The 71,248-nt window shown below is 52.3% G+C and overlaps 1 long non-coding RNA gene and 2 other non-coding genes across 3 annotated transcripts; all 3 read right to left on the bottom strand.

Moving 5' to 3' along the window:
* Positions 1-30,917: 30,917 nt before the first annotated feature.
* LOC148217313 (small nucleolar RNA SNORD45) lies at positions 30,918-31,001 on the bottom strand. The gene has a single exon (XR_015801120.1). It is a non-coding gene; the product is annotated as a small nucleolar RNA SNORD45 (small nucleolar RNA).
* A 25,785-nt stretch (positions 31,002-56,786) lies between these two features.
* Positions 56,787-64,524, bottom strand: LOC148217311 (uncharacterized). Its single transcript, XR_015801103.1, has 2 exons — positions 64,166-64,524; positions 56,787-57,037 (listed from the first exon to the last, which is right to left on the bottom strand). It is a non-coding gene; the product is annotated as an uncharacterized LOC148217311 (long non-coding RNA).
* On the bottom strand, positions 64,389-64,472 carry LOC148217312 (small nucleolar RNA SNORD45). The gene has a single exon (XR_015801118.1). It is a non-coding gene; the product is annotated as a small nucleolar RNA SNORD45 (small nucleolar RNA).
* Positions 64,525-71,248: the final 6,724 nt, after the last annotated feature.

Here is a 71,248-nt window from a genome sequence, read left to right as displayed (position 1 = left end):
ACCTCCTGAGGAGAGACCCTGCATCAACATCAATCACAGAATGCTGCAATCACCTCTGCTCTAAAGAGAACAGTAATAAAATACACCCTTGAAAATAGGAATGTGTGTTTCTAAGAAGCTCTTTGAAATATTTCTCCATATCTGGAGTTGGAAACCTTCCTAATGAACTGCACCAGAGCAGAGGGAAATCAAGGCAGAGCCATGGTTTGTCAGGACTTGCTTGATCCCAATAAGCCCCTGTGTGCATTTGGTGCTGCCAAGGAGCTCCAAATAATATTTTCGAAATATTGGCTCTCTCTCTGCAGTGCTGCCTTTGCCAGCAGCCCAGCCCAGCTCAGCAGCACAGACACAGCACAGGGACTTTAATGACCCTCTCAGGGTTGGGGCTGAGTCCCTGAACATCAGTCCCTGAAAGGGAGTTGAAGAAACCTCTCAAGAATTCCAAGTCAGATTCAAACTCCAAAGTTTCTCTTATTTTAATGAGTCCTATTAATAAATGTGAAGGAGGTTTCCCATGGATTGAATTAGAACAGGAAAAGAAACCTCTCAAGAACTCAGTCATATTCAAAGTCCAAAGTTTCCTGAAGTTCTAATGGGTCCCACTGAGGGACATGACAAAGAAAGTGTCTCCAGGTGCTGGTTTGTTGTTTTTACGTTATATTTCCAGAATGTGTGTTCATTGTATTTATTGTATATTTTTAAAGTGTGGCCGTATTTTTTTATGTTGTAATTTTGGTGGGGTTTTTTGCTTTTCCAAATGAAGAGAGAGAAGGGACGGTTCCTTTAGAAAGTGTGATTTATTTTTTTTTTTAATTTTCTATCCAGGCAGAAATGGTAAGTTTTTCTTACAAATGGTCACAGCATGGCTTAGAAGTCACAAGATTTATGGTTACAAGGCCTTTTAAGGATTTATTAACCAATAAAGCACTGTCAACAGAGATATTTAGGTTTCTAATTCAATACTAAGATATTTCATCTTACTGACTCATACCACAGAGTGAACTTTCTTAGCCAATTATATCCCAACACACAAACTTACATGGCTGCACTCTGAAACTTCTTCTTCCCTTTGTAAGTACCTTTATTTCTTCTAGATCTTAAATTCTAAAGCTAAACTTTTGTTTAGTTCTAAGCTTTGGCTTACAGACCCTTGCATTTTGAATTCCAACACAGCAATGAATTGACTTTGCTCTGGATGTTGCTTGCAGCCTCCATCAGCTCCAGCTGAGCTTTGCCTTTCCTAAACACATGAACACACGCTCAGGGCAGATTTCTGAATTCCTCCTCTGGACTTTGTCCTCACTTCCACCTCCTGGTCGTTGTGCTGTGGCTCATGCCTGTCATTTGTCCCTGGGGCAGCACAGCCCCCCTGGCCAGCACAGGCCCCACATCCCCTCATCAGACACGGCACAGCACAGGGAGTGTTTTGGGTGGGCAAATGTTCCCCACCAGAGTGTCCACTCCACACCTCAGTGTCCAGTCCCAGCACCCACATCCCGTGCCAGGGTTCACAGAGAGCCCTGCTCTGGGCTCTGCCAAGGGCTGGGTGAGGAGGGAGCCCGGGCAGGGCTGATGCTGCCCCTAGAGCAGTGCTGAAATGGGCAGGAGGAAGGAGATAAGCACAGAACAAATAGACCAAGAAAGTGGGGAGAGTGCCCAGGTCTGGAAGTGGCTGATGGAAGAGGCTGGAGGGATGCTCAAAGCCCTGGGGCACCTTCTCACACTGGCCATGTCACCAAGGCCACAGACCAAGCTCCTCAGTGCTGCACCTGCCTGTGTGAGATCCCTGCCAGGGGACTGGCACAGCAGCACACACCTGCTGGAACGTGTCCTGGCCCTGCAGAGTCACACAGCTCAGCTGACACGAGTGGGTTTTATCTCCTGGGCACTTCTCAGTCTAGCCCAGCTTCTGCCCAGCTCTGCCCACCTCCCCTGCCCTCACCCAGCCCAGCCCATTCTGGCTGAGCCCCATGGCAGTGCCTGCTCTGGGGTGCTCCAGCTCTGGGGCACTCACCCCACAGCCCTGGCCCCTTGAAGGGCTCAGCAGCTGCTGAGGGGCAGAGAGGGAGCTCAGCCTCCACATCAGCCCCAGGACTGGAGCTCCCCATGGCAGGGGAAATGGAGCTCAGGGACAGTGCAGAACTGCTGGTCCTGGCTCCAGGAGATGCCCAGCACAGGCTGCCTCTGCCTGCTCAGTGCCAGCCCCTGTCTCTCCCCAGGCCAGCAGAGCAGCCCTTGGCAGGGGACAGAGGGGCCTGGCCAGAGCTGGTGCCTGCAGCAGCAGCAGCTTCCTCTGCATTCCTCCCTGCAGGCACAGAAACGCTCCCTTGCTCCTCTCCCTGCACATCCCTTTCCCCAGCTGAGCGTGTCCTGCCTGGCCGGGCTGGCTTGTCCTGCTGGCCCAGCCCCTGCTCCCCACAGGGCCCTGAGCTGGCCCTGCTGCTCGGGACACACCAGGTTCTGCTGCTGTCCATGGCCGGGGCTGCAGGGAAGCAGCAGCTCCAGGGGGAAGGTTGCAGAAAGGCTCTGGGCAGGGAGGCTGAAAGGGGCACCCCAGGGTCTGCAAGGTCTCTGTGTGGGAGCTGAGCTTGTGACCCCTTGAGCCCTGCCAAGTGCTGGGGATGCACCTGCAGCTCCAGAGGAGATGTGACAGCTGGGAGCAGAGACAAATAATTCCTGCTGGATTCTTTAGTGTGTTTGCTTCTACAGGTGACCTGCATCCATATGTAGAGGAGGTGTTTTATGTCAGATAACACAGGATAGTGATATGAATAATATTTTTTTATTTTTATGAAATATTAAAAATTAAAATATATTCAATATATTTTAATATAAAAATAATATAAAAATTATACATAATAATAATAAAAAAATAATATTTTGTGCATAATCCACAATGAGAAAAAAATATATATATGATCTGAAGAGCATCTGAGCTTTTCAGTGGATGAGAGAATCATTGATATTCCAGTAGTCAAACCTGTTCAAATACTTTCCTTAGACCTTCCTTGAGATGAGAGGTGACCACCAGTGGGAAAGGCCATCCAGAGCTCTCCATCCTGTCCTGGCAACTTTTGTCTGGGAGAACCCTTGCATAAAGGGAATTTTTTAGAGAGAGTACCAATTTCAGCCTTGGGCACCTGGGAAGACCCAGTGCTCCAGGGTCTGATGAAAGGCAACCCTCAACATTCCAAGATCAGCCAGACCTGTCAGGTGGCCCCCAGGAAGGGAAACCATGCAGATCTGTTCCATCTCCCCTTGCTTCCATGAGGCCCTGCAGGGTCACAATGGCCCTTTGGTTCCATGGGGTCCCACAGTGTCACAGTGGCCCCTTCATTTCAGAAGGCCTCCAAGTGTCCCCATGGTCTCCACAGGAAGGGAACCACAGAGCTCCAGTGTTTCAGGGGCTGATGAGCTGCAGTCACGAGAGGCCAAAGTCAGCCAGACCTGTCTGCAATGGCAGCTTTTGTGTAGGAGCAATCTTGGGATCCAGGACTTTTGGAGCTGGAATCACAATTTCAGCCATGAGTGCCAGGAGAAGGATTTTGGTTTTTTCCATAGGATGGAAAGCACAGAGCCCCAGTGTTTCAGGGTAGAATAGAGATGGCCAGCAGAGGCTAAGGCCAACCAGACCTCAGTGTCCTGGCAGCTTTTATTCCTTGCAGATAGGAATTTTGGAGGAAAAGTTCCAAATATGACCATCAGTGCCTGTGCAGGAAGAAACGTTCTTTTCCATAGGAAGGAATACAGCCAGTCCCAGTGTTTGAAGGCAGGGTGAGAGCTGGCCCTCAGGAAGACAAGGGCAGCAAGACTTGTTGGAAATCGCAGCTTTTGTCTGGGAGCAATCCCTGGATATTGGGAATTTTGGAGGGGAAATCCCATTTTGGCTAGGGATGATTGAATGAGAAGGACAATTATTTTCCATTCGAAGGAAAGCCCAGAGCCCCAGTGTTTCAGGGGCATATCAGAAGAGAACCTCAACATGCCAAGGTCAGTTGGACCAGTCAGGCCAAACCACTAGACCTGTTACCTGTTCCCTTGTTTCCATGGGGCCCTGCAGTGTCACACTGGTTCCATCAGGCCCAGATGTGTCACACTGGACTCTTGTTTCCTTGGGACTCCACAGTGTCACAATGGTCCCTTGTTTCCATGAGCCCTTGCAGTGTCACAGGGGTCTCCTTTGTGCCACAGTATCCCAATGGACCCTTGGTTCCCTGGGGACTCACAATGGCAAAAGAGTTCATTGGTTCCATGAGTCCCTGCAGAGCCCCTTGATTCAACAAGGCCTCAAAGTGTCATCATGGCCTCCAGGATTCCATGAGGCCCCGCAGTGTCACAAAGGATTCCTTTATTTCCATGGGATGCTGCACTGTTCCATGAATCCTCAGTTCCATGGGGCCCTGTAGTGTCACAATGGACTCCTTGGTTCAATGGTGCCACACAGTGACACAATCACCCCTTGGCCCCACAAGACCCCATAGTGTCACAATGGTTCCTTGCTTCCATGAGCCCTTGCAGTGTCACAATGGACTCCTTGGTTCCATGGGGCCACAAAGTGTCACAGTGGCCCCTTGGATCAGTGAGGCCTGTGATGCCTTAAGATTTTAGCCTCTATATTTTTGAAATCCTGTACTTCATTTTGGCATAACTCTAAACTCCATATAATGTGTTAGTTAACTTTCTTTACATTTAGGTCAGACAAAACAATTCCTCTAGGCCTGAAACTCAAGGACATTTTAAAGCCTCAGGCTCTAAAAAGTATAAACAGAAGTGAATTGGTGAGAGGGAGCAAACTGGGGGAATATGACTTCAATACCTGAAGCTGTAATTGGAGGATTAACCCCTGATATGCAAACAGACCAAACTTAAATCTGTCTGAAAAACTTGTGTCCTAGGGTGATGTTATGGTGTTTGTATCTCCAATCGTGTGTCCTGATTATGTTTGGTATTATGTCCTGTGCTTCCAGGACTGAGTCTGAGAGTGAAGCTTTGTTTTGTCTTGTTATCAGCCGGCTCACCTCCCCCATGGTCTATGTTTAGGAGAGGTTTTAGCTCGGCTTGCTTGCTTGCTTGCCTGCTTGCTTGCCTGCTTGCTTGCCTGCTTGCTCGCTTCTGCCTCTTTTTCTTTCCTTCGCTTTGCCCTTGCTTTTTCCTTATTAGTTAGTTCAGCTAGGCAGTCCAAGTTTTTCCCTGGACTGTTTTCTCTTCCACCCCGTCCCCTCCCTCTCCTGGATACCATCTGAACCTGTTCTGGACGGGGACCTGGGAAACCCCAAGAAACACCGGGAGGCTACACTCTGTCACCTGCAGCAGTCATCCCCAGCGCCAGAGACTGATAACTGAGCGACCACTCGCCAGAGAGACTGAACTTGTCATCCCTTCAGAACGGTGAAAGAGTTTTTTTTGTCAGCTGGTGTTGTCTTTTTTCCCTGTGCTGGGGAGTGTCTTGCTTGTTAAATAAACAGGTTTTTTCTCCCACTCTTCTCCGAGGAAATTCTTCCCGAACCCGGTGGGGGGGGGGGGGGGGAGGAGTCGTGGGGTTTGCTGTCTGGGGGCTCCTTCTGGAGGTTTTCCCCCAAATTTGCCCAAAACCAGGACAGACATCCACCATCCGGAAGAGATTTCTGTACAAAATCAGTTTTAGGCAAAGATGAGGCTATGATAGATATAAACACAATCAAGGTGTTGTACCAGTCTGCTCTGCCTGGAGTGCGGTTAAAACAGCTTGAAGAATGTTCTATTTATAAAGCTTTCAGTGATGGATGGGGAAAGGGAAGTCAAGTTGCTTTTGGTGTTGATGAAATGCTGAAACCAGCCTGAGTCATTTAAACTCCTCCTGTCCTTGCTGGCATGAGGAGCCCCTCAGCCTTCCCTGCTCCAGGCTGGACAAGCCCAGCTCCCTCAGCCTCTCCTCACAGCCAAAGGGCTCCAGCCCCACCTTGGAGGCCCTTCCCTCACCCTGCTCCAGCTGCCAGACATCTTTCCTGCCCTGGGCAACCCAAACCAGGCCCCAGTGACCTGGATAATCCACGGCCTTGATGTCCTGGTCACACAGCCCTGGCCCCTTGTCCCCGTGTCAGGCTCTGGGGTTGATTTGTGGAACATCCTTGGGGGAGGCTGTGGCTCCAGGTGGAGCAGGGGGATCCCGGGGGACAGGGGACCCTGCTGGGCATGAACAGCATTGGACTTGTCTGGGGAAACTGTGAGGGGGTGCTGGGGCAGAGTGACCAACCCAGTGACCTCACACAGCCCTGCTGTGATGTCACACAGCCCCTGCTGTGATGTCACAGCCTGCCCTGTGATGTCACAGTCAGCTCTGTGATGTCACACAGCCAGCCTATGATGTCATAGCTGTTCAATGACCTCTCATAACCCAGTCTATGATGCCATAAGCCACTCTGTGACCTCATGTTCCCAGATGATAAATTGCCCACACAACTGAACTAACACAATGCTTGTTCTCCAAAACCACTGGCCTCTGGAACCTGCACAATACCCGTTGTGTGAGGAGGGGAACTGGAAGTTCCCCAGCCTCAGTGTCCTGCCAGCTCAGCCAGGCCAACTGGAACATTGGGGTCCACGACCACCAGGGACCACCAGAGAGACCCCCAGGACAGAAGAACCCATGGGTAAAGGGGAGGGGAAATATGTTAATGATTGTGGGCAAATGATTATCATTTGTGTGTTTAGTCCAGGACAGTCAATGAATAAGTTTGCAAAATACAGAATATAAACAGAAACTTTCCTGTACTCAGCATGCACGGCTTTGGGAGGAGCTGTCCCCCTGTGTATCCAGCCAAATAAAGAATGCTGCTTTTTAATGCTACATTGGTGTTAAGGAGTTGTTTATTTTGCTGAATTTTTGGTAACACTCCCAAGGGAAGCTCTGTCTCCTGCTGTTCACAAACAGAGAAGGGCTGGCGGGAGAAGTGGTGGTCAGAAGCTGCCTGGGGTAGAGTGACCATGAAATAATCGAGTTTTCAATATTCTGTGAGAGAAAGAGGGGCATCAACAAAACTTCTACACTGGAATTATGGATAGTAGACTGGCCTTTTCAGGATGAAGATTTGGGGATAACTGAATCAGGTACTGATTTTTTTAGGGGAAGCTGCCCTTAAAAACAAAGGAATGGACAGGATCCAAGGGATCCAAGGATGGACACACTTCGAGAAATAAATCTTGAAGGAGCAGGAGCAGCCTGTACCTCTGTGCCAAAAGTGAGCTAGCGAGGAAAAAATGACTGGCCTGGCTGGGCATGGAGCTTTTTCCAGAAACTCAAGGAAAAAAGAAGGTGCATCACCTTTTGACCAAGGGGCAGGTAACTCAGGAAATATTAATGGATATTGTTACAGCATGCAAAAAAAAAGTTGGGAGGTGAAACTTCAATTAGGACTTAAACTGACCAGTTCTGTGAAGGATAACAAAAATTATTTTCTCAATACATTAATGGCCAAAGTAGGAGTAAGGAGAACCATTATTCCATCTTAGGGTGGATATGGGTAACAAAGACTAGAAAAAGGCAAGGTACTCAACCCATACTTTGCCTCAGTTTTCAACCATAAGACAAGTTGTCCCCAGGACAAGTGTTCTCCTGAGCTGGTAGATGGGGACAGGGAGCAGAACAGACCCCCTGAAATCCAGGAGGAAGCAGCTGGGGACCTGCTGAGCCACTCAGATGCTCACTGGTGTCTCTGGGAACAGATGGGATCCATCCTAGGAGGATGAGGGAGCTGCTGGATGAGCTCCCCAAGCTGCTCTCCATCATTTCTCATCAGTGCTGGCTCAGCAGGGAGGTGCCAGAGGACTGGAGGTGCCAATGTGAGCCCATGCCCAAGAAGGGCTGGAAGGAGGATGTGGGGAACTGCAGGCCTGTCAGCCTGACCTGGGTGCCTGGTGAGGTGATGGAACAGATCACCTTGAGTGCCATCACAGGGCACCTCCAGGATGGCTGACGGATCAGAGGCAGCCAGCGTGGATTTCAATATCTGCATTGATGATCTGGATGAGGGCATTGAGTGCAGCATCAGCAAATGTGCAGATGGCACCAAGCTGGGTGTGAGTGTGGATGTGCTGGAGGGTAGGAGGGCTCTGCAGAGGGACCTGGACAAGCTAGATCCAGGGCCCAAATCCAATAAGGTTGAGTATAACCAGTCCAAGTGCTGGGCCCTGAACTTTACCAACAACCATCCCTGCAGCGCTACAGGCTGGGGACAGAACGGCTGGACAGTGGCCAAGAGAAAAGGGACCTGGGGGCACAGATGGACAGCAGGCTGGCCATGAGCCAGCAGTGTGCCCAGGTGGCCAAGAAGGCCAATGGCTCCTGGCTTGGATCAGGAAAGGTGTGGCCAGCAGGAGCAGGGCAGTGATTCTTCCCCTGTGCTCAGCACTGGTTGGGCAGCACCTCGAGTGCTGTGTCCAGTTCTGGGCCCCCAATTTAGGAAGGACATGGAGGGTCTGGAGTGTGTGCAGAGAAGGGCACCAAGGCTGGTGAGGGGTCTGGAACACAAGTAATGTGAGGAGTTATTGAGGGAGCTGGGGATGTTTACCCTGGAGAAGAGGAGGTTCAGGGGGAACAAGGTGGTGTCAGAGCACAGGTTGGACTCGACGATTTACAAACTCTTTTCCAGCCTGGCTGATTCTGTGATTCTCTGAAACCACCCCTGGAGCAGTTGCAGGATGAGCCCTGGGCCTCCTCTTCACAAGGTCCAGCAGCCCAGGTCCCTCAGCTTCTCCACACAGCCCCAAAGCCCATCCTGTCAGTCCTGCAGAGCCTCTCCAGCCCCTCCTCATTGCCCACAACAGGGAGCCCCACACCCAGACACAGCAGCCCAGATGTGCCCCCCGGCCTGTGGTGCCTCTGGCAAGGGAGCAGCACGAGGGACTGCAGGACACTGCAGACAATTCCTGAAGCACTTGGAGGATGATCCTGCTCCCTAAGGGATCTTCCCATGGTGGCAATATGGGACCAGAAATAGGGAGTGAGGCCAGAGAGGAAAGGGCAAACAGGGATGGGCTGTTTGTAGGGGATGCGATCAGAAAGGGCAAGGGGAAGAAAGCTGGATCAGGAAGGAGAAAAGAAAGCAAAGGTGAAGCCAAGGAAATGCTCAGGGCAGTTTGGGGGTGGCTGCCAGGCAGCCTGGGCAACATTTGCAGTGGGACAGGAAACTCACAGCTGATGGGAACAAACTTTCTGGCTGACTTCAGAGGCCACAACAAACCCAAGTGGTTTCCCTGCCGTCTCCCAGCCCTTGCTGGCCCCAGGGGCTGATGGCATTTGTGCTCACTCAGCTCCATGTCCCCACAGCAGCACCATGGGGGTGCTGAGCCTGCTGTGTGCAATGCAAACAGGGGCTCCTGAGCCAGTGCTGCCGTGTGTGTGCCTGCAAGGATGCGGCTCCTGTGTGAGCTGGGGGAGAGGCCAGGGCTGCAGAGGGGGGATGTTGTTGGCAGGTGCATGAGGACGCTCTGGGACGCTGCCCTGGGGTGTCCAGCACAGTGGGGATGGATCAGCCCCTGCTCTGCTGCTCCTTGCCAGGGTGTCCCCCTTGCAGGGAGCTTGCAGAGCACCAGCCATGCTGTTTGCCCCCAGCCTGCCCACGGCCAGCCTGGGGCTGCTGCCAGGGCTTTTCTGTGCTCAGCATTGGGCTGGCCAACGGTTGTGGAGAGAGCCTGGCCAAGGAGCCTGGAGCCCCCAGGCCCTGGCCTGAGGCGTCAGCGCTGCCCCAGCAGTGCCCATGGCCTGTCCCTGCTGCAGCCCCGGCACTGCCACCCCCAGGGCTGTGCCCGGCCCCGAGAGCACTCAGGCCCTGCAGCAACACGAGGGCCAGGAGGGCAGCGGGGCAGTGGCACGGGAGCAGCACTGGCAACACCAAGTGCTGCTGCTGCTGCTGGGCACAGCTGCTGTGCCAGCACTGATCTGCCCCAGCTCTGCACACAGACATTGCTGCTGCAGCTCCAGAGAAGGGAACAAAAGGGGCATCTCTGGAGAAAACTTTACTGGGAGAGAGATCCTTGAATTAATTTAAAGTCACTGAGATGGCAGCCCCTTAGTGACACTATGTGGGTCTGCAAAAACATGGGAAGAAACAAAATGGAATAATGCACAAAAAATGACATTTCTTTGTGGAATATAATAAAATACTAAGGCAAGTGACAGAAACGAAAAATTCACCCACCAAACCAAACAAGTTCTGTCGAAGATGACTTTATTGCAAGTGATTTGTAGAAATTGGCAAGGAGTTTACTCTTTGTTAAACCATCCAGTCATCATTCTCCACACTGCAGCCTTGAGCTCCTGGTTCCTCAGGCTGTAGATGAGGGGATTCAGAGCGGGAGTCACCACAGAGTGCAGAACTGACACTGCCAGATCCAGGGATGGGGAGGAGATGGAGGGGGGCTTCAGGTAGGCAAACACTGCAGTGCTGAGAAACAGGGAGACCACAGCCAGGTGAGGGAGGCAGGTGGCAAAGGCTTTGTGCCGTCCCTGCTCAGAGGGGATCCTCAGCACAGCCCTGAAGATCTGCACATAGGAAAAAACCATGAACACAAAACAGATGACTGCTAAGGAGCTAGTGAATGCAGAAACTGCAAATTTCCTGAGGTATGAGTGTGAACAGGAGAGCTTGAGGATGTGTGGGATTTCACAGAAGAACTGGCCAAGGGCATTGCCATGGCACAGGGGCAGGGAAAATGTATTGGCTGTGTGCAGCAGAGCATTGAGAAAGCCACTGGCCCAGGCAGCTGCTGCCATGTGGGCACAAGCTCTGCTGCCCAGGAGGGTCCCGTAGTGCAGGGGTTTGCAGATGGACACGTAGCGGTCGTAGCACATGATGGTCAGGAGATAATACTCTGCTGACATGAAGAACAGAAAGAAAAACACCTGTGCAGCACATCCAGAGTAGGAGATGTGTCTGGTGTCCCAGAGGGAATTGTGCATGGCTTTGGGGACAGTGGTGCAGATGGAGCCCAGGTCAGAGAGGGCCAGGTTGAGCAGGAAGAAGAACATGGGGGTGTGCAGGTGGTGGCCGCAGGCTACGGCGCTGATGATGAGGCCGTTGGCCAGGAGGGCAGCCAGGGAGATGGCCAGGAAGAGGCAGAAGTGCAGGAGCTGCAGCTGCCGCGTGTCTGCCAATGGCAGCAGGAGGAAGTGGCTGATGGAGCTGCTGTTGGACATTTCCTCACTCTGGGCATTGTGGGCTGTTAAAAGAACACATTGATATGCTGAGAGACATTTCCTTGAGACAATCCTGTACAATTCAGATAGGAATCCTCTCAAAACTGCTTCTCTTCCTGTGGGGGAACTTCACTAAAAACTTTTATTTTTGAATTTGAGTTTCTGCTGCTGAGTTACTGCCTCATCATCAGCATTTTTCTCAGTATGAATGCTGAGGAGTCCAGAGGGAAAACAAGGCTACATTTGACACAGTGCAGTCTGACCTGATCCCATACAGCTGCCCTTTGCTTATAATACCTCCCTTTAATTCAAGGTGATCGCACTTCAAATGTGCTGGAAAATTAAAATAGCCTTTTTGAAGGCTCAAATTTCAAAACACTTTTCCCTAAACTCTTTTTTGCCCTATTCTGATCAAGAGAGAGAGGCATACCAAATGTTGGTCTGGCTCTCTGCTGCCTGCAGTTCTGCCTACTGGGAGCTGTTTCTCTCTATCCAAACCTTGTCCCCTTCCAGCGCTGCCAGAGCCCAGCCCAGCCCTGTGGGCTCAGCTCTGCCCTGCACACCCCTCCCAGCACAGGGCACTGCCCAGGGCCATCTCCCTGCCAGCAGGGCCTTAAGGGCAGCTCACACAAACTGAGATGCTGCAAGCCAAGGGGCTGCTGCTGCTGTCTGTAGGCACAGGAGGGTGAGGAGGCACTTTGTGAGGGAGATGGGAGGCAGATGTGCTGATGCCCAGTGGGACAGTGCAGGAGTGTCAGTGACACAGACACACCTGACAGCCCCTTTGCCTTGCCTTGAGGAGAAAGCTGAGAGCAGCCCTGGCCATGCAGCACCATCTCCACAGCAGGAGGAATCTGCCCTGATGGGGGTGGCTCCTTGCACCTCCAACTTCTCCCCACAGCCCATGGGGAGCTGCCAGGCAGGCTGAGAGCTGTCCCTGGCAGGTGGCACATGGCCTGGGCTGGCCAAGAGCCCTGAAGGCCGCAGGAGCTGCTCTGCAGGACAGCCCTGGGCAGCCCTGGCTGCAGCCCCAGCTTCAGCCCCTGCAGCCGTCCCTGGCAGCAGGAGTCGTCCTGCCCTGTCCCTCTGACGGTGCCCAGGGCAGCCCCGCTCTGCAGCACATCCTCCTCCTCCTCCTCCTCCTCCTCCTCCTCCTCCTCCCCCTCCTCCTCCTCCTCCTCCTCCTCCTCCTCCTCCTCCTGCTGTGCCTCAGAGAAACTGGGGGAGTCCTCCTGACACATCCCCAGGCTGTGGGCTGTGCTGGCTCCAGGAGATGCCTCCAGGAGCACAGGGGACATTGTCCTGCACCCACACACTCACCATGTCCAGGGCTGTGAAGATGTTTCCCCAAGTGCAGTCTCAGCTCAATGTCTTCCCAGTCCTGATTGCCTTGAGCCTGTCTGTGCCTGGCTCCTGTGCCCTCAGTGCCTGCAGGCAGTGCCCTCAGCCCTGCTGGGCTGGCAGAGGAGCTGCTCCTCAGCAGAAATGTCTTTTTGTAGCTTCTCTTGGTTTACCTTGGGAGCTGCCTCTGTGCCAGGAGCCCGGCCCAGCTCAGCAGCACAGACACAGCACAAGGACTTTAATCAATCTCTGGAGGCTTTAGTTTGCTTTACATTATAATCATTCCCTGAGAGAGTGTTCAAAAAACTTTTCAAGAACTAAAATTTAAATTAAAATACTGAAGTTTCTTGAAGTTTTAATGGGTCCCACTGTGAGACATGACTGAGAAAGTGTTCCCTATTTCCAGTTAGAGCAGGAAATTGGAGGCAGAGATGACAGGTGGGGACAAAGAGAAGCCAAGTCTTGGTGCCCTGGGGCACAGCAGGGTCTGTGCCACCAAGGGCTGTGAGGAGACACCTTGTCCTGAGCCACTGGGGCCTCCTGGCACAGCCCCAGCAAGGCTGGCCACTGGCACCCCTTGTCCTGCTCTCAGCATCCCCCCACATCCCAGTGGCCTCAGGGATCTGCTGGGACGAGTCCCTGGGGAGCCTTGGTCAGGAATGGCCCTGGGGGCTCCTTCATGCTCCCAGAAACTGCAGGTTTTTCAGAGCACTTTGGGTTTTGCTTTTGCCTTGGAGTATCTGAGATATTTGTGCAATCCTGGCCTCCAATTATCTGCTTTAATTAGTCCCTTGAGAGGCTTTGTCAGTAATGATACTCAGTGGAGCTCATTAATGCTTCAAGGTACTCAGTTTTTTAAGGTACTTGGAGTTTCCCTTTTTACACCAATTCTTTTAGTAGTTTATGCAGTGATGCCCTCAATTATCTGCTTTAATTAGTCCCTTGAGAGCTTTGTATTGACACTCAGTGGGGCTCATTAATACTTTGAGATACTCAAGGTTTTAAAGGTACTTTGGATTTTCCTTTCCTCTCTGAGTCTCTGAGAGGTCTCTGAGTTCTCTCCTCCAAGGAGTCCATGAGGAGCCTGTGTTGGGGATGGACCTCAGTGGGACCCATTGATGCTTTGAGAGACTTTTGGGTTTTCTTTTGACTTTGACTCCTGGAAAGGTTTGTGCAATCTCCTCTCAGGCCCTGAGGTTCAAGGCTCAGCACCAAATGCACCCCGGGGCTGATTGGGATCAAGCAAGTCCTGACAAACCATGGCTCTGCTTTGATTTCCCTCGGGTCTGGTGCCGTTCATTAGGAAGATTTTCAAATCCAGTTATGGAGAAATATTTCCAAGAGATTCTAAGAAATATCCATTCCTATTTTGAAGAGTGTATTTTATTACTGTTCTCTTTAGAGCAGAGGTGATTGCAGCATTCTGTGATTGATGTTGATGCAGGGTCTCTCCTCAGGAGGTCTGGCCTGCTCACAGAAGCTGTGTCTTGAGCCAGTGTGCACAACCTTGCTCCACATTGCCCAACCCCAGCCTGTCTGTCCTCACTCACCTGGGACCTGCTTTGCTTGGAGAACTGCCTGCACTCAGGAAAAGAGATGGTTTTCTTCCTTTTCTTTTTCTGAAGGAATCTAAAACTCCTGAGTTTCCCCATTACAAAAACCGCCCTTCTTAATTGTGTGCCAAGCCCAAGCTGCCCCCAGGGAGGTTTCTCTTCTCAAGGCTGAGCCACGCATGAACTGCTTTAGACCTTTGGACACCCTTGGCTCCCTGAGGCCTTGCAGTGTCACCATGCACTCTTGGATCTCTGAGGTTCTGTAGTGTCACAATGGACTCTTGGTTCCATGTGCCCCACAGTGTCACAGGGGTCTCCTTTTCCCTGTGGCACCCAGCAGCAAACCCCACTGGCAGGCCCAAATGCCTGGGAAGAAGGAGAAGGGGACATTTGGAGTGATGGTTTTTGTCTCCCCAGGGCACAGTGACGTGGGCTGGGGCCCTGCTGTCCTGGAGATGGCTGAACACCGGCCTGCCCATGGAAGGGCTGAGAGACAACAACCTCTGTGCATGGAACTGCAACAGCAGAGAGCTCAGGCTGAAGGCTGGGTTTAACAGACTGTCACCAGCACAGGAACCATCAATGTGAGAGGAAAGATGTGTGCTCATGTCTTTCCAAATCATTTGGTGGGTGCAGGGATGGGTGTTAAGGGGTTTGAAATGGGTTGTAACATTTCTACTGACTTTGGGCAGCAGGTTTGTTACCGGGCCCAGCCAGCTTGGCTCCTGACACAGACAAGGCTCTGCACAAGGCTGAACTCCTGAACTTTGGGGGGAAATGCCAGGTTCAAGGGGGGATATGGGGCAGGATGTTCAGGAAGGCTTTACCTTCCTAGTGCCTCGGCCAATGGGGAAAGGAAGAGGGCAACGTGCAGCCGGGAGTTCAGGATAAAAGGAGGCTGCGCCCTCTGAAACCTGGAGAGACAAAACCCCAGGGGATCGTGCCCTGGTGAACTCTCTCCCTTTATTCAAATAAAGTTGAAGGACTGCTCTGTCTCCTTTTTGGACATAAACCTCTGGTGTTTGTGGATTCTCCTGGCAGTGGCAACAGGGAATCTCATGGAACCAAGTGTCCACAGTTTCAGGGCTCAGCCTCACAGAGCGCTGGAGACCATTGTGTCACAATGGGAACACACGGAACAAAGGCTCCCCAGTGACACTGCAGGGCCTCATGGAATGCAGGAGATCATCCTGATGGAATGGAAACTCATGGAACCAGCCCTGCACCGGCAGCGGGAGGAGAAACTGAGGCAGTACTGGGAGGCCACGGACGCCTTACTGGGGGTACTGGTTTGTACTGGAAGGGGACTGGGGGGGATTGGGAGGAACTGGGATGGGATTCAAGGGTTAAGAAGAGGGAGAACTCTGGGTTGAAGGGTGATTTTTGTAGTGGCTTATACTGGTTTGTACTGGTTTATACTGGTTTTTAGCTGTTTTGGGACTAGTGTGTACTGGGAGGGATTGAGATGAACTGGGACAAACTGGGAGGGGATTGGGGGGACTGGGAGGTCACTGATTTATACAGGTTTATACTGGGAGGTCACTGGGAGGTCACTGGGCTTTACTGGTTGATACTGGAGAGTCACTGGTTTGAACTGGGGGGTTAATGGGAGGGAACTGGTTTGAACTGGGAGTTACTGGTTTGAACTGGGAGGGTGACTGGGCCATACTGGGAGGTCAGTGGGAGTTACTGGGATGAACTGAGAAGTCCATGGGAGGGTTATTGGGATATACTGGGATGGATTGGGAAGGGGTTGGGAGGGCACTGGGATTTACTGGGGCTATACTGGTTCATGTTGGTTTATAATGGTTTGAATTGGGAGTTACCTGACCAGCAGGGGGCACCTCATGCCCAGGTGTTATCTCTTATTGGAACTGGAAGTTACTGGGAAGAAACTGGGATTTACTGATTTATACTGGTTCATACTGGTCTATACTGGTTCATACTGGTTTATACTGGGATTCACTTGGCTAGCAGGGGGCGCTGCCCACCCAGGTGCTGTCCCTCACAGGGTCAGTCCTGGCGGCCAATCCCGACGTGGGCACCTGCTTGAGCCTGCAGAGACGAGCACTGGGAGCACTGGGAGGGGACTGGTGTGTACTGCTTTATACTGGTTTGTACTGGTTTATACTGGTTTTGACTGGGATAGGCCGGAAGGGCACTGGTTGGGACTGGAGGGCACTGGGAGGGGTCTAGAGGGGGTAAAAAAGGGTTAAAAGGGAGTCTGTGGTTACTGGTTTATACTGGTTTATAACTGTTTATCCTGGTTTATACTGGGAGGGCACTGGGAAGGGTTAAAGAGGGACTGGGAGGGAGTGGGAGAGCCCTGACTGGTCTGTTCAGGTCCATACTGGTCTGTACTGGTTTTTACTGCCTTATGCGGGGCTATCCTGGTCTATACTGGTTTGCCTTATACTGATTTTTATTGATTTATACTGGTTTTTACTGGTTGTTCCTGGTTTTAATGGTTTTGCTGGTTTGTACTGGTTCATACTGGTTTATGTTGGGCTACACTGGCCTATACTGGTTTGCCTTATTTTTCACTGGTTTATGCTGGTTTTCACTGCTTTGTACTGGTTTTTACCACTTATACTGGTTTGCAGTGGTCCATACTGCTTTTTACTGGTCCATACTGCTTTTTACTGGTCTCTACCGGTTTGCCTTACACTGGATTTTACTGTTTATTACTGGTTTTTATAACTTATACTGGTCCATACTGGTTTATACTGGTTGATACAGGTTTCAGGGTGCCATTGGAGCTTTTGTTCATGGAGCAGTGCCTGGGGGTGAATCCCAAATCCTATGGGGAGTGGCACCACCAGGGCTGGGTGCTGGGCTGCACCATGGCGCCCCCTGCTGGCCGGGAGGACTTGGTGGCCAACTGTTACTTATATTGGGTTATACTGGTTTATATTGTGATGGGGTGCTGCGGGTGCTGGGAGTTACTGGGGTTACTGGGCTGAACTGTTTTATACTGGGATGGGGTGCTGGGGGTCACTGGTTTATACTGGATTATACTAGTTAATACTGGGATGTGGTCCTGGGGGTGACTGGGTTATACTGGTTTGTACTGAGTTATAATGGGGTATTTTGGATGTAACTGGGTTATACTGGGAGGGGTCTTGGGGACACTTAGTAACCACTGGTAGCAACTTCTGGGGGTGCTGGCCTTACTGGTTTATAATGGGAGTGATATTTAGGGATGCTGGCCTTAGTGGTTTATACTGGGATGGAGCTTGGGACCTACTGGGAGTGACTTCAGGTTGTGCTGCCATTACTGGTTTATACTGGGAACTGCCACCATGGACCTCAGGGGCTCGGGGGTGACTCCAAATGCTTATTGGTTTGTACTGGTGCTCCCCCAGTATAAACCTGGGAACCCTGAGACTGCACTGGGGGCCTCTAGTCCGCACTGGAAGTAGGTTTGAGTGCATGAAGCATTACTGGTTTATACTGGTGCCCTCCCAGTATAAACCTGGGAGCCCCCAGACCACACTGAGAGCCTCTAGATTGCAGTGAGAGCAGGTTTGGCTGCATCAGTTCTTACTGGTTTATACTGGGAGCTGCTGCCACAGGCCTCAGGAGCTCAGGGGTGGCTCCCAGTGCTTACTGGTTTATACTGGTGCCCTCCCAGTCCACGCCTGGGAACACGGTGGGAGCTGGCAGCCAGGCAGGACCCCGAGGCCAAGCTGACCTTTGCCAGGACCCTGCTGAGCTGCGATGTCTCCAACGTCTCCTCCTGGCACCACCGTCTGTGGCTGCTGGTGCCCACCACGAGCTCCGGGAAGGGCAAGGCCGGGGAGCTGCCCCCTGAATCATTGTACTGATTTCTACCACTTATACTGGTTTGTACTGGTCAATACTGCTTTTTACTGGTCTCTACTGCTTTGCATTACACTGTTTTTTACTGGTTTTCACTACTTATACCGGTTTGTATCAGTCAACACTGGCTTATACTGGTAGCACTGGTCTGTAATGGCCTATAATAGTCTATACTGGTTTGCCTTACACTGATTTTTACTGTTATTCACTGTTTTTTATAACTTATATTGGTCCATTCTGGGCTGTACGGTTTATACTGGTTTATACAGGTTTCAGGGTGCTGTTGGAGCTTTTGTTCATGGAGCAGTGCCTGGGGGTAAATCCCAAATCCTATGGGGAGGGGCTGGGTGCTGGGCTGCACCATGGTGCCCCCTGCTGGCCAGGAGGACCTGGTGCTGTGTGAGCGCCTCTTGGCGGCTGATCCCCACAACTGTGAGTGGTTTGTACTGGATTGTATTGGTTTGTACTGGTTTGTGCTGGGATGGGGTCCAGGACGTGCTGGGACAGGGCTGGCGTCACTGGGTTGTACTGGATTAAACTGGGAGAGGGTGTGTGAGCATCCCCTGCTGGCCAGGAGTACCTGGCACTGTGTGTACTGGTTGTACTGGTTTACATTTGATCATACTGGGATGGGATGCTGGGGGTTACTGGCTTGAACTGGGAGAAGGAATGGGGATGTGTAAGCGCCCCCTGCTGGCCAGGAGGACCTGGTGGCCAACTGTGAGTTATACTGGGTTGCACTGGCTTATACTGGGATAGGGTGCTGAGGGTGCTTGGAATTACTGGGGTTACTGGGTTGAACTGTTTTTTACTGGGATTGGGTGCTGGGGGTTGCTGGGTTGCACTGGGTTATACTGGGATGTTGTCACGATCCGCTGTTAATACAGGGCGGGGGGCGTGATGGTTCGTTTGATCTCAGAGGTGCAAAAAGGCAAACAGTGGGGGACAAAATCAGTTTATTCACAGCAAAGCATTTTTATTGAATGCCAACAACTCAGTTGCAATAGAGGGGAAGATACAGGAAACAAAGTATAGAGAGAAAAAGAGGGGGATGGGAAAAGAGCTACCAACAGACGAGACGGGCGTCCTCACGGGCCAGCCAAGAGATGAGTCTTCATCCGTGGGGAGATCTCAGGAGTCTTCCCCAGAGGGTCACTCTTTTATAGTCCTTCTCCAAAGCAAGTGGCCTCTGGCCAAGGAGTAGGGAGATTGATGGACCATTGTGAGGGTTGCTGCAATAAACAGGTGTACAGAACCTGCTGCTCCAGCTAGTGCCTGCTCGAGAGCAGTGTACCATGGAGCACAGCGAGCACCTGCACACAGTCCCTTGGCAAGCATCCACCTTGGCCAGGCCACAATTGGGTGGGGGGCCTCGGGGTCTTCTTGCAATGGTCGTGAGGCAAATGAGGGAAACTCCGGACCGACTTCTACAGATGTGGTCCTGGGGGTCACTGGTTTATACTGGGTTATACTGGTTTAGATTGGGATGTGGTCCTGGGGATCAACCAGTATAATCCTGGGAGCACTGAGACTGCACTGGGAGCCTCGAGATTGCACTGAGACTGGGTTTGTGTGCATGAGGCATTACTGGTTTATACTGGTGCCCTCCCAGTATAAACCTGGGAGCCCCCAGACCACACTGAGAGCCTCTAGATCACACTGAGAGCAGGTGCATTTACCCTTACTGGTTTATTCTGGGAGCTGCTGCCACAGGCCTCAGGAGCTCGAGGGTGGCTCCCAGTGCTTACTGGTTTATACTGGTGTCCTCCCAGTCCTAGCCTGGGAACACCAGTGGGAGCTGGCAGTCAGGCAGAACCCCGAGGCCAAGCTGACCTTTGCCAGAGCCCTGCTGAGCTGTGCCATCTCCAACTTCTCCATCTGGCACCACCGTCTGCTGGTGCCTGCCAGGAGCTCTGGGAAGGGCGAGGCTGGGATGCTGCCCCCTGAAAGGCTGAAGGAAGGTGAGGGATTCACAGGAAAAATTCCCACAATTTCATGGCATTCCCAAAATTTTCCAGTCCCTCCTTGCCTAAAGTGGAAGGTGGTGGCTCTGCTGGGTTGAATGGGTAGACCTGGTGTCCTTAAATCCCCATTGATTTCAGTGTGTAAACCCGATGTCTCAAAATTCTTGGTGCTAAAAATCCCACTTTTAGACTCAGAATTCCCACACTTTGGGCTGAAAACTGAGATTTTTCGGCTTATCTGGAGGCAACAGCTCCACCCCAGGTCACAGGTATTGGATCAGGGATTCCGGATTGGTTTCCAGGAATTCATCCAAGACTTCCAGAGCGTCAGCACTGCAATCCTTAAGCAGAAATTCCCAGAATTCAGCCCAATATTTCCCTCAAATGTACCCAAATTTCCCCATTTTAGCCCCAAATTTCTGCAAAATGCCCATTGACTTTAATGGATAGACCTGGTGTTCCAAACCCTTTTTCACTTTAATAGGGTAGACCTGGTGTCCCTAAATCCCTGTTACATTTATTTGGCTAGACCTGGTGTCCCTAAAAATCTCCATTGATTTTAAAGACTTCCAAGAAAACCTCAATTCATTGTAATGTGTAGACCTGATGTCCAAAAGGTTTTGGGTTAAAAGTGCCAATTTCAGGGCTGAAAATTCCCAATTTTTGGTGGGAAAAAGCCCAAAATTTTGTTTCATTTCCCCCTGTCCTGGTTTAGTACAAATCTGGGAGCAAATTTCTGAATGAGGTTCCTCTAGGAAAAAGGAGAAAAATTGGAGAGAAGTGGAAAAAAAGAAAACTGTTTATTCAACAGGCAACACACCTCCCAGCACAACAATGAACAATATCAAACAGCAAAACCTCTCGCTGTTCCGAGGAGATGGCAGATTTAGCAGAGTTCTTTCCGTGGCTGCCCAGCTCACTCAGTCTGTTCTCAGTCCCTCCTGTGCTGGGGAATGCCCAGGCCAGGCCTGGTGAGCCACAGGTGTGAGCTCCCAGTGCTCTTCTAGGTTTTCAGTCCAGAGCCGGTTCAAACAGTTCCAGGAAAAAAATAAAATAAAAAATAAAAAAAAAAAACCAAAACAAAGAATCCAGGGAGTTTCTCTGCCTCAGCTAGCCAGAAAACTAACCAAGAGCAAAGGAGAGCTCTCTCTCTCTCTGTCCACTGCAGACAGCACAGTCTGTGAGCAGGAATGTGGGGGAGCCCGTGCAGTCTCTGATAACAAACTCTGCACTTCTTCTTCCCCCCCCCCCCTTCACTCCTGGAACCAGTCTTACAGTTGCAGAATTTAATATTCAACACCAACAGAACAGACGATTTGGGGATACAGGCATCATACAGTCACCCCAAGACAGATGGATGGATGATGATGATGGGTGATGGAAGATGGATGAACAATGGATGATGGATGGACAATGGAATGGCAGTGGATGGACAGTGGATGGAGGATGGATGGATGGATGGATGGATGGATGGATTGATGGATGGATGGATGGATGGATGGATGGATGGATGGATGGATGATGGGTTTGGGGCAGTTTATCGGTGGTTTTGAGGATCAGATCAGTCATTTGATGGTTGGATGATCCAATGGATGGAGGAGGAAAAGATGCAGTTGAACCAAATGTTTCATGGAAAGACACATGATTGAAGGAATGGATGGATATGGATTGGATGGATGAGTGGATGGATGGATGGATGGATGATGGATGGATGGATGGATGGATGGATGGATGGATGATGGATGGATGGAAGTGATGGATGACGGATGGATGGGTGATTGGGTGGATGACAGATGGACTTGTTGATGGACAAGCAGTTGCCCAGGCCCATCACTATTCCCTCTCCATCACAGCTGCAGCCATGCCAGAGGAGCTGCCCTGGCCCTCAGAAGACCCCAAAACAGAGCCCACCCCCCATCTGAGGCCGCTCGGGCACAGCCGGTGCTGGAGGCGCTGAGGGTCTCCAGCATCACCCCAGGCTCTCTGGGGCTGCAGTGGAGCGTCCCCAAGGGCTCCTTTGACTCCTTTGTGCTGCAGTACCGGGATGCCCAGGGCCAGCCCCAGGCCCTGCCCATCGATGGCGAGTCCCGCTCGGTGACGGTGCTGGGGCTGTCCCCGTCCCACCAGTACTGCTTCCACCTCTATGGATTGCAAGGTGGGAAAAGGATTGACCATGTGTCCACTGATGTCATCACAGGTGAGAGAGGGGCTCAGGACCAATCCACACCTGTGGTGCATCCAAGCCCTCAGATGGTCCTTCAAGCTTGGGGAGTCTGAGAAATGCTTCTGGGGCTTGAGATGGGGGTGAGAATGTGGAGGCCAGAGGGATGGCGAGTAGAGGGATATGTAGATCCATGGATGGATGATGGATGATGATGGGTCAGTGGATGATGGATGATAGATGATGTTTGATAATGGGTCGATGGATGACAGATGATGGTGGGCTGTTGGTCAATAGGTTGGTGGAAGGATCAATGACTGAACAGTCATTGTTTGGGGACCACTGGGATCCATCCATCCATCCATCCATCCATCCATCCATCCATCCATCCATTTATATTTTCTCCCCAAACATTCCTCTGTCCATCCATTAATTGTCCTTTCAAGTGTTCAATCATCACCCAAAGCAACCATCTCCTTCTGGACACCCAACTGTCCTTCCTTCCTTCCTTCCTTCCTTCCTTCCTTCCTTCCTTCCTTCCTTCCTTCCTTCCTTCCTTCCTTCCTTCCTTCCTTCCTTCCTTCCTTCCTTCCTTCCTTCCTTCCTTCCTTCCTTCCTTCCCTCCATCCACATATCCTGTCTCCATCACACTTTGATCCTCTCTCCATTCCAGCTCCATCCATACTTCCCCACATTTCATGGTTGCACCAATAGCACCTTTCCACCATCCCATTAGCACCTGGGTTGAGTAAACCCTGACACTGGCACCATCACATCAATCATTGACCCTTCTAATGACACAGTGACTCTGTCATCCTCCATCATCATCATCCATCATCCATCATCCATCATCCATCATCCATCCATCATCCATCATCCATCATCCATCATCCATCATTCATCATCCATCATCCATCATCCATCATCCATCACCCATCATCCATCATCCATCATCCATCATCCATCACCCATCATCCATCATCCATCATTCATCAGCCATCATCCATCCATCCATCATCCATCATCCATCATCCATCATTCATCAGCCATCATCCATCATTCATCAGCCATCAGCCATCAGTCATCATCCATCATTCATCATCCATCTCATCCATCATCCATCTCATCCATCATCCATCATCCATCATCCATCTCATCCATCATCCATCTCATCCATCATCCATCATCCATCATCCATCATCCATCACCCATCATCCATCATTCATCAGCCATCATCCATCATCCATCATCCATCATCCATCACCCATCATCCATCTCGTCCATCATGCCTGCTATGCTCCCCCCCATCCTACATCCCAGAGTTGAGGAGTTGGAAGCAGCTCAGGGTAGGAGTGATGGCAAATGGGTGTTGGATGATGAGGATGGAGGGGTGATGGATCAGTGGATGAGGGGCTCCTGGGTGCCTTGGATGGATTGGTGATGAATACACAGGTGGCCAGATGGGAGCACGTGTGGTTGAACCTGTGGCTGGTTTGTGTCCTGGGTAAGGGTAAGGGTGTTGGGGTGAGGCTTGGGAGGTGAGGGCAATTAAGGAGAATGAATTTAAGGACTGGCTGAAGGAAAAAGGATGGGTAAAGGATGGAAGAATAATGGATGGAGGATGGATGAATGATGATGATGACAATGAGGATGATGAGTGTTGGGGCAGGTGTTTTGACAGATCCAATCGCTTGATTGTTCAATGATCCAATAAAGGGAGAAGCTGATGAATCAGTTGTAGGAAAAGCCACATTGAAAGCCATGTGGTTGGACTAAGGGATTGTGGATGATGGATACTGGAATGAATGATCCAGGAGATGAAAGTGTGGATGGATGGATGGATGGATGGATGGATGGATGGATGGATGGATGATGGATGGATGGACAGATGAATGAATGATGGATGAATGCATGGAGGGATGATGGATGATGGATGGATGGATGGATGGATGGATGGATGGATGGATGGATGGATGATGGATGGATGGATGGATGGATGGATGGATGGATGATGCATGGATGGATGATGGATGGACAGATGAATGAATGATGGATGAATGCATGGCTGGATGATGGATGGATGGATGGATGATGGTGGATATTGGAGAAATCAGGATGATGGATAATGTTGATTATGATGATGATGAAGATGGTGGATGATGGCAGATGCTGGTCAGTAAGTCCATGGAAGAGTCAGTGGTTGATTGGATGGGCTGGGGTCATTGGGTGCTCAGTGATGGGTGAGGAGGGAATGGTGAGAAGGGACTGGGAGGAGATGGTGCATGATGGATAATGGATAGTTGGGTGGATGATGGATGGACAAATGGATGGACATACCAATGCCCACACCCGTCAGTGTCCCCTCTCTGTTGTTGCTGCAGCCGACCCCGAGGATCTGCCCTCACCCTCAATGGACACCTCAACTGAGGCCCCCAGAGCTGACGTTCTCCAAAGTGCACATCCCCAAACTGAGGCCCCTCCATCTGAGGCCCCCTTGGCACAGGCAGTGCTGGGAGAGCTGAAGGTCTCCAGTGGCAGCCCCAACGCTGTGCAGCTGCAGTGGAACATCCCTGAGGGCTCCTTGGACTCCTTTGTGCTGCAGTACCGGGATGCCCAGGGCCAGCCCCAGGCCCTGCCCATCGATGGCGAGTCCCGCTCGGTGACGGTGCCGGGGCTGTCCCCGTCCCGCCGGTACCGCTTCCACCTCTATGGGCTGAGGGGAGGCAAAAGGAGCGACCACGTCTCCAGTGAGGCCACCACTGGTGAGGGGCTGCGGGGATTCCCCCAGGACCCCTCTGGGAATGGAGCTGGAGTGGGGACAGGGCGGGGAGTGGGGCCCAGGGGCAGCTCGGAGGGCACTGAGGACTTGGGGATTCAGGGGAAAGTGAGAGCAGGGATTGGAGGGGAGTGGAGATTTGGGGGAGTGTAACTCCTGGAGGGACTCTGATCACCTGGGACTGGGAGGAACTGGGAAAAGCTAAGGGGGACAGGTTGGAAATGGGGTCTGGGGTCATGTGTGGCCTGGGTGAAACTGCGTGGAACTGGGGCAAACTGGGGCAAACTGGGGTGGAGCTGAGGACTGGCAAAGACTGGGGGAAACTGGGCACTGGGGAGGATTTGGGGGGTACTGGGAGGGACTTGGGGAAACTGGAGGAATATGAGGGATTCGTTATTGGGGTGACTGGGAACAGTTTTAGGGGGATTGGGACAGCTCAGGGACCAGGAAGAACAGTGGGATTAGAGGGGGACTGGGAGCAACTGGGACTGAGGGTACTTGGGAGAACTGGGAAAACTGGGAGCTGGGGGTAGCCAGAGGACTGGGGGAAACTGGAGATTAGGGGCAATGTAGCACTGGGAGCAACTGGCAGGAGAACTGGGGGAACTGGAGGAATTGGGGACAACTTGGGACAACTGGGGGGTTTGGGAAACTGGGGGAACTGGGCCTGTGAGGAACTGGAGGGAACTGGGGACTGGGGGAACTGGAGGAACTGGGGATAACTGGGAGGTTTGGAGAACTGGGGGAAACAGGAGACAGGGGTGAACTGATGGCAACTGAGGGCTCTGAGGCCTGGGGGTAACTGGGAGGAACTGGAGGGAACTGGGGACTGAAGGGACTGGTGGAGATCAAGGTGAACTGGGAATGGGGGGGAAATTGGAGAATGAGGGGAAACTGAGTCAGGGGGGAATTGGGGTGGAGTTGGGGACTGGAGAGGACTGGGGGAAACTGGGAAGAATTCAGGGGACTGGGAGGTCCTGGAGGAAACAGGTATGGCAGGCATTGGGGGAAACTGGGGGCTGAGGGTGACTGGGGGGGTCTTTGGGGGAAAATTTGGGGGAGTTGGGCCATGTCCATCGGGCACGGTGTGAGGGCAGGGCTGGGGGGCCCATGGGAGGGTTTGGGGTGTGAGGGTGGGGGGTTTGGTGTGACCACAGTGATTTTTGGGGTATCAGAAGGGGATTTGGGGCTGCTGTAGATGTCAGCAGTGTGTCCTTCCCCAGGTGGCCCAGGGACCCTGTGGGTGGGCTCGCTGTGACCCCGCAGTGCCCGGCTGCACTGGGACCCCCCCGGGCCCCCCCGATGGCTACGAGCTGGAGTACGGCCCCCCCGGGGGGCCCCAGCAGGTAACGACCCCCCAAAAGGAACCTAAAAACCCCCGGGTGTCCCCCAATATCTGCTTGGGACCCCAATCACACCTCGGGGTATCCCATTACCCTCCTTTGGTAATGGCACCCCAATATCTCCTTGAGGGACCCCAGTGACCCTCTGGGAACCCCAATACAGCTCTGGGGGACCCCAATACCCCCCTGGGAACCCCAATAACACCTCGGGGTATCCCATTACCCTCCTTTGGTAATGGCACCCCAATACAGCTCTGGGGGACCCCAATAATCCCTTTGAGACCCCAATACCCCCCCTGGGGACCCCGCTGTCCCCACTGGGGTACCCCAAAACCCTCGTGCCCCCCCAGACCCTGTGGCTGCCCCCCGAGGCGACATCGCAGCAGCTCTGGGGGCTGGAGCCCGCGGGGTGCTATGGGGTGCGGCTGTGGGGCCGAGGGGGACACCCCAAATTGCCCCCCTGGAGGCCTCCTTTGACACTCGTGAGTGGGGGGAGCTATGGGGGAGGGAGGGGCACCTGGACCCCCAAAAATGGGGGAAGTGGGGGGTATTTGGGGGTTATTTGGGTTATTTGTGGGGGTTTGGGGGGTTAATTGGGGATTATTTGGGGGTTATTTGGGGTTTATGGAGTGATTTGGGGGTTATTTTGAGGTTTTGGGGGTTATTTGGGGTTTCTGGGGGTTATTTGGGATTTTGGGAGTCATTTGGGGGTTATTTGGGGCCCTTTTTGGGGGGTCTGTGTCCTTTGAGGGGGGACAGCTGTACCCCTGGGTGCTTTTTTGGGAGATCTGTGTCTTTTGGGGGGACAGCTCCAGCCCTGGATCATCTGAGGGGGTTCTCAGATCCTGGGGGTGTCACCCAGACCCCCAAATTTCGAATGGAGGCATTGGGGGGTGCCTGTGTCATTTTGGGGAGGGGTCACCCCTGAATTCCCAGAAACTTTTTGGGGTGTCTGAGGTGACCCCAATGCTCCCCCCAGCCCCACTCCCGCACCCCCATCCCCGGGACTGCGCCGAGGAGCAGCGGAACGGGCCGGGACCCTCCCGGGACACCCTCATCTTCCTCGGGGGGGACCCGGCCCGGCCCCTCCGCGTCTTCTGTGACATGGACACGGACGGCGGCGGCTGCCTGGTGCGACTGGGAGCACTGGGAGCACTGGGAGCAATGCTGGGGGGTCCTACAGGGGTTTAGAGGAAGATTTATGGCGTTTTGGGGGAAAATAAGGGGGTTTGGGGGCAACTAGGGCGTCCTGAGGGGGTTTGGGGGCAATTGGGGGTCCTGCAGGGGGTGTTGGGGAGGTTGAGGGGTGCTGGGGGGCACTGAGAGGGAACTTTGGGATACTGGGAGGGGGTGGGGGGCTCTACAGGGTTTATGGGGGGGAAATGAGGGGGTTTGGGGTAATTGGGGGGGTCCCGCAGGGGGTGTTGGAGGGCATTGGAGAGGTTGAGGGGTGCTGGAAAGGCACTGGGAGGGGACTGGGGGGCACTGTGAGGGACTGGAGGGGTTCTCTAGGGTTTATGGGATGGAAATTGGGGTTTGGGGGATCAGAGGGGTTTTGGGGTTTTGGAGGGGGTGGGACTCGTACGCCCGCGGCTTCGGCAACGTCAGCGGCGAATTCTGGCTCGGCCGGGGGGGCCCTGGGGATTTTGGGGGGCCCTGGGGATTTTGGGGGGGGACCTATAAAAATATCTGGGAGGACTGGGAGGCACTGCCAGGGTTTGGGGGAACTTTGAGGAGAGCCTGGGGCGGCAGCAGGGGGTACTCGGTGGGACCCCAAAATTTGGGGGATCCCCAGGGGTCCGAGGGGGGAACTCGTAGGATCCAGAGGGGGTCCCCCCAAATATTCAGATCTGGTTTTGGGGTCCGGAAAGGATTTGGGGGGGGGTCTCCAGGAGTTCACTTTTGGGGTCTCCAGGAGTTTGGGGGTCTCCCCCAAATATTCAGATCCGGTTTTGGGGTCCGGGAAGGATTTGCGGGGTCTCCAGGAGTTCATGGGGCACATTTGGATTCCCCAGCAGTTTGGGGGTCCCCAATATTTCAGGGAGAGCACTGGCGGGGGACGGGGGAACTCGAGGGGACCCCGCAGGAGTCCTGGGGGTACCGGAGGATTTTTGGGGTGCAGGGAACGAGGCGCTGCACGAGCCGACGGCCGCGACCCCCACGGAGCTGCGCGTGGAGCTGCGGGCCGGTCGCGACTCGGCCTTGGCGATCTATCGCGACTTGGCCGTGGGCAGCGCCCAGGAGCGGTACCGGCTCCGCGTGGGAGCGTTCAGCGGCACCGCCGGGGCCGGGGGGGGTTCCGGGGGGGTTTGGGGTGGAATTTTTGGGAGTCCTGATGGGATTTGGGATCCATGGGGGGTTCGGGGGTTCACTGGATGGCAGAGGACTGTGGGGTCGCTGGTGGGTTTTGGGGTCCCTGGGGGTCCCTGGTGGTTTTGGGGTTTCTGGTGGATTTGGCGGTGCCTGATAAGTTTCGGGGTCCTTGGGGTATTTTGGGGTTTCTGCTGAGTTTTGGTGGTTCCTGGTGGGTTTGGGGGTCCCTGGGTTGTTTTGGGAGTCCCTGGTGGGTTTGGGGGTCCCTGGGGTGTTGGGGAATTTTGTGAGGTCCTGCTGGGATTTGGGATCCCTGGGGGTTTTGGGGTTCATTGGCTGACAGGGGTCTGTGGGGTCCCGGTGGGTTTTGGGGTCCCTGGGTATTTGGGGAATTCTGTGGAGTCCTGATGGGATTTGGGATCCTTGGGGGTTTGGGGTTCACTGGCTGACAGGGGTCTGTGGGGTCCCTGGTGGGTTTTGGGGTCCCTGGGGGTATTGGGGTTTCGGGTGGGTTTTGGTGGCTCCTGCTGAGTTTGGGGGTCCCTGACATGTCCCCCCACAGGAGATGCCCTCTCCTACCACTCGGGCAGCCCCTTCTCCACACGGGACCGGGACTCCCGGGACCCTCGGGACCCCTCGGGCCGCCCCCACCACCCCCCCACCCCGGGGCCTCCGGGGGAGCCTGGTGGTACCGAAACTGCCACTGTGCCAACCTGAACGGGCTCTACGGGACCCCCGGGACCACCAGGTACCCACCTGGGCCGGGGGGGGCACGGGGTGGGGGATTGGGGGGGTCTGGGGGGGATTTCAGGGGGTCTCGAGGGGATTTAAATGGGTATGTGGAGCTATGGGGGGGATTTGTGGGGTCTGGAGGAGATTTTGGGGGAGTCTGGAGGGGATCTGGGGGGGCTTTGCAAGGGGCTTTGGGTATTTTAAGGGGGGCTAGGGGAGGTCTAGGGTGGGCTATAGGACTATGGAGGGGTCTGGGGGTGTATGAGGGAATCTTTAGGAGGGTCCATGGGGTTCTCTGAAGGTCCATAGGGGTCTGTGGGAGTCCATAGGGTTCCATAGGGCCCTGTGGAAAAAGGGTCTGTGGGATCTATAGGGCCTGTGTGGTCCTGTAGGGCCTGTGGGGATCTCTGTGGTCTCTGGGGTGTCTATGGGGATCCCTAAGGGTCCATGAGTGGCCATAGGAATCTGGGGAGCGACTGTGGGGTCTCTATGGGGATTTATGGGGGTCTCTGGAACTCTCCAAGGGTTCTGACCCCCCAGCTCCCCCACAGGGCATCCACTGGTTCCCCTGGAAAGGCTTCAACGTCTCCATCCCCTTCACTGAGATGAAGCTGCGGCCACAGCGTGGCTGAGGGGGCTGGAGGGGGGTCCCAGAGTTTGGGGGGGTCCCCTGGGGGGGTCCCAGATGGGATTTGGGGAGGTTCAAAGGTGAAGCTTTTATGGGTGGGTAATAAAAGCTGATGGTGGCTCTCCTGTCCTGGGGTGAAGCAGCGTCAGGCTGAGGTCAAGGTCATCCCCAGGCTCAAGTGTGGCTCCAAATGGTCCTTGTGGTTCTGGTCCCAGCGTCACTTGGAGTGCTGGACCCCATCCCTCACCGGCCCTGGACATGCTGAGATGTTCCCAGCCTGGCCAACACGAACATTTCCCTGGCAAATGGGAACATTTTGCATCTCGAGGCTCAGCATGGCCTCGTTTGCCTCCCTGGAGATGCACACAGCGATCACAAGAGACAGAAAACCACGAGGCCACCCAGTGGCACAGAGCCCACGCTGAAAGGCTCCTGCCCTGGGATAAGAACGGGGAGAAACCTCGCCCTGATCACTGGCCAAACACACTCCATGGAGGAGAACGACCTGAAGTTATTGCCCAAAGAATCAGAGGATATTGAGAAGTAAAATTACAAGCACCGTTCCCACATCATTTCTCCTTCCTGAGCTCTCCCTCCTCCCCACACGATGACCATTGTGTCTCCAGGGACACGAAAACGACACCAAAAATAGTTTTATTAAAAACAGAATGTTTAAATTGCAGTAGAAAATAGAGCACCAGAAGCCAAATCTGGACTTTAGATACAAAAGGACCCAGATGAACACGAGGCCCTGGCTCCTTTCCTTTCCCTGCCCACAAACCCATGCCTGGGGAGCTGACAGGAGCCCAGCACAGGCCCAGGGAGCCTTCCCAGGGGCTGCACATCCAAAGCCTTGGGAGCGCCTGGGTCACCCCAAACCTCACCTGTGCCACTGGCACCTGCAGCTCTGGGCACTCTCCAAAACGCTGCATCAGACACCGGGCCTGGAATGTCCCGGCTTTAACCACACACCTGCGGGAAGCACAAAACATTGCGGCTTTAGGGCCGGCCTGAGCAGAGCTCCGGGCTCAGAGCCCGGCCCGGGGACTCGATGGCACCGCGGGCAAAAGCTGCGCTGCCGGAGGGAGGGAGGGAGGGAGGGAGGGATGGCCGGGCCTCAGAGTAATTCTAGAGCTAAAGCGGTGAGAGACATCAGCTCGCCTCAGATAATACATGCCAGCGCTCATCCCGGGCCGGCCAGCGCCTCCTCCTCCTCCTCCTCCCCTTCCTTCCACAGCCCCGGCACCGGCACCCACACAGAGGATCCCCCCCGTTCCCCGCTATCCCCCCAATCCCCGCTATCCCCCCCAATCCCCGCTATCCCCCCAATCCCCGCTATCCCCCCCGTTCCCCGCTATCCCCCCCGTTCCCCGCTATCCCCCCGTTCCCCGCTATCCCCCCAATCCCCGCTATCCCCCCGTTCCCCGCTATCCCCCCAATCCCCGCTATCCCCCCCAATCCCCGCTATCCCCCCAATCCCCGCTATCCCCCCCGTTCCCCGCTATCCCCCCAATCCCCGCTATCCCCCCGTTCCCCGCTATCCCCCCAATCCCCGCTATCCCCCCAATCCCCGCTATCCCCCCCGTTCCCCGCTATCCCCCCCGTTCCCCGCTATCCCCCCGTTCCCCGCTATCCCCCCAATCCCCGCTATCCCCCCGTTCCCCGCTATCCCCCCAATCCCCGCTATCCCCCCCAATCCCCGCTATCCCCCCCGTTCCCCGCTATCCCCCCGTTCCCCGCTATCCCCCCAATCCCCGCTATCCCCCCGTTCCCCGCTATCCCCCCAATCCCCGCTATCCCCCCCAATCCCCGCTATCCCCCCAATCCCCGCTATCCCCCCCGTTCCCCGCTATCCCCCCAATCCCCGCTATCCCCCCGTTCCCCGCTATCCCCCCAATCCCCGCTATCCCCCCAATCCCCGCTATCCCCCCCGTTCCCCGCTATCCCCCCAATCCCCGCTATCCCCCCAATCCCCGCTATCCCCCCCGTTCCCCGCTATCCCCCCAATCCCCGCTATCCCCCCAATCCCCGCTATCCCCCCGTTCCCCGCTATCCCCCCAATCCCCGCTATCCCCCCGTTCCCCGCTATCCCCCCCCAATCCCCGCTATCCCCCCAATCCCCGCTATCCCCCCCGTTCCCCGCTATCCCCCCCAATCCCCGCTATCCCCCCGTTCCCCGCTATCCCCCCGTTCCCCGCTATCCCCCCGTTCTCCCGGTCCCGTCCCGCACCCCGCGGCCGCTCCCCAGGATCATCCGCCCGCGCTGCCCCGGGAGGAGGAGCCGCCGCCAGGATCCGCTCCCGGGCCGTGCCCGCCTTGCCCTGGATCCACCCTCATCTCCCCCGCCTCCATCCCCATCCCCCTCCACTCTCGGGGCATCCTTCTCCACCCCAGCCGGCTCCATCCCCTCTGCCTCCATCCTGGGACCATCGATAAAAGATCCGTGTTAATCACAAAAGCATTGGGGCTTGTATAAACCAGAATACTAAGCTCTGAAGTGAAGCATGGACACTAGATAAAAGAAATGATATGATTAAATAGTTCTGTTTAAAATCACCTTGTTATATTATGCTATGTTATGTTTTCCAAGTAAGTTGCATGGACTACCAGCTTGCAATATCAGTCTTCCCGATAGCCCTTCCTGCCTTTGTTTGATCAGTGCTGCCAATCTCAAGGAGCAGACTTCCAGATTTCACTGGTGGTTATCTACAAGGACCAGACGGTTATCTGTGAGACTGACTGTCTCCGGAGAGTTTGTGAATTGGGATAAGGACGTTTATTCGACCACCACTGCTTACCTGGTGTTATGAATGATGTTCTATTTTTCCAATTTATCAAGCAACAAGATTAAATTTAATAGTAGATTTTTAAATAGTAACAAAATGAATACAATCAAAGTATTGGAGATGACAATTAAAGTATTGGAGATGAATACAATCAAAGTGCATATATTTGAGAATATACAAAATTTGACAGTAAGTAATTCAGTATCATTGAGGTTCATATAAAGCATAAGCAAAACTGACCGGGGGTACAGGGAGTGGCTCCCATTCCTCACGTACCAAAGCATCCAGGCTAACAATCCCACTTATATACTGTAGGCTACAGAAGGTTCTAGAAAACTCCTCCTAGTTTCTATTCCTAAAATCTCCGTCACTGTGTGTACGGTGCATGCTCTATAATGGGTTAGGGGGTCTCTCATCCTTTTGAGGGTCTTATTTCCGATGAAGGCTCATCGTCTTCATCAGTGACCGAGGTGTGACCTGCAGGTAGCGCAGGCGCCCTGTGTGACTGAGCAGATGTTTTCCATAACAAGACTTTAATTGAGTCCCATGCTTGGAATCATCCCATTTTGGCCCATTTCAAGGTCAAAATTTTCTATTTCTAGATGCTGCTTGTCAGACCTACGTCCTTCTACTATTCTTGTTTGACTTTCTTCCAACCTCTTTCTTCGACTCCCAACATCTGGAAGATGTCCTGTGTCCTGTCTCACCCATCTCCCCCCTCACTCTGTAACAATTGTCTTCTATTGATCTAAATACAATTTTGTTAATATAGTTATAATTTAATTAGCACGAATCACATTTATCACACTGGGAACAGTGTTGGGAAGATTGGTGGACACTGAGGCATACTATGCATGACACTGGGGGGAACTGGAAGGGAATAGGAATGAACTCAAGTGTACAAGGAGGGCTGGAGGGCCACTGGGGTTGTACTGGGCTGTCCTGGGGATGAACTGGGCTGTACTGGGAGGGACTGGAGGGGTTGAATGGGCTCCTCCCGCCTCTGCCCATCGTTGCCTGCAACCAATCAGCGCCGGGGATCGAGGCTTAGGGGCGCTGCCTGGTGTCAGCGCCATCTTTTCTTTTTGCCTATAACTCCCATCATGCCCCGCGGACCGATAGAACCCCATTGGAGCTGGGACTACAACGCCCGTCATGCCCCACGCCCCACAGAACCCCGGTATCCGTCCCCACATGTCCCTTAAGTGTCCCCCAGACACTCCAGGATTCTGAAGTGCCTCCACAGCACCCATTCGGGACCCCCTAAAAGCATCCCCAGATCCCCTGAATGCTCCCAACCCCACAGATTCCTGTTACAGTCATTTCTGGGAATTCATCTCCTCTCATCCCCGGCGGCTTCTGAGTTTCACATTACATAATCTGGCGCCTAAAACTCCTGCCCTTCTGTAAGGGTCGGTCCGAAGTTCCCCTCGATTTTTGCCTCCCGACCATCGCAAGGAGACCTCGAGGACCCCACCCAGGCTGACTCCCAACAATGGTTTCCTGGCCTGGCCAGGTGGATGCTCGTGACTGTGTGCTGGTGTATTGTGTCCACTGGACTGTGCTGTCGTGGCACCAACCAGAGACTGTGTTGTACCAACTGAGGACTGCTTGTCCGTACCTGTCTCCTGCAGCACCACACAATGGTCCATAAATCTTCCCACCTCTTGGCCAGAGGCCACTCGCTTTGGAGAAGGACTATAAAAGAGCGACCCTCTGGAAAGAACCCTTTGAGATCTCGCCACTGATGAAGACTCCTGAGATCTCCCCACGGACGAGGACTCGTCTATCGGATGACCCGTGAGGACGCCCGTCTCGTCTGTTGGTAGCTATTCTCCCATCCCTTCCTTTCCTTCCCCTTTCCCTATCCTATACCTCTCCCCTTTACCGTAACTGAATTGTTGGCATTTGATGAAATGCATTGCTATTGTTGATTAAACTGATTTTCTGTTGTTGAATAAACTGATTTTGTCCCCTTGCATTTTGCCTGTTTGCACCTTTGAGATCAAAAGAACCATCACGACCCCCGCTCTGCATTAATAGCGGATCGTGACACCTTCCCTGCGCCCTAAAAAGCCCGGTTAGACCTCCCCAAGTTCCCCCAGAGTGTTCCCGAACCGTTCACGTTCTGTCCTGAGGACCTCAAATCGCGGCTGGGATGCAAAAGTGTCCCCGAATTGCCTTCCTGGGCCCCCAAACACCGAGCTACTTCCGGGACTACAGCTCCCATCATGCTCCGCGGTACCCGTAGCGTGCCATTGCAGCCGTGACGTCATCTCCGGTCATGCCCCACCCCTCACTGAGACACTTTGGAGCTGCGCCTACAACTCCCATGGTGCTCCACAGCTCCATTGAACCGTGTTATACCTGTGCCTACAACTCCCATGAACCCCCGCGGCCCAGAGAGCCCCGTTAGAGCCTCCCAAGTGGCCGCCCGGATCCCGAAGTGTCCATCAGAATCCCTCAGTGCCGCATCGAATTCCCACCCGGCTCCCCCAGAGTGGCCCCTTTTACCCTGTCTGAGAAAATGATTAAAAAAAAAACAGCACTAAAGGAGTAAAAATAGGACTTATAAACATAAAGAGGGAGGAAAAAATACCCAATAGTGGTCAATTGACAAATTAATTAATGATGGGAATAGTGTTACTTAGAACCAATGAACAAAATCTTTTTTGCTTGCTAAAAATGTATAGATTTTTTTACATAAATATAGAAGTAAGAACAATATAGAACAATATTAGTATAAACAAAAAACTATTACTAAAATTTTATTAATAGGCACCTTTTAATTCCAAGTAAATTTAATAATTTTTATTTTAATGTTTTGGTTCAGTCCCAGGTGGGCAATGTCTGACATGGTGACTGAAGGGGTGAGGAGCAGGTTGTCCAATCAGTGTCAGGCTCACTCTTCTACACGCCCAGACCTCCTAAGGAGACATTCAGCATCAAGATCACCTGGCGAATGCTTCTATCACCTCTACAATGAACTGAAAAATAAAAAAATACTCAACTGAATAGAAACAAAAATCATGAGGTGCACTTCGAAATTTTCCTCCTTAACAGAACTCCAAACTGACTCCAATCATCTGCACAAGCCCTGCAGACTTGAAGACAATTGAAGGAAGACAAAGAGATCCTGAGAGCTTTCTGTATTTTAATCACCTCCACAGTGGATTTGGGGCTGAGTCCAGGAGCCTCAGGCACTGAGAGAAGGTTGAAGAAGCTGCTCCAGGAGTCAGAAGCAAAACTCCAAGTCCCTTGGAGCATCAGTGGCCCCACTGAGGGCAGGGAGTGCCAAAGGCTCCCCAGGGAGTGGTGAGAGCAGATCCTTGAGGGCAGGATTGCAGGAGCCCGAGGCTGTGAGCAGGGAACTGCAATGCTGAGCAAGGCCTGGGCTGGGTGGAGGAAGCAGAAAGGCCAAGGCCTGAGCCCAGGCCTGGCCCAGCAGGGCCTGTCCCTCACGGGGGGCTCGGGGCTGTTGCTGGGGCAGTGGGATGGCAGGGGCAGCAAGGACAAATGTCATCAAGCTGCAAGCCCTGCCAGCCTCCTGAGGGAGGGCCGAGGCAGAAGCAAAGTGCAGCCCCTGCCAGGAAAGTTCCTTCTGTGGGGCTGCAGAGGCCCTGCCCGAGCCCAGGGCACAAAGGCCTGGGTGCCTCTGGCCCTGCCAGCCCTGCCCAGCCCTTGGCCATCTCTCCTGCAGGCTGTGCCCCCTGTGCGTGCTGCTCCTGTGCCCTGGCCGGCTGCACACGCCCATCTCGCTGTCCCCCCCAGCATTTCTCAGCCCAGCATTGCTGTGCCCTCCCTGGGCTCCCTGCACCCAGCGCTGCCGGCTCCTGGCACACAGAGCCATGGCCTGGCCCAGCCTCACGCTGGGACACCTCAGGGACCAACATTCCTATTTTAAAGGGTTTATTTTATTCTTGTTTTTCTTTAGAGCAGAGGTGATTCCAGCATTCTGTGATTGATATTGATCCAAGATCTCTCCTCAGCAGGTCTGGCCTGCTCACAGAAGCTGTGCCTTGAGGTCTGACCCAGTGTGGACAACCTTGCTCCACATTCCCCAACCCCTCCTGTCTGTCCTCACTCACCTGTGACCTGCTTTGCTTGGAGAACTGCCTGCACTCAGGAAATTGTTTGGTTTGGGGTTTTTTTTAAGCAATCAACAACTCCTTACTTTCTATATTGAAAACAGACACACTCCTCAGGTGTGTGCCAGGCCAAGGTACCACCAAGGAGTTTCCCCTTCATCCAAGGCAGAACCCTGCATGGAAGGTTTGAGAGCTTTGCACTCCTTGGTTCCCTGAGGCCTTGCAGTATCACAAAGGCCCCTTGGTTCCATGAGGTTCTGCACTGTCACAATGGAGATTTGGGTCCATGGGGCCCCACAGTGTCACAATGCTCTTTTTGGTTCCATGAGGCCTTGATCTGTCTCAATGGACTTTTGGTTCCATGAGGTTCATTGGTGTCACCATGGTCTCCTTGGTTCCAGGAGCCATCACAATGTCACCACAGACCCTTGGTTCCATGAGGTTCCTGCAGCAGGACTTCCCCTATGGCCCAGCAGAGCTCATCTCTTCTGTCCATCAGCTGGGGCCATCACTCAGGGCATCTTCCCCCTCTCAGGAATTGCTGAGATAACCCAGGCCCCACATCTGTCCTGTCCTGAGTTCTCTCTGGTGCCAGGGAGGTGGAATTCCCAGCTGACCATGAACATGTGGCCTTGAGAGCAGACTGAAGGGAGATGAGCCTTGAATTTCTGAGTGACACACACTTCACTTTACAAACTAGAAAAGCTACACAGAACTTTCACCAAGCAGAAATCTTCTGCATAGTCCCTGCAAACAGGTAGGGCTTCTCTCCCAAGTCTGGATGCATCTTTGTGGTTCCTTTTGTGGGAGCTGAGTGAAAGGGCTCCATGTGTACTCCCTCATCAGTTTGGTGCTAAGTTACATTGACTCCTGATCTCTGCTATTCCTTCACTAGCTGTAATATAGGGAACTTTATTGTGCACGGTGTTTGTACCTACCTGGGCTTCTTTTGTTTATCCTGTGCAGTAAGTATTCCAGTTAAAGTGTCTTGTCTGTTAATCTTGAGTCCATTCAGTAAATAATTGATTTTATAATAGACCTCATCAGCCATTCTCTTGTGAGCAAAAGCAATTTGGTGTGCAGGTCGCCTGAAACAGAGTTACTGCCAGAAACCTGAACATAAGGCAGGACTTGTCTAAGCTTTCACTCCATTCAAAATATATTTCAATTAAAGACAAAAAGAGAGAATATATTTTTTTCTTATTTTTATTTTCTTTTTTATACACTGATATCAGCAATCTCCAGTTGATATTGATCCCCAGCCCCTCCTAATGTAGTCTGACCAGAGATGAAAATCAAGACCCTTTATGGCTGACAATCAATCACACTCTGTCCCTACCCCCACCCCACCATTTCCCCCATCCAAGCCCTGGCACTCAGAGCAGCCTTGTGCAAATCTGAGCTCCCTCCCCTCCAGGCTGTGCCTGCAGCTCTCAGCTCCTTGGCACCAACTCCCACCTGCTTTCCTTGGAGAAGGAGCTGCCTGAGACACAGAGGGATGTTCATTTCTTGCCAGCAAAAACCAAAGTCAGGCACAGCTGCATAAAAAACAGAAGTCCAGCCCAAGGAGTGCTGGGCAATGGAGCCACATCCAGGGGTGTCCCCAGGGCTCAGGATTGGGGCCAGGGCAGTGAAATCTCTTTCTTGCTGATGTGGACGAGGCCATGGAGGGCACCCTGAGTCAGTGTCCAGGTGAGGCCAAGCTGGGTGGGAGTGTGGCTGTGCTGCAGGGCAGGAAGCTCTGCAGAGGGATCTGGACAGGCTGGAGCCATGGGCCCAGGACAATTGGATGAGGTTCAGCAAGGCCAAGGGCTGGCTCCTGCCCTGGGCTCACAACCACCCCAAATCCCTGGCTCTGCCCTTTCCTGGTCCCCACTGCCTCATCAGGTTTCTGTGCTTTTGAGGTCAAGAGCTGGTAGAACTTGAAAGGCAAGAAAAGGATTCTCTTCATTGTTAACATAAAAATGTAATCATCATAAAATTTAATAAACATTGAAACTCTTCCCTCCAAAATGTGAGACATCCCAGCAACATCTGAGACATCCACCATCCAAAAGAGATTTCTGTACAAAATCAGTTTTAGGCAAAGATGAGGCTATGATAGATATAAACACAATCAAGGTGTTGTACCAGTCTGCTCTGCCTGGAGTGCGGTTAAAACAACATGAAAAATGTTCTATTTATAAAGCTTTCAGTGATGGATGGGGAAAGGGAAGTCAAGTTGCTTCAGGTGTTGATGAAATGCTGAAACCAGCCTGAGTCATTTAAACTCCTCCTGTCCTTGCTGGCATGAGGAGCCCCTCAGCCTTCCCTGCTCCAGGCTGGACAAGCCCAGCTCCCTCAGCCTCTCCTCACAGCCAAAGGGCTCCAGCCCCACCTTGGAGGCCCTTCCCTCACCCTGCTCCAGCTGCCAGACATCTTTCCTGCCCTGGGCAACCCAAACCAGGCCCCAGTGACCTGGATAATCCACGGCCTTGATGTCCTGGTCACACAGCCCTGGCCCCTTGTCCCCGTGTCAGGCTCTGGGGTTGATTTGTGGAACATCCTTGGGGGAGGCTGCAGAGCTGGGGCAGGGGGGACCCAGGGGACAGGGGACCCTGCTGGGCACGAGTAGCAGGGGAGTCTTCTCTAGGGGGGAAACTGTGAGTGAGGGCTGGGGCAGAGTGACCAACCCAGTGACCTCACACATCCTCCCCTGTGATGTCATAGCCTGCTTTGTAATGTCACAACTTATCCTATGATGTCAGAGGCCATCCTGTGACATCACAGCTGGCTCTATGATGTCACACCACTATCCTGTGATGTCACACAATCCCCTCTATTATGCCATAGTAAGACAGGGAAATTAAGAATTAAGAATCAGGCATCAAGAAACGCTTTGACTAAAAGGGGGCTGACAAAACCATATGGAATGCTTAAACATTTACTTGGTTTGCAAGAACAGGAGAGGAGCAAGGGTACAAGATAAGATAAAGAGCTATAATGTGCAAACAGGATTCAAGAACAAAGGCACCACAGGATGAAGAGGTTCTTGGGAGCCCTGAGCCAGGAAAACTTGTATCAAAGTCTGGAAGATGGCCAAAGGACTAAAAAAGAGCATGTACAAGAAGACAAGGTGAAAAGTTCAACTGAGAGGAAGATTGTTTACTTCATCCCAAAGACCCCCAGACCACCACTAGAGCAACCAAAGCCAATAGTGTGCAGCTGCAAAAAGGTGTGGAGCTAATTTTAATATGAAGGAGGTTAAGAAATCAATATATATTAGATATGTATTAGATAAATATGTATATTGTGCGATCTTAGTTCTTAAAGAATAAAAGGAGATCGCCAAAGGTGTGCATGTTTTAGAGGAGCTATCCCACATGCACCTCAGCACTGAATAAATACATACCTACTCCTATAACTTACTTTGTGGGTTATAGAGTGTTTCTTCTGTGTTTCATACTGGCGAGCCAGCCAGGAGAGAGTCTGTCTGGCTGTGGGAATGGCTGAGGAGAGGATTCCCTGGCACTCCCCAGGACCTTCCCTGTAGGGACCCTGAACCTCGGCTCACTCAATGCAGGGACAGACAACAAGCTGCTGGCATTGCAGATAAAACGGTCTGTATTAAATATTCTCTGGTAGGGAGTGAGTGTGGAGCTCTGTGTGCCTTTTCAGCCTCGGGCGACTGAGGCGGCTGGAAAAAGCAAAGGAGCGGGGTCAGTGTGGGGCCAGTGCAAGTGAGAACAGAGGAGAGCTGTGCTTGAACACAGAGTGGTTAGTGTTTGTTTCAAGAGTAGATCGACAAATTGAAAGAGTCTCTCCTCAGCCATGGTTTGGACTTGATCCCTGGGAATTTATTGATCCAGTAAATCATTGGATAGAAAGATGGAATGAATGGGTCTGTCTAGGAGGGATATAAGAAACCTCTGCAGGGAGATTGGCAGCCTTAGACTGGGAACAACCTGCAGTAGAGATTCTGGGTATTCCAGAGGAGGTAAACGGGATAATTTGTCTTTGTGTGATATTTAGAGCTGTCAGAGGATCAAGGGGTTGGCATCTGGCATGGAGTTTATTACAGTTTAGAGATTGTGAAATACATCGGTATTGTTGCTCTAATAACCAGCAGGGTGTATGCCTCAAGTGTGACTTGAAAAATTATCCTAATCAAGTCAATGTTGAACCTAAAATTCTGAAATTAGTATGTGGAAAGTCACGTTCAATGCCCGCAAATTGGGATTGTGTGTGGGAAGAAAACTGGGAAAGAACAGTGAAATTCTGCGAGGAAAAGTTTGGGTGGAAACAAGACAAGACAAGAAGGAGAAGATAATGGGAACTGGACAAAGTAAAGAGATCCCTAAGGCCAGTCCATTAGGCTGTGTTATTGCACATTGAAAGATGCTGCTGGCCATGGGGGCACAGAAAACAAGAGAGATCTTATTAGATTCTGCAAGGACTGGTGGCCTTTATATAAATTGGACAATGGAGCAAAGTGACCACCCAGTGGAACTTTGGATTTTAGCACCCTATTACAGCTCATGCTATTTTTTGGGAGGGAAGGGGACAGATGTATCATGTGCAGATATGTTTTTCTCACTTAGAAATCACCCCGAATGGCAGAGGGACTGTGGGCTCAGGGCTCCATCTGACCCTCTGGTATTGGCCCTAGAGAAGGAGAATAAGACTAAGAGAGGAAAGCTCAAGCAGTGTTGTTCAGTGTGTAGCATAGGACAAAGATGCACAAAATCTGATAAGGTTTACCAGACTGTGGCCCAGGAACAAGATCTGGCAGACGATTTGCTCAGGTCTCCACACATAAGACAAGAAAGGGATGAGGATGAGGATGCAGACTCAGAGGTACCATCAGCCCCAGCCCATTCATCCCCTCCAATCGCACACTGGACTAGACAGCAGACACACATATTCCAGGCACCTCTGTGAGAGGCAGGGGGACCAGAGGAAGAATGGGTATTGGTTAAACCTCCCTTTGCCTCAATTGACTTGGAAGCATGGGAAAATGTTGCTAAAAATTGTTGCAGCAATCCAGTTAGCACAGCTAACCATCTGTGATATATAATAAAATAACATAATCCAGATTGGAACGATATGCAATTATTATTGGATGCACTGACCGAGACAGAAAGACAATTATAAAAATGGCAGAAGTTTATTATAAAACCTGACAACTGGATGTTAAAGATTATTTCCCACTCCAAAATCCCACAGTGGGACCCAAACAGATCAGCAGAATTGAGAAAGTTGGAAAGCTATCAGCAGTGGATGACAAAGGGAATGGAAAAAGCCATTCCCAGAACTACAAAATGGTCAGTGTTGTATGAAATTAAGCAGGGGCCCTCTGAGCCACCATCTGAATTCCTCAATCGATGAAGGGATGCAATGTGCTGCCACACACCACTGGAGCCTGGGTCTGACATAGGGACACAGCAGCCAGTCAGTTTATTCCTGGAGCAACCTACGGGTGACATAAGATGGAAACTTCAAAAGATACGGGGGGTGGATTGGAGGAACTTAGAGACTCTGGTGAATGAGGTGTGGAACATCTTTAGTAACTGGGAAGAAGGAAGAAGGAAGTTTGTAGCTGTCATAAGCGAGGGGGAGAGAGGAAGACACGGACAGGGACCACCTAGACAAGGCCCATCCTGGTTGGGCAGAGACCAGTGTGTGATCTGTAAGAATTGTGGTCACTGGAAAAATCAATGCCCAGAACAAAGATGGGTTGGCCTTCAGGAAAAGGGAGACCAGGGAAAGGGAAAAGTGATTGGACATGTGACAGAAGACTGAGGAGGACCAGTAGATCTCACCCTAGAAGATCCACTGGTGATAAAATTGAAGCTGGGGGAAAAAGAGAAAGAGGTGGAATTCCTGGTTGACTCTGGGACAACATATTCAGCTCTGAGTAAAACACTGGCACCTGTGGGGAAGGATTATGTTAAAGTAATAGGAGCAACTGGCCAACCTGAAAAAGCATATTTTTACAAACAAAAGTATAGGCTTGGAAAGCAATGGGCTATTCATAAATCTCTATACCTGCCCAGTTCCCCGAGACATCTTTTGGGGAGAAACTTGTTAGAACAATTACAAATAATCATTAAATTTAAAAACGGGGAATTTATTCTGGAAGTAAATGATGACCAGCACATAGAGGCATTAAGTTTAATGTTAACAGCCATTCAAATGGAGGGAGAAGTTAGTGAAGAAATAATGAATCAAGTATTTCCTTGACTGTGGGCTTCTATTGTACCAGGGAGGGCGAAAAATGCATCTCCTATAGTAATTAAACTGAAGGAAGGAAAACAACCAGTTAGAATTAAACACTACTCTTTGAAAAGGGAAAACAGGGAGGGAATTATTCCAATCGTTGAAAACCTTCTGCAAACAGGGTTATTAAAAGAGTGTCCATCTGAGTTTAACACTCCCGTTTTACTGGTCCAAAAACCTCATGGGTCATATCAGATACTACAGGATCTAAGGGCTGTTAACAAAATAACTGAAGATCTCTATCCTGTGGTAACAAACCCATACACTTTGCTAACGTGCCTAACACCAGAGCTAACTTGGTTTACCATTTTAGACTTGAAAGATGCCTCCTTTTGCCTCCCTCTACATGAAGACAGCCAAAAATATTTGCATTAGAATGGGAAAACCCTAAAAGTGGGCACAGATCCCAGCTCACATGGATGGTGTTGCCTCAGGGATTTAAAACTCTCCTACCCTGTTTGGAGAACATGCAAAGATCTGGGATCCTGGGAGGCTCCCCAGAAGAAGGAAAGCTACTGCAGTACATGCAATGATCTCCTCATAGCCACCTAGATGAAAGAGGCATGTGCAGCCTGGACAGTAACCCTCCTAAACTTTCTAGGACTTGAGGGATACAGGATATCAAAGAAAAAGGCCCAGGCAGTGAAGTGAAAGGTAATTTATCTGGGTTATGAAATTAGTGTGGGACATCAGACTGTAGGGCAAGATTGCAAGGAAGAGATCTGCAAAACCCCAAAGCCTCAAACAGTGAAGGAACTGTGAAGATTCTTAGGAATGACAGGGTGGTGCCAATTATGGATTTATAATGATGGTGTACTTATGAAACCCCTGTACGTGCTCATTACAAATGGGAACAGAGAACTCCAGGGGACAAAAGAGGCCACTCGGGCCTTTCACCAGCTGAAGAATGCTCTAATGTCAGCTCTGGCTCTCAGACTCCCAGATGTGAGTAAACCATTCTTTCTGTTTTCCCATGAGAAGCAGGGAATTGCCCTGGGGATACTGGCCCAGGACCTGGGTCCATACCAGAGAGCAGTTGTTTGCTTCTCCAAACAACTGGACACAACAGCCAAGGGATGGCCGGGATGCCTCAGAGCCCTTGCAGCAGTGGTGCTGAATATTCAAAAGGCACACAAATTCACCCTGGGCCAGAAAATGACTCTGTTAGTGTCTCACACAGTGTCTGCAGTCCTGGAAGTAAAGGGTGGGCACTGGCTCTCCCCACAAAGGTTCCTGAAATACCAAGCCATCATGGTAGAACAAGACAATGTAGAGATAATTGTGACTAACATTATCAACCCAGCTTCTTTTCTTAGTGGAAATCAAGAAAAGTGCTTTTTTTACACCATGACTGCCTGGAGACTATCAAAGCCTCCTACTGCAGCTGCCCATATCTGAAGGACACCCCTTTGGATGACACCCAAACCTGGTTCACTGATGGAAGCAGCTACGTTGTCAGTGGAAAGTGACATGGTGGGTATGCAGTTACCACCTGCAAAGATGTAACAGAACCTGGAGCTTTGCCAGTAGATACCTCTGCACAAAAAGCTGAGATAATTGCTCTAATCCGCACCTTAGAGATCATGAAAGGAAAGAAAATAAATATTTATAGAGACTCAAGATATACATTTGGGATTGTACACACACATGGAGCCATCTGGAAAGAAAGGGGACTGTTAAACTCACAAGGGAAAAACATCAAACATGCACAGGAAATATTGCGGCTACTGAAAGCAGTTCAGCTACCTGGTAGCAATTATGGACATTAAGGCACACCAGAATGTGAGCTCAGAACTGGAGGAAGGAAATGAGCTGGCAGACAGAGAGGCAAAAGAAGCAGCAAAAGGTGAGATGTCGATTGAGGGAGCTTTAATTCCATAAGGACTGTTCTCCCTTGAAGGTAAGCCAGTATATACCAGAAGGGATAGAAAACTAATTAAGGATCAAGGAGGAACGTATAACCAAGAGGGATGGGCTGTTACTGCAGAAGGGACAATGGTCATCCCTTCTCACCTGTTATGGTCATTAGTAAGGTAAGAGCACCAGAAAACACACCAGGGAACAGATGCCCTGTATAGCTATCTAATTGAAAAGATTACTGCCAGAAATTTATACTCTATTATTGTTCAGATAGCCCAGCAGTCTGACATTTGGCTCCAGACCAAACCCAAGAATATCCCCAACCCAAAACTTGGTCAAATTGGAAAAGGCCATGGTCTTGGGCAACAGTGGCAAATTGACTTTTCAGAACTCCCAAAAAAGGGGGGTATCAATATTTGCTGGTGTTAACAGACACCTTTTCAGGGTGGCCAGAGGCTTTTCCCACCAGAACTGCCAAAGCCTGAGAGGTAACCAGGGTATTGTTACAAGAGATAATCCTACACTTCAGAGTTCCAGCCACAATACCTTCAGATGGAGGGCCACATTTTATTTCAAAAATAGTGCAACAAATCAGTTATCACTTGGGCATAGACTGGGAGCTCCATACTCCATACCATCCCCAGTCAAGTGGCCAAGTTGAAAAAATATATCATTTAATTAAGTTAGGATAAGAAGGTAATTTACCCTGGCCTCAGTCATTCCCACTGGCATTGCTGTGGATCCAAACCAAGCCTAGAGCCAAAGAAAATCTAAGTTCCTTTGAAATGATTTATGGGAGACCATAGGAGTGCAAAAGGGATTGTCTACCCAAGTGGGGGAAGAGAGGCTGCCTGCCTATACAATAGCCTTAAGTAAGCAACTCAGAGAAATTGAGAAAAATGTGGCTGGAACTCGGGGCAGAGGGCTGGATGGACCAGTGCATGACATACAGCCTGGAGATTATGTGTATGTTAAGTCCCTTACAGAAAAACTTTGTAGTCACAGTGGGAAGGACCTTTCAGGTGCTTCTCATCACCTTCATTGCAGTTAAGATCAAGGAGCAGAGTGCCTGGATTCACCATTCTTGAGTGAAAAAGGCTCCAGAAGCCCCTTGGAAAGTAACACTGAGTCACAATGAAATGAAATTAAAACTTAGTTGAGCAAAATGAGTACATTGTGGTTGGGAATATTCAGTAATTTAGCTTGCAGAAATCTAGTCAATAGAAGAGTTTTGTTTGTTTTGCTTGTAGTCATAAGCATAATCCAAGAATTGGAAAGCACCTCTAGCCAGAATAATGCTGAATGGCCTTGGTCCCAAGCTTTCATTCAGTACACTGGATCCATGGGAAAGTGTTCTGATAGAAAAGATTTAAACCTATCAACTGTGGTCATGCACAAAAACCGGGTATATGAAAAGCAGGAATGGCAAAAGCAAAGGTCGTGGTCCCTTCAAGGGACTATAGGAGAAGCAATCAGAATAGGGTCCCAAATGATTAGTGGGACTCAGCATGAGAACACAATTCAAATTAGTGTTTCAACTTCTCCTACAGACAAGCACCTGGAGATTTGTAATGGTCTAAGTAAATTAGATTGTTGGTATGATTTTACGTTAGTACAGACTGTGGATGTGGCCTTTGGAGCCATGACACTACTGGGCTCTCATTTAAATTTAAATTAAAGGCCATGCCTATTACAACAATTGAATCTACTGTAACCTGTGTTAGTACCCAAGCCCAGACCACACCACCTAAGATTGAATCTAAAATTTATGAAGTTGGCCCCAATGTAATAAGGAACACGGGCCAACAACCACTGTTATTTAACCCCGAGTGGTCTCTCAAGTGTGTTGAATGACTAATGCAAACTAATATCTCTGAAATTCAGCCAGCCTGCTCCTCTTTCCTAAAGACATCCTTTGAGGGCTGGGCAACATGGTTACAAAAGCAAGTACAATTCAGGGGCAGAATGCAAAGAGATTTAACTGGAATATTAGGAGCAGGATTGAGAGTCTCAAATGGAATTGATTCAGAAATATTAATGAATAAGTTGGGCACTGCAACAAGTGATTTGACAAAGTTAAAACAGCCCCTACAGTCATCTTTACTGGCATTAGGAACTAGTCAATGGCAGGTTTTAAAAGTGTTACCTTTGTGACTCTGAGGGACCCCATGGAACCAAGGGAACATGGAAGAGCTCTGGCTGGCCTGGCCTCCCAGGGGCTGCCTGAGAGGTTCAGCTGACCTTGGCACAGCTGGGGCTGCTTCTCCTCTGCCTGTGGAGCTCTGGGGCTCTGTGCTTTCCTTCCTATAGAACAGAGCTGTCCTTCTCCTCCAGGTCCCATGGGCAGAACTGGGATTTGGCCTCCAAAATTCCATATATCCAAGGATTGTACTCAGATGAAACCTGCCAGGAAAGATAGATCTGCCTGGCTTGACCTCCCAGGGACCAGCTCTCATTTGCCTTCAAAACACTGGGCCTTTGTGCTTTTCTTCCTATGGAATTAAACACATTTTATGTCCAGATGCCCATGGCCAATATTATGACTCGATTTCCAAAATTCTGTATATCCAAGGATTGTTCCAAGACACAAGATGCTATGAGAGATGTCTGGCTGCCCTCACTTACCATGGCCACCTCTCATCTTCCAAAACACTTGGACTTTCTGCTTTTCTTTCATATGGAAAAACCCATCCATTTTGACATGGTGTCCATGGCCAAAATTGGGATTCCTCCTCCCAAATTCCATATATCCAAGGATTGCTCCCAGACAAAAGCTGCCATTCCGTCAAGACTGGCTGGCTCTACCTCCTGAGGGCCAGCTCTCACCTGCCTTCCAAACACTGGGGCTCCATGCTTTCCTTTTTATGGAAAAGCCTCGTCCTGCTTGTCCAGGCACAAATTGGCCAAAATTGACATTCCACATTCAAAATTCTCTATATCCAAGTGTTACTCCCAGACAAACCTGCCAGGACAGACAGATGTGGCTGGCCTTGGTCTCTGGTGCTTGTGTCTCATCCTCCTCTGAACCACTGGGCCTCGGTGCTTCCCTTCCCATGGAGACCATTGTGACTCTGCGTGGGCTCATGGAAGCCAGGGGCCATTGTGACACTGCAGGGCTTGTGGAACCAAGGGGACCATAGGGATCCTGTGGTGTTCCATGGAACCAAGGGGACACTGTGGCACTGCTGAGCCCCAAGGAACCACGAGGCCTTTGTGACATGGCACGGCCCCATGGAACCAAGGGAACATGGAACAGCTCTGGCTGGCATGGGTTCCTGGGGGCTTCCTGAGAGGTTCAGATGACCTGGGCATGGTGAGAGCTTCTCCTCCAATGGACCTGGAGCAATGGGGCTCTGTGCTTTCCTTCCCATGGAACAAAACTGTCCTTCACTTCCAGGCACAAATGGCCAAAACTGGGATCCCTCCTCCAACATTCTGTATATCCAAGGATTGTTCCCATATGAAACTTGCCAGGACAGACAGCTTTGGCTGGCCTTGGCCTCTTGGGGACTACCTCTCATCTGCCTTTGAAACACTTTGGGGCTGTGCTTTTCTTCCCATAGAAAAAAAATCATTCAAGTCCAGGCATCCAAGGCCAAAATTGGGAATTCATCTCCAAAATTCTATCGATCTAACTATAGCTCCGAGACAAAATCTGCCTGGACTGACAAGTCTAACTTCCCTTGGCTTCCTGAGGGCCACTCTCAGCTGCATTGAAACACAGGGGCTGTGCTTTCCTTCCTATGGAAAAGAACTATCCTTCACTTCCAGGTACCCATGGTAAAAATTAGAATTTGGCCTCAAAAATTCCATCTATTGAAGGATTGCTCCCAGACAAATGCAGCCAAGACAAACAGGTCTGGCTGACCTTGGCATCTGGTGAACGCCTTTCCTCTTTTAATTTTGGGATTCTGTGGTTTCCTTCCCACAAAAAAGAACCTCTTGTCCAGGTGCCCATGGACTCAAGCACTTGACCACTGTATAGGGACAAAAAAGCTAAGTGGAGTGGAAACTGAGGACAGTAGAGGAGAGCCCTGGGAGGGATTGAAGATCAGTTTCAGAGATGGTGGATCCTTTTGACATAGAGGAAAAGAGCCACAGAAAGAAAGAATTAATGTCAAGTGCAGCTAGGGTGGTCCAGAGTTGAAACAAGGAGAAAGGAATTTCTCTCCCAGGGCAGGGCTGGGGTGCAGCACATCCCCCAGAAGGAGTCTGGAGCAGCCCAAGGCTCTGTGTGTCCAGGCAGAGGCAGGCAGGAGGCAGAGCTGTCAGCAAAGGAAGGGGCCAGCGAGGTGGGGCAGCCGGGGGATGACGACAGCCTGCAGGGACAGAGGCGCAGGGCATGGACACCGTAGGACAGCCTGGGCTGCAGAGGGCACAGGGATGGGCAGCAGCTGAAAGGCCCTGACACAGCCAACTCCTGCAGCACTTGGGCCATGCAGGCTGGCCCTGGGCCTGAGGCCAGCAGGGGACAAGTGAGCCTTGCTGTGCTGGGGCCTCATTGCCTCCTTGTCCCTGCTCAGCAGCCTGGCAGGGGCCGCCCCATGGTGCTGCCCTTGGCATTGCACATGGCCAGAGCCCAGTGGCCCGGGAAGAGCCCTGAGCAATGAGGGAGGGACAGGATCTGCCTTGCCAGGGGCTGGGGCTCAGCCCTTGGCCCTTGGCATTCCTGAAACACATCCAGGTTTGTTCAGCATCAGAGACACCTTTCCCTTGTTTGTCCCCACCTGTCATCAGTGCCTCCAGTGTTCTGCTCTAACTGGAACCTGGGGACATTTTCTCAGTCATATCCCTCAGTGGAATCCATTAAAACCTCAATAAACTTAGGAGTTTGAATATGACTGAATTCTTGAGAAGTTTTCCTTCAGCTCGCTCTCAGGGACTGATGTCCAGGGACTCAGGACTGTTGAAAAATCCCAGCTCTACAGAGACGGGGCAACTGAGAGGCACTTTTTAAAAAAGATTTTTTTCCATTATCAGTCTCCTTGAAGTGTGAAACATAAGAGAATAAAACTCCATGCTATGCCATCAAAACCCAAGTGTTTTCTTGGTTACAAGACCTTAGAAATGCTTTTCAGCCTATTAGCTTTTGCCATGCAATGGTGGAAATAATTCTAACATCAATCACCTAGTATTCTACCCCATGTGCTCTTGCCACAATGCATCTTTCATGTTCTAATTCTCCAAAATATCTGATCTTTTTGCAAGGCCATTGTTTGAAACTTGTTTCTAGTTCAATCTGTCTCTCAGCAATGTCTTCTCTATTCCAGGGCCATTCTGAGTCAGCACACCTTATCTCAGAGTTTGCATGCACATGTACAAGACAGTGTGAGCTTTCAGTCAGGCTTTGAGAATCCTTTACAAATCCATTTCTCACAAATATCAATCACAGAATTCTGCAATCATCTCAGACAACAGTAATAAAATACATCTTTGAAAATAGGAATGGATATTTCTAAGAAGGCCTTTGTCATATTTCTCCATAACTTGGTTTGAAAACCTTCCAAATGAACTGCACCAGACCAGAAGGAAATCAAGTTAGAATTGTATCTTGCTGGAAAACCTCTGAAGAATTCAGTCATAATCGAACTCCAAAGTTTCTGATACCATTTATGGGTCCCACTGAGGGACACAACTGAGAAAGTGTCCCCAGGTTCCAGTGAGAGCAGGAAATTGGAGGCAGAGATGACAGGTGGTGTGGGAAATGAAGGCATGGAGAGCTCTCAGGGCCTTGTGCATACAGGCTCAGAGATTGAGATGGATCCAAGGTTTGACCCAAGACCTTGGAGAAATCTTGGACAATCAGAGCATTCAAAGTACAATAGATATAAAACAGGAATATAAGTTTTTAGTTTAAGTAGAAATATGTTTTAAGCAAACAGAAATATGCATTATGTAAGGAAAGCAGTATGTTAAGTAAAATAGTAAAAGATTTTAAAGCTTAGCAATTGTCCTAGGGTGATGTTATGGTGTTTGTATCTCCAATCGTGTGTCCTGATTATGTTTGGTATTATGTCCTGTGCTTCCAGGACTGACTCTGAGAGTGAAGCTTTGTTTTGTCTTGTTATCAGCCGGCTCACCTCCCCCATGGTCTATGTTTAGGAGAGGTTTTAGCTTGGCTTGCTTGCTTGCTTGCCTGCTTCCTTGCTTGCTTGCTTGCTCGCTTCTGCCTCTTTTTCTTTCCTTCGCTTTGCCCTTGCTTTTTTTTCTTATTAGTTAGTTCAGCTAGGCAGTCCAACCTTTTCCCTGGACTGTTTTCTCTTCCACCCCGTCCCCTCCCTCTCCTGGATACCATCTGAACCTGTTCCGGACGGGGACCTGGGAAACCCCAAGAAACACCGGGAGTCTACACTCTGTCACCTGCAGCAGTCATCCCCAGCGCCAGAGACTGATAACTGAGCGACCACTCGCCAGAGAGACTGAGTTTGTCATCCCTTCAGAACGGTGAAAGAGTTTTTTTGTCAGCTGGTGTTGTCTTTTTCCCTGTGCTGGGGAGTGTCTTGCTTGTTAAATAAACAGGTTTTTTCTCCCACTCTTCTCCGAGGAAATTCTTCCCGAACACGGTGTGGGGGGGGGGGGGGGGGGGGGAGGAGTCGTGGGGTTTGCTGTCTGGGGGCTCCTTCTGGAGGTTTTCCCCCAAATTTGCCCAAACCCAGGACAATCTATCACAAGGGACCTTTCGTTCCTCGAGGTTCCATACTCTCAGCAATGGTCTCTGTAGTTCCAGAGTGTCACAATGGACTCTTGGTTCCATGTGGCCCCACAGTGTCACCGTGGTCTCCTTGGTTCCACAAGGCCGTGCAGTGTCACAATGGCTCACAGGTTCCATGAGGCCCCACAATGTCACAGTGGCCCCTTGGTGCCATGAGTTTCCCCAGTGTCACAATGGTTCCTTGGCTCCACGTGGCCCAGGTGTCTCACAATGGACTCTTGGTTCCGTGGGGCCCCGCAGTGTCACAGGGGTTTCCTTTTCCCTGTGGCACCCAGCAGCAAACCCCACTGCCAGGCCCAAATGCCTGGGAAGAAGGAGAAGGGGACATTTGGAGTGATGGTTTTTGTCTCCCCAGGGCACAGTGACGTGGGCTGGGGCCCTGCTGTCCTGGAGATGGCTGAACACCGGCCTGCCCATGGAAGGGCTGAGAGACAACAACCTCTGTGCATGGAACTGCAACAGCAGAGAGCTCAGGCTGAAGGCTGGGTTTAACAGACTGTCACCAGCACAGGAACCATCAATGTGAGAGGAAAGATGTGTGCTCATGTCTTTCCAAATCATTTGGTGGGTGCAGGGATGGGTGTTAAGGTCTTTGAAATGGGTTGTAACATTTCTACTGACTTTGGGCAGCAGGTTTGTTACCGGGTCCAGCCAGCTTGGCTCCTGACACAGACAAGGCTCTGCACAAGGCTGAACTCCTGAACTTTGGGGGGAAATGCCAGGTTCAAGGGGGGATATGGGGCAGGATGTTCAGGAGGCTTTACCTTCCAAGTGCCTCGGCCAGTGGGGAAAGGAAGAGGGCAACGTGCAGCCGGGAGTTCAGGATAAAAGGAGGCTGCGCCCTCTGAAACCTGGAGAGACAAAAACCCCAGGGGATTGTGCCCTGGTGAACTCTCTCCCTTTATTCAAATAAAGTTGAAGGACTGCTCTGTCTCCTTTTTGGACATAAACCTCTGGTGTTTGTGGATTCTCCTGGCAGTGACAACAGGGAATCTCATGGAACCAAGTGTCCACAGTTTCAGGGCTCAGCCTCACAGAGCGCTGGAGACCATTGTGTCACAATGGGAACACACGGAACAAAGGCTCCCCAGTGACACTGCAGGGCCTCATGGAATGCAGGAGATCATCCTGATGGAATGGAAACTCATGGAACCAGCCCTGCACCGGCAGCGGGAGGAGAAACTGAGGCAGTACTGGGAGGCCACGGACGCCTTCCTGGGGGTACTGGTTTGTACTGGAAGGGGACTGGGGGGATTGGGAGGAACTGGGATGGGATTCAAGGGTTAAGAAGAGGGAGAACTCTGGGTTGAAGGGTGATTTTTGTAGTGGCTTATACTGGTTTGTACTGGTTTATACTGGTTTTTAGCTGTTTTGGGACTAGTGTGTACTGGGAGGGATTGAGATGGACTGGGACAAAGTGGGAGGGGATTGGGGGGACTGGGAGGTCACTGATTTATACAGGTTTATACTGGGAGGTCACTGGGAGGTCACTGGGCTTTACTGGTTTATATTGGAGAGTCACTGGTTTGAACTGGGGGATTAATGGGAGGGAACTGGTTTGAACTGGCAGTTACTGGTTCGAACTGGGAGGGTGACTGGGCCATACTGGGAGGTCAGTGGGAGTTACTGGGATGAACTGAGAAGTCTATGGGAGGGTTATCGGGATATACTGGGATGGATTGGGAAGGGGTTGGGAGGGCACTGGGATTTACTGGGCCTATACTGGTTCATATTGGTTTATACTGGTTTGAATTGGGAGTTTCCTGACCAGCAGGGGGCACCTCATGCCCAGGTGTTATCTCTTATTGGAACTGGAAGTTACTGGGAAGAAACTGGGATTTACTGATTTATACTGGTTCATACTGGTCTATACTGGTTCATACTGGTTTATACTGGGATTCACTTGGCTAGCAGGGGGCGCTGCCCACCCAGGTGCTGTCCCTCACAGGGTCAGTCCTGGTGGCCAATCCCGACGTGGTCACCTGCTTGAGCCTGCAGAGACGAGCACTGGGAGCACTGGGAGGGGACTGGTGTGTACTGGTTTATACTGGTTTGTACTGGTTTATACTGGTTTGACTGGGAGGGGCCGGAAGGGCACTGGTTGGGACTGGAGGGCACTGGGAGGGGTCTAGATGGGGTAAAAAAGGGTTAAAAGGGAGTCTGTGGTTACTGGTTTATACTTGTTTATAACTGTTTATACTGGTTTATACTGGGAGGGCACTGGGAAGGGTTAAAGAGGGACTGGGAGGGAGTGGGAGAGCCCTGACTGGTCTGTTCTGGCCCATACTGGTCTGTACTGGTTTTTACTGCTTTATGCGGGGCTATTCTGGTCTATACTGGTTTGCCTTATACTGATTTTTATTGATTTATACTGGTTTTTACTGGTTGTTCTTGGTTTTAATGGTTTTGCTGGTTTGTACTGGTTCATACTGGTTTATGTTGGGCTACACTGGCCTATACTGGTTTGCCTTATTTTTCACTGGTTTATGCTGGTTTTCACTGCTTTGTACTGGTTTTTACCACTTATACTGGTTTGTACTGGTCAATACTGCTTTTTACTGGTCCATATTGTTTTTTACTGGTCTCTACTGCTTTGCATTACACTGGTTTTTACTGGTTTTCACTACTTATACCGGTTTGTAGCAGTCAACACTGGTTTATACTGGTAGCACTGGTCTGTAATGGCCTATAATAGTCTATACTGGTTTGCCTTACACTGATTTTTACTGTTTTTCACTGTTTTTTATAACTTATACTGGTCCATTCTGGTCTGTACTGGTTTATACTGGTTTATACAGGTTTCAGGGTGCCGTTGGAGCTTTTGTTCATGGAGCAGTGCCTGGGGGTGAATCCCAAATCCTATGGGGAGGGGCTGGGTGCTGGGCTGCACCATGGTGCCCCCTGCTGGCCAGGAGGACCTGGTGCTGTGTGAGCGCCTCTTGGCGGCTGATCCCCACAACTGTGAGTGGTTTGTACTGGATTGTATTGGTTTGTACTGGTTTGGGCTGGGATGGGGTCCAGGACGTGCTGGGACAGGGCTGGGGTCACTGGGTTGTACTGGATTAAACTGGGAGAGGGTGTGTGAGCATCCCCTGCTGGCCAGGAGTACCTGGCACTGTGTGTACTGGTTGTACTGGTTTACATTTGATCATACTGGGATGGGATGCTGGGGGTTACTGGCTTGAACTGGGAGAAGGAATGGGGGTGTGTAAGCGCCCCCTGCTGGCCAGGAGGACCTGGTGTCCAACTGTGAGTTATACTGGGTTGCACTGGCTTATACTGGGATAGGGTGCTGAGGGTGCTTGGAATTACTGGGGTTACTGGGTTGAACTGTTTTTTACTGGGATTGGGTGCTGGGGGTTGCTGGGTTGCACTGGGTTATACTGGGATGTTGTCACGATCCACTGTTAATACAGGGCGGGGGTCGTGATGGTTCGTTTGATCTCAGAGGTGCAAAAAGGCAAACAGTGGGGGACAAAATCAGTTTATTCACAGCAAAGCATTTTTATTGAATGCCAACAACTCAGTTGCAATAGAGGGGAAGATACAGGAAACAAAGCATAGAGAGAAAAAGAGGGGGATGGGAAAAGAGCTACCAACAGACGAGACGGGCGTCCTCACGGGCCAGCCAAGAGATGAGTCTTCATCCGTGGGGAGATCTCAGGAGTCTTCCCCAGAGGGCCACTCTTTTATAGTCCTTCTCCAAAGCAAGTGGCCTCTGGCCAAGGAGTAGGGAGATTGATGGACCATTGTGAGGGTTGCTGCAATAAACAGGTGTACAGAACCTGCTGCTCCAGCTAGTGCCTGCTCGAGAGCAGTGTACCATGGAGCACAGCGAGCACCTGCACACAGTCCCTTGGCAAGCATCCACCTTGACCAGGCCACAATTGGGTGGGGGGCCTCGGGGTCTTCTTGCAATGGTCGTGAGGCAAATGAGGGAAACTCCGGACCGACTTCTACAGATGTGATCCTGGGGGTCACTGGTTTATACTGGGTTATACTGGTTTAGATTGGGATGTGGTCCTGGGGATCAACCAGTATAATCCTGGGAGCACTGAGACTGCACTGGGAGCCTCGAGATTGCACTGAGACTGGGTTTGTGTGCATGAGGCATTACTGGTTTATACTGGTGCCCTCCCAGTATAAACCTGGGAGCCCCCAGACCACACTGAGAGCCTCTAGATCACACTGAGAGCAGGTGCATTTACCCTTACTGGTTTATTCTGGGAGCTGCTGCCACAGGCCTCAGGAGCTCGAGGGTGGCTCCCAGTGCTTACTGGTTTATACTGGTGCCCTCCCAGTCCAGGCCTGGGAACACGGTGGGAGCTGGCAGCCAGGCAGGACCCCGAGGCCAAGCTGACCTTTGCCAGAGCCCTGCTGAGCTGTGCCATCTCCAACTTCTCCATCTGGCACCACCGTCTGCTGGTGCCTGCCAGGAGCTCTGGGAAGGGCGAGGCTGGGATGCTGCCCCCTGAAAGGCTGAAGGAAGGTGAGGGATTCACAGGAAAAATTCCCACCATTTCATGGCATTCCCAAAATTTTCCAGTCCCTCCTTGCCTAAAGTGGAAGGTGATGGCTCTGCTGGGTTGAATTGCTAGACCTGGTGTCCCTAAATCCCCATTGATTGCAGTGTGTAAACCCGATGTGTCAAAATTCTTGGTGCTAAAAATCCCACTTTTAGACTCAGAATTCCCACACTTTGGGCTGAAAACTGAGATTTTTCGGCTTATCTGGAGGCAACAGCTCCACCCCAGGTCACAGGTATTGGATCAGGGATTCCGGATTGGTTTCCAGGAATTCATCCAAGACTTCCAGAGTGTCAGCACTGCAATCCTTAAGCAGAAATTCCCAGAATTCAGCCCAATATTTCCCTCAAATTTACCCAAATTTCTCCATTTTAGCCCCAAATTTCTGCAAAATGCCCATTGACTTTAATGGATAGACTTGCTGTTCCAAAACCCTTTTTCACTTCAATAGGGTAGACCTGGTGTCCCTCAATCCCTGTTGCATTTATTTGGCTAGACCTGGTGTCCCTAAAAATCTCCATGGATTTTAAAGACTTCCAAGAAAACCTCAGTTCATTGTAATGTGTAGACCTGATGTCCAAAAAGTTTTGGGTTAAAAGTGCCAATTTCAGGGCTGAAAATTCCCAATTTTTGGTGGGAAAAAGCCTAAAATTTTGTTTCATTTCCCCCTGGCCTGGTTTAGTACAAATCGTGGAGGAAACCTCTGAATGAGGTCCGTCTAGGAAAAAGGAAAAAAATTGGAGACAAGTGGAAAAAAAGAAAACTGTTTATTCAACAGGCAACACACCTCCCAGCACAACAATGAACAATATCAAACAGCAAAACCTCTCGCAGTTCCGAGGAGATGGCAGATTTAGAAGAGTTCTTTCCGTGGCTGCCCAGCTCACTCAGTCTGTTCTCAGTCCCTCCTGTGCTGGGGAATGCCCAGGCCAGGCCTGGTGGGCCACAGGTGTGAGCTCCCAGTGCTCCTCTGGGTTTTCAGTCCAGAGCAGGTTCAAACACTTCCAGGAAAAAAATAAAAATAAAAAAAAAAAAAAAAAAAAACAACATAACAAAGAATCCAGGGAGTTTCTCTCCCTCAGCTAGCCAAAAAACTAACCAAGAGCAAAGGAGAGCTCTCTCTCTCCCTGTCCACTGCAGATAACACAGTCTGTGAGCAGGAATGTGGGGGAGCCCGTGCAGTCTCTGATAACAAACTCTGCACTTCTTCTTCCCCCCCCCCCTTCACTCCTGGAACCAGTCTTAAAGTTGCAGAATTTAATATTCAACACTAACAGAACAGACGATTTGGGGATACAGGCATCATACAGTCACCCCAAGACAGATGGATGGATGATGATGATGGGTGATGGAAGATGGATGAACAATGGATGATGGATGGACAATGGAATGGCAGTGGATGGACAGTGGATGGATGGATGGATGGATGGATGGATGGATGGATGGATGGATGGATGATGGGTTTGGGGCAGTTTATCAGTGGTTTTGAGGATCAGATCAGTCATTTGATGGTTGGATGATGCAATGGATGGAGAAGTAAAAGATGCAGTTGAACCAAAAGTTTCATGGAAAGACACATGATTGAAGGAATGGATGGATATGGATTGGATGGATGAGTGGATGGATGGATGATGGATGGATGGATGGATGGATGGATGGATGGATGGATGGATGGATGTAAGTGACGGATGACGGATGGATGGGTGATTGGGTGGATGATAGATGGACTTGTTGATGGACAAGCAGTTGCCCAGGCCCATCACTATTCCCTCTCCATCACAGCTGCAGCCATGCCAGAGGAGCTGCCCTGGCCCTCAGAAGACCCCAAAACAGAGCCCACCCCCCATCTGAGGCCGCTCGGGCACAGCCGGTGCTGGAGGAGCTGAGGGTCTCCAGCATCACCCCAGGCTCTCTGGGGCTGCAGTGGAGCGTCCCCAAGGGCTCCTTTGACTCCTTTGTGCTGCAGTACCGGGATGCCCAGGGCCAGCCCCAGGCCCTGCCCATCGATGGCGAGTCCCGCTCGGTGACGGTGCCGGGGCTGTCCCCGTCCCGCCGGTACCGCTTCCACCTCTATGGGCTGAGGGGAGGCAAAAGGAGCGATCACGTCTCCAGTGAGGCCACCACTGGTGAGGGGCTGCGGGGATTCCCCCAGGACCCCTCTGGGAATGGAGCTGGAGTGGGGACAGGGCTGGGAGTGGGGCCCAGGGGCAGCTCGGAGGGCACTGAGGACTTGGGGATTCAGGGGAAAGTGAGAGCAGGGATTGGAGGGGAGTGGAGATTTGGGGGAGTGTAACTCCTGGAGGGACTCTGATCACCTGGGGACTGGGAGGAACTGGGATAAGCTAAGGGGGACAGGTTGGAAATGGGGTCTGGGGTCATGTGGGGCCTGGCTGAAACTGCGTGGAACTGGGGCAAACTGGGGCAAACTGGGGTGGAGCTGAGGACTGGCAAAGACTGGGGGAAACTGGGCACTGGGGAGGATTTGGGGGGTACTGGGGGTGAACTGGGAGGGACTTCGGGAAACTGGAGGAATATGAGGGATTCGTTATTGGGGTGACTGGGAACAGTTTTGGGGGGATTGGGACAGCTCAGGGACCAGGGAGAACAGTGGGATTAGAGGGGAACTGGGAGCAAGTGGGGCTGAGGGTACTTAGGAGAACTGGGCAAAACTGGGAGCTGGGGGTAGCCAGAGGACTGGGGGAAACTGGAGATTAGGGGCAATGTAGCACTGGGAGCAACTGGCAGGAGAACTGGGGGAACTGGAGGAATTGGGGACAACTTGGGACAACTGGGGGGTTTGGGAAACTGGGGGAACTGGGCCTGTGAGGAACTGGAGGGAACTGGGGACTGGGGGAACTGGAGGAACTGGGGATAACTGGGAGGTTTGGAGAACTGGGGGAAACAGGAGACTGGGGTGAACTGATGGCAACTCAGGGCTCTGAGGCCTGGGGGTAACTGGGAGGAACTGGAGGGAACTGGGGACTGAAGGGACTGGTGGAGATCGAGGTGAACTGGGAATGGGGAGGAAATTGGAGAATGAGGGGAAACTGAGTCAGGGGTTGAATTGGGGTGGAGTTGGGGACTGGAGAGGACTGGGGGAAACTGGGAAGAACTCGGGGGACTGGGAGGTCCTAGAGGAAACAGGTCTGGCAGGCATTGGGAGAAACTGGGGGCTGAGGGTGACTGGGGGGGTCTTTGGGGGAAAATTTGGGGGAGTTGGGCCATGTCCATCGGGCACGGTGTGAGGGCAGGGCTGGGGGCCCATGGGAGGGTTTGGGGTGTGGGGGTGGGGGGTTTGGGGTGACCACAGTGGTTTTTGGGGTATCAGAAGGGGATTTGGGGCTGCTGTAGATGTCAGCAGTGTGTCCTTCCCCAGGTGGCCCAGGGACCCTGTGGGTGGGCTCGCTGTGACCCCCGCAGTGCCCGGCTGCACTGGGGACCCCCCCCCGCGCCCCCCCCGATGGCTACGAGCTGGAGTACGGCCCCCCCGGGGGGCCCCAGCAGGTAACGACCCCCCAAAAGGAACCTAAAACCCCCCGGGTGTCCCCCAATATCTGCTTGGGACCCCAGTAACACCTCGCGGTATCCCATTACCCTCCTTTGGTAATGGCACCCCAATATCTCCTTGAGGGACCCCAGTGACCCTCTGGAACCCCAATACAGCTCTGGGGGACCCCAATACCCCCCTGGGAACCCCAATAACACCTCGGGGTATCCCATTACCCTCCTTTGGTAATGGCACCCCAATACAGCTTTGGGGGACCCCAATAATCCCTTTGAGACCCCAATACCCCCCCTGGGGACCCCGCTGTCCCCATTCGGGTACCCCAAAACCCCCCGTGCCCCCCCAGACCCTGTGGCTGCCCCCCGAGGCGACATCGCAGCAGCTCTGGGGGCTGGAGCCCGCGGGGCGCTATGGGGTGCGGCTGTGGGGCCGAGGGGGACACCCCAAAAGTGCCCCCCTGGAGGCCTCCTTTGACACTCGTGAGTGGGGGGAGATATGGGGGAGGGAGGGGCATCTGGACCCCCAAAAATGGGGGTAAGGTTATTTGGGGAAGTGGGGGTATTTAGGGGTTATTTAGGGGTTATTTGGGTTCTTTAGGGTTATTTGCGGTGGTTTTGGAGGTTTAATTGGGGATTATTTGGGGGTTATTTGGGGTTTAGGGAGTCATTTGGGGTTATTTGGGGCCCTTTTTTTGGGGGACTGTGTCCTTTGAGGGGGGACAGCTGTACCCCTGGGTGCTTTTTTGGGAGATCTGTGTCTTTTGGGGGGACAGCTCCACCCCTGGATCATCTTAGGGGGGTCTCAGATCCTGGGGGTGTCACCCAGACCCCCAAATTTCGTATGGAGGCATTGGGGTGTGCCTGTGTCATTTTGGGGAGGGGTCACCCCTGAATTCCCAGAAACTTTTTGGGGTGTCTGAGGTGACCCCAATGCTCCCCCCAGCCCCACTCCCGCACCCCCATCCCCGGGACTGCGCCGAGGAGCAGCGGAACGGGCCGGGACCCTCCCGGGACACCCTCATCTTCCTCGGGGGGGACCCGGCCCGGCCCCTCCGCGTCTTCTGTGACATGGACACGGACGGCGGCGGCTGCCTGGTGCGACTGGGAGCACTGGGAGCACTGGGAGCAATGCTGGGGGGTCCTACAGGGGTTTAGAGGAAGATTTATGGCGTTTTGGGGGAAAATAAGGGGGTTTGGGGGCAACTAGGGCGTCCTGAGGGGGTTTGGGGGCAATTGGGGGTCCTGCAGGGGGTGTTGGGGAGGTTGAGGGGTGCTGGGGGGAACTGAGAGGGAACTTTGGGATACTGGGAGGGGGTGGGGGGGCTCTACAGGGTTTATGGGGGGGAAATGAGGGGGTTTGGGGTAATTGGGGGGGTCCCGCAGGGGGTGTTGGAGGGCATTGGAGAGGTTGAGGGGTGCTGGAAAGGCACTGGGAGGGGACTGGGGGGGCACTGGGAGGGACTGGAGGGGTTCTCTAGGGTTTATGGGATGGAAATTGGGGTTTGGGGGATCAGAGGGGTTTTGGGGTTTTGGAGGGGGTGGGACTCGTACGCCCGCGGCTTCGGCAACGTCAGCGGCGAATTCTGGCTCGGCCGGGGGGGCCCTGGGGATTTTGGGGGGCCCTGGGGATTTTGGGGGGGACCTATAAAAATATCTGGGGCGACTGGGAGGCACTGCCAGGGTTTGGGGGAACTTTGAGGAGAGCCCTGGGGCGGCAGCAGGGGGTACTCGGTGGGACCCCAAAATTTGGGGGATCCCCAGGGGCCCGAGAGGGGAACTCGTAGGATCCAGGGAGGGTCCCCCCAAATATTCAGATCTGGTTTTGGGGTCCGGGAAGGATTTGGGGGGTCTCCAGGAGATCAGGGGACACTTCTGGGGTCCCCAAACATTCAGATCCGGTTTTGGGGTCCGGGAAGGATTTGGGGGGTCTCCAGGAGTTCACTTTTAGGGTCTCCAGGAGTTTGGGGTCTCCCCCAAATATTCAGATCCGGTTTTGGGGTCCGGGAAGGATTTGGGGGGGGTCTCCAGGAGTTCACTTTTGGGGTCTCCAGGAGTTTGGGGGTCTCCCCCAAACATTCAGATCCGGTTTTGGGGTACGGGAAGGATTTGGGGGGTCTCCAGGAGTTCATGGGGCACTTTTGGGGTCCCCAGCACTTTGGGGGTCCCCAATATTTCAGGGAGAGCATTGGGGGGGGGGACGGGGGATCTCGAGGGGACCCCGCAGGAGTCCTGGGGGTACCGGAGGATTTTTGGGGTGCAGGGAACGAGGCGCTGCACGAGCCGACGGCCGCGACCCCCACGGAGCTGCGCGTGGAGCTGCGGGCCGGTCGCGACTCGGCCTTGGCGATCTATCGCGACTTGGCCGTGGGCAGCGCCCAGGAGCGGTACCGGCTCCGCGTGGGAGCGTTCAGCGGCACCGCCGGGGCCGGGGGGGGTTCCGGGGGGGTTTGGGGTGGAATTTTTGGGAGTCCTGATGGGATTTGGGATCCATGGGGGGTTTGGGGGTTCACTGGATGGCAGAGGACTGTGGGGTCGCTGGTGGGTTTTGGGGTCCCTGGGGGTCCCTGGTGGTTTTGGGGTTTCTGGTGGATTTGGGGGTGCCTGATAAGTTTCGGGGTCCTTGGGGTATTTTGGGGTTTCTGCTGAGTTTTGGTGGTTCCTGGTGGGTTTGGGGGTCCCTGGGTTGTTTTGGGAGTCCCTGGTGGGTTTGGGGGTCCCTGGGGTGTTGGGGAATTTTGTGAGGTCCTGCTGGGATTTGGGATCCTTGGGGGTTTTGGGGTTCACTGGCTGACAGAGGTCTGTGGGGTCCCTGGTGGGTTTTGAGAATCTCTGGTGGGTTTTGGGGTCCCTGGGGGTACTGGGGTTTCGGGTGGGTTTTGGTGGCTCCTGCTGAGTTTGGGGGTCCCTGACATGTCCCCCCACAGGAGATGCCCTCTCCTACCACTCGGGCAGCCCCTTCTCCACACAGGACCGGGACTCCCGGGACCCTCGGGACCCCTCGAGCCGCCCCCACCACCCCCCCCACCCCGCGGCCTCCGGGGGAGCCTGGTGGTACCGAAACTGCCACTGTGCCAACCTGAACGGGCTCTACGGGACCCCCGGGACCACCAGGTACCCACCTGGGCCGGGGGGGCACGGGGTGGGGGATTGGGCCGGTCTGTGGGAGATTTCGGGGGGTCTCGAGGGGATTTAAATGGGTATGTGGAGCTATGGGGGGGATTTGTGGGGTCGGGAGGAGATTTTGTGTGAGTCTGGAGGGGATTTTGGGGGATATGGCGGGGATCTGGGGGTCTTTGCAAGAGGCTTTGGGTATTTTAAGGGGGCTAGGGGAGGTCTAGGGTGGGCTATAGGACTATGGAGGGGTCTGGGGGTGTATGAGGGAATCTTTGGGAGGGTCCATGGGGTTCTCTGAGGGTCCATAGGGGTCTGTGGGAGTCCATAGGGTTCCATAGGGCCCTGTGGAAAAAGGGTCTGTGGGATCTATAGGGCCTGTGTGGTCCTGTAGGGCCTGTGGGGATCTCTGTGGTCTCTGGGGTGTCTATGGGGATCCCTAAGGGTCCATGAGTGCCCATAGGAATCTGGGGAGCGACTGTGGGGTCTCTATGGGGATTTATGGGGGTTTCTGGAACTCTCCAAGGGTTCTGACCCCCCAGCTCCCCCACAGGGCATCCACTGGTTCCCCTGGAAAGGCTTCAACGTCTCCATCCCCTTCACTGAGATGAAGCTGCGGCCACAGCGTGGCTGAGGGGGCTGGAGGGGGGTCCCAGAGTTTGGGGGGGTCCCCTGGGGGGGTCCCAGATGGGATTTGGGGAGGTTCAAAGGTGAAGCTTTTATGGGTGGGTAATAAAAGCTGATGGTGGCTCTCCTGTCCTGGGGTGAAGCAGCGTCAGGCTGAGGTCAAGGTCATCCCCAGGCTCAAGTGTGGCTCCAAATGGTCCTTGTGGTTCTGGTCCCAGCGTCACTTGGAGTGCTGGACCCCATCCCTCACCGGCCCTGGACATGCTGAGATGTTCCCAGCCTGGCCAACACGAACATTTCCCTGGCAAATGGGAACATTTTGCATCTCGAGGCTCAGCATGGCCTCGTTTGCCTCCCTGGAGATGCACACAGCGATCACAAGAGACAGAAAACCACGAGGCCACCCAGTGGCACAGAGCCCACGCTGAAAGGCTCCTGCCCTGGGATAAGAACGGGGAGAAACCTCGCCCTGATCACTGGCCAAACACACTCCATGGAGGAGAACGACCTGAAGTTATTGCCCAAAAAATCAGAGGACATTGAGAATTAAAATTACAAGCACCTTTGCCCCATCCTTTCTCCTTCCTGAGCTCTCCCTCCTCCCCACACGATGACCATTGTGTCTCCAGGGACACGAAAACGACACCAAAAATAGTTTTATTAAAAACAGAATGTTTAAATTGCAGTAGAAAATAGAGCACCAGAAGCCAAATCTGGACTTTAGATACAAAAGGACCCAGATGAACACGAGGCCCTGGCTCCTTTCCTTTCCCTGCCCACAAACCCATGCCTGGGGAGCTGACAGGAGCCCAGCACAGGCCCAGGGAGCCTTCCCAGGGGCTGCACATCCAAAGCCTTGGGAGCGCCTGGGTCACCCCAAACCTCACCTGTGCCACTGGCACCTGCAGCTCTGGGCACTCTCCAAAACGCTGCATCAGACACCGGGCCTGGAATGTCCCGGCTTTAACCACACACCTGCGGGAAGCACAAAACATTGCGGCTTTAGGGCCGGCCTGAGCAGAGCTCCGGGCTCAGAGCCCGGCCCGGGGACTCGATGGCACCGCGGGCAAAAGCTGCGCTGCCGGAGGGAGGGAGGGAGGGAGGGATGGCCGGGCCTCAGAGTAATTCTAGAGCTAAAGCGGTGAGAGACATCAGCTCGCCTCAGATAATACATGCCAGCGCTCATCCCGGGCCGGCCAGCGCCTCCTCCTCCTCCTCCTCCCCTTCCTTCCACAGCCCCGGCACCGGCACCTACACAGAGGATCCCCCCCGTTCCCCGCTATCCCCCCCGTTCCCCGCTATCCCCCCAATCCCCGCTATCCCCCCAATCCCCGCTATCCCCCCAATCCCCGCTATCCCCCCGTTCCCCGCTATCCCCCCAATCCCCGCTATCCCCCCCAATCCCCGATATCCCCCCCAATCCCCGCTATCCCCCCAATCCCCGCTATCCCCCCGTTCCCCGCTATCCCCCCCGTTCCCCGCTATCCCCCCAATCCCCGCTATCCCCCCCAATCCCCGCTATCCCCCCAATCCCCGCTATCCCCCCCAATCCCCGCTATCCCCCCCGTTCCCCGCTATCGCCCCGTTCCCCGTTATCCCCCCCAATCCCCGCTATCCCCCCAATCCCCGCTATCCCCCCAATCCCCGCTATCCCCCCGTTCCCCGCTATCCCCCCAATCCCCGCTATCCCCCCCGTTCCCCGCTATCCCCCCGTTCCCCGCTATCCCCCCAATCCCCGCTATCCCCCCGTTCCCCGCTATCCCCCCGTTCCCCGCTATCCCCCCAATCCCCGCTATCCCCCGTTCCCCGCTATCCCCCCGTTCTCCCGGTCCCGTCCCGCACCCCGCGGCCGCTCCCCAGGATCATCCGCCCGCGCTGCCCCGGGAGGAGGAGCCGCCGCCAGGATCCGCTCCCGGGCCGTGCCCGCCTTGCCCTGGATCCACCCTCATCTCCCCCGCCTCCATCCCCATCCCCCTCCACTCTCGGGGCATCCTTCTCCACCCCAGCCGGCTCCATCCCCTCTGCCTCCATCCTGGGACCATCGATAAAAGATCCGTGTTAATCACAAAAGCATTGGGGCTTGTATAAACCAGAATACTAAGCTCTGAACTGAAGCATGGACACTAGATAAAAGAAATGATATGATTAAATAGTTCTGTTTAAAATCACCTTGTTATATTATGCTATGTTATGTTTTCCAAGTAAGCTGCATGGACTACCAGCTTGCAATATCAGTCTTCCCGATAGCCCTTCCTGCCTTTGTTTGATCAGTGCTGCCAATCTCAAGGAGCAGACTTCCAGATTTCACTGGTGGTTATCTACAAGGACCAGACGGTTATCTGTGAGACTGACTGTCTCCGCAGAGTTTGTGAATTGGGATAAGGACGTTTATTCGACCACCACTGCTTACCTGGTGTTATGAATGATGTTCTATTTTTCCAATTTATCAAGCAACAAGATTAAATTTAATAGTAGATTTTTAAATAGTAACAAAATGAATACAATCAAAGTATTGGAGATGACAATTAAAGTATTGGAGATGAATACAATCAAAGAGCATATATTTGAGAATATACAAAATTTGGCAGTAAGTAATTCAGTATAATTGAGGTTCGTATAAAGCATAAGCAAAACTGACCGGGGGTACAGGGAGTGGCTCCCATTCCTCACGTACCAAAGCATCCAGGCTAACAATCCCACTTATATACTGTAGGCTACAGAAGTTCCTAGAAAACTCCTCCTACCTTCTATTCCTAAAATCTCCGTCACTGTGTGTACGGTGCATGCTCTACTAATGGGTTAGGGGGTCTCTCATCCCTTTGAGGGTCTTATTTCCGATGAAGGCTCATCGTCTTCATCAATGACCGAGGTGTGACCTGCAGGTAGCTCAGGTGCACTGTGTGACTGAGCAGATGTTTTCCATAACAAGACTTTAATTGAGTCCCATGCTTGGAATCATCCCATTTTGGCCCATTTCAAGGTCAAAATTTTCTATTTCTAGATGCTGCTTGTCAGACCTACGTCCTTCTACTATTCTTGTTTGACTTTCTTCCAACCTCTTTCTTCGACTCCCAACATCTGGAAGATGTCCTGTGTCCTGTCTCACCCATCTCCCCCCTCACTCTGTAACAATTGTCTTCTATTGATCTAAATACAATTTTGTTAATATAGTTACAATTTAATTAGCACGAATCACATTTATCACACTGGGAAGAACAGTGTTGGGAAGACTGGGGGACACTGAGGCATACTATGCATGACACTGGGGGGAACTGGAAGGGAATAGGAATGAACTCAAGTGTACAAGGAGGGCCTGGAGGGGCACTGGGGTTGTACTGGGCTGTCCTGGGGATGAACTGGGCTGTACTGGGAGGGACTGGAGGGGTTGAATGGGCTCCTCCCGCCTCTGCCCATTGTTGCCTGCAAACAATCAGCGCCGGAGATCGAGGCTTAGGGGTGCTGCCTGGTGTCAGCGCCATCTTTTCTTTTTGCCTATAACTCCCATCATGCCCCGCGGACCGATAGAACCCCATTGGAGCTGGGACTACAACGCCCGTCATGCCCCACGCCCCACAGAACCCCGGTATCCGTCCCCACATGTCCCTTAAGTGTCCCCCAAACCATCCAGGATTCTGAAGTGCCTCCACAGCACCCATTCTGGACCCCCTAAAAGCATCCCCAGATCCCCTGAATGCTCCCAACACCACAGATTCCCGTTACAGTCATTTATGGGAATTCATCTCCTCTCATCCCTGGCGGCTTCTGAGTTTCACATTACATAATCTGGCGCCTAAAACTCCTGCCCTTCCCTGCACACTAAAAAGCCCGGTTAGAGCTCCCCAGGTTCCCCCAGAGTGCTCCCGAACCGTTCACGTTCTCTCCTGAGGACCTCAAATCACGGCTCGGACGCAAGAGTGTCCCCGAAATGCCTTCCCGGGCCCCCAAACACTGAGCTACTTCCGGGACTACAGCTCCCATCATGCTCCGCGGTGCCCGTAGCATGGCATTGCAGTTGTGACGTCATCTCCGGTTATGCCCCAGGCCTCACCGAGACACTTGGGAGCTGCGCCTACAACTCCCATGGTGCTCCTCAGCTCCTTTGAACCGTGTTATACCTGTGCCTACAACTCCCATGAATCCCCGCGGCCCAGAGAGCCCCGTTAGAGCTTCCCAAGTGGCCGCCCCGATCCCGAAGTGTCCATCAGAATCCCTCAGTGCCGCATCGAATTCCCACCCGGCTCCCCCAGAGTGGCCCCTGTAAAAATAGGACTTATAAACATAAAGAGGGAGGAATCAATACCCAATAGTGGTCAATTGACAAATTAATTAATGATGGGAATAGTGTTACTTAGAACCAATGAACAAAATCTTTTTTGCTTGCTAAAAATGTATAGATTTTTTTACATAAATATAGAAGTAAGAAAAATATAGAACAATATTAGTATAAACAAAAAACTATTACTAAAATTTTATTAATAGGCACCTTTTAATTCCAAGTAAAAATTAATAATTTTTTATTTTAATGTTTTGACTCAGTCCCAGGTGGGCGATGTCTGACATGGTGACTGAAGGGGTGAGGAGCAGGTTGTCCAAACAGGATCAGGCTCACTCTTCTACACGCCCAGACCTCCTAAGGAGACATTCAGCATCAAGATCACCTGGCGAATGCTTCTATCACCTCTACAATGAACTGAAAAATGAAAAAATACTCAACTGAATAAAAACAAAAATCATGAGGTGCACTTCGAAATTTTCCTCCTTAACAGAACTCCAAACTGACTCCAAGCAGCTGCACAAGCCCTGCAGACTTGAAGACAATTGAAGGAAGACAAAGAGATCCTGAGAGCTTTCTGTATTTTAATCACCTCCACAGTGGATTTGGGGCTGAGTGCAGGACCCTCAGGCACTGAGAGAAGGTTGAAGAAGCTGCTCAAGGAGTCAGAAGCAAAACTCCAAGTCCCTTGGAGCATCAGTGGCCCCACTGAGGGCAGGGAGTGCCAAAGGCTCCCCAGGGACTGGTGAGAGCAGATCCTTGAGGGCAGGATTGCAGGAGCCCGAGGCTGTGAGCAGGGAACTGCAATGCTGAGCAAGGCCTGGGCTGGGTGGAGGAAGCAGAAAGGCCAAGGCCTGAGCCCAGGCCTGGCCCAGCAGGGCCTGTCCCTCACGGGGGGCTCGGGGCTGTTGCTGGGGCAGTGGGATGGCAGGGGCAGCAAGGACAAATGTCATCAAGCTGCCAGCCCTGGCAGCCTCCTGAGGGAGGGCCGAGGCAGAAGCAAAGTGCAGCCCCTGCCAGGAAAGTTCCTTCTGTGGGGCTGCAGAGGCCCTGCCCGAGCCCAGGGCACAAAGGCCTGGGTGCCTCTGGCCCTGCCAGCCCTGCCCAGCCCTCGGCCATCTCTCCTGCAGGCTGTGCCCCCTGTGCGTGCTGCTCCTGTGCCCTGGCCGGCTGCACACGCCCATCTCGCTGTCCCCCCCAGCATTTCTCAGCCCAGCATTGCTGTGCCCTCCCTGGGCTCCCTGCACCCAGCGCTGCCGGCTCCTGGCACACAGAGCCATGGCCTGGCCCAGCCTCACGCTGGGACACCTCGGGCACCAACATTCTGCCCTGGGAGGGACTTTTCTGTTTCCTCACCTCCGGGCTGAACCTTCCAGGCTGCACTTTGGGGAGGTTTCCTTCTCTTCCCACTCCCAAGGAAAGCTTTGTCTCCTGCTGTTCACAAAGAGAGAAGGGCTGGTGGGAGATGTGGTGGTCAGAGGCTGTTTGGGCTACAGTGGCCATAAAATTATTGAGTTTTTAAATATTCTGTGAAAGGAGGAGGGGCCTCAACAAAACTTCTACACTTGAGTCACAGCAGATTTCAGTTTATTCAGGATGCAGATTTTGACAGCACTAAATCAGGTACTGATTTTCTTATGGGAAAGCGCATTTTCAAACAAAGGATTCCAGAAAGAATGGACACACTACAAGAAAGAAATCTTGAAGGCGCAGCCTGTCCATCTGTGCCAAAAAGTGATCAGTGATGTAGCAAGAAAACTGACTGGCTTGGCTGAGCATGGAGCTTTATCCAAGCACTCAGGGAAAAAAGAGGCTTTGGACAGAGAGGTAGACAACTCAGGAAGGGTTTAAAGATGTTGTTAGATCATGCCAAAGAGAGAATTAGAGAAGTAAAAAAAAATTAAGGGAAGTGAAACCTCAATTAGGACATAACCTTGCCACCTCTGCAGATGATAACAGAAATGAATTTATTAAAACATTAAAGGCAAAACGAGGGACAAGTAGAAAATCCATTCTTTTTTGGGTGGGATATTGTTGCCAAAGATGAAGAAAAGGCTGAGGTACTGTTAAGTACCTGCCTTCTTTGCCTCAGTTTTCAACAATAAGTCAGTCAGGTTGTCCTCAGGACAAGTGTTCTCCTGAGCTGGGAGATGGGGACAGGGAGCAGAACAGACCCCTGTAATCCAGGAGGAAGCAGCTGGGGACCTGCTGAGCCACTCAGATGCTCACAGGTGTCTCTGGGACCAGATGGGATCCATCCTAGGGGGATGAGGGAGCTGCTGGATGAGCTCCCCAAGCTGCTCTCCATCATTTCTCATCAGTGCTGGCTCAGCAGGAAGGTGCCAGAGCACTGGAGGTGCCAATGTGAGCCCATGCCCAAGAAGGGCTGGAAGGAGGATGTGGGGAACTGCAGGCCTGTCAGCCTGACCTGGGTGCCTGGTGAGGTGATGGAACAGATCACCTTGAGTGCCATCACAGGGCACCTCCAGGATGGCTGAGGGATCAGAGGCAGCCAGCGTGGATTTCAATATCTGCATTGATGATCTGGATGAGGGCATTGAGTGCAGCATCAGCAAATGTGCAGATGGCACCAAGCTGGGTGTGAGTGTGGATGTGCTGGAGGGCAGGAGGGCTCTGCAGAGGGACCTGGACAAGCTGGATCCATGGCCCAAATCCAACAAGGTGAGGTTTAACAAGTCCAATTGCTGGGTCCTGCACTTTGGCCACAACAACCCCTGCAGTGCTACAGGCTGGGGACAGAGTGGCTGGACAGTGGGCCGGCAGAAAAGGACCTGGGGGCACTGATGGACAGCAGGCTGGACATGAGCCAGCAGTGTGCCCAGGTGGCCAAGAAGGCCAATGGCTCCTGGCCTGGATCAGTAGTTGTGTGGCCAGCAGGAGCAGGGCAGTGATTCTTCCCCTGCACTCGGCACTGGTTGGGCAGCACCTCGAGTGCTGTGTCCAGTTCTGGGCCCCCAGTTTAGGAAGGACATGGAGGGGCTGGAGTGAGTCCAGAGAAGGACAAAAAGGCTGGTGAGGTGTCTGGAGCACAACACCTGTGAGCAGTGGTTTAGGGAGCTGGGGATGTTTATCCTGGAGAAGAGGAGGCTCAGGGAGACAAGGTGGTGTCAGGGCATAGGTTGGACTTCATGATCTTTCAGATCTTTTCCAGCTTTGCTGATTCTGTGATTCTCTGAAACCACCCTTGGAGCAGTTGCAGGATGAGCCCTGGGCGTCCTCTTCACAAGGTCCAGCAGCCCAGGTCCCTCAGCTTCTCCACACAGCCCCAAAGCCCATCCTGTCAGTCCTGCAGAGCCTCTCCAGCCCCTCCTCATTGCCCACAGCAGGGAGCCCCACACCCAGACACGGCAGCCCAGATGTGCCCCCCTGGCCTGTGGTGCCTCTGGCAAGGGAGCAGCACGAGGCACTGCAGGACCCTGCAGACAATTCCTGCAGCACTTGGAGGATGACCCTGCTTCCCCAAGGGATGATCACATAGTGCCAACTCAGGAACTGAAATGGGGAGTGAAGCCAGAGAGGAAAGGGCAAACAAGGATGGGCTGTTTGTAGGGGAGGGGATGGACAATAGGAAGAAATTTGGATTTGGAAAGAGTAAAGAAAGCAAAGGTGAGTCCAAGGAAATGCTCAGGGCAGTTTGGGGATGGCTGCCATTCAGCCGTGGCTCTGTGCAAAAATA

The sequence above is a fragment of the Sturnus vulgaris genome, unplaced genomic scaffold, assembly GCF_052056855.1.
Source record: "Sturnus vulgaris isolate bStuVul1 unplaced genomic scaffold, bStuVul1.hap1 Scaffold_87, whole genome shotgun sequence".
NCBI classification, from domain to species: domain Eukaryota; kingdom Metazoa; phylum Chordata; class Aves; order Passeriformes; family Sturnidae; genus Sturnus; species Sturnus vulgaris.
Note: the sequence above shows the minus strand (reverse complement) of the source record. Positions and strands in the feature narration are given on the sequence as shown.